The 68,396-nt window shown below is 37.6% G+C and overlaps 6 protein-coding genes across 6 annotated transcripts; 2 read left to right on the top strand and 4 right to left on the bottom strand.

Annotated features, from left to right (window-relative positions):
- Positions 1-7,876: 7,876 nt before the first annotated feature.
- LOC145002136 (RNA-binding (RRM/RBD/RNP motifs) family protein) lies at positions 7,877-9,388 on the top strand. The gene is made up of 4 exons (XM_078961431.1): positions 7,877-8,389; positions 8,561-8,662; positions 8,743-9,048; positions 9,140-9,388. Exons 1-4 carry the CDS (start codon positions 7,964-7,966, stop codon positions 9,200-9,202), a joined length of 897 nt encoding a protein of 298 aa, XP_078817557.1. The 5' UTR covers positions 7,877-7,963; the 3' UTR covers positions 9,203-9,388.
- A 3,186-nt stretch (positions 9,389-12,574) lies between these two features.
- On the bottom strand, positions 12,575-14,555 carry LOC145003009 (oligomeric golgi complex subunit-like protein). The gene has a single exon (XM_078962176.1). It carries the CDS (start codon positions 14,243-14,245, stop codon positions 12,875-12,877), a length of 1,371 nt encoding a protein of 456 aa, XP_078818302.1. The 5' UTR covers positions 14,246-14,555; the 3' UTR covers positions 12,575-12,874.
- Positions 14,556-19,374: 4,819 nt separating this feature from the next.
- Positions 19,375-20,844, bottom strand: LOC145003182 (ATP synthase subunit d, mitochondrial). The gene is made up of 5 exons (XM_078962313.1): positions 20,601-20,844; positions 20,123-20,204; positions 19,955-20,019; positions 19,762-19,848; positions 19,375-19,688 (listed from the first exon to the last, which is right to left on the bottom strand). Exons 1-5 carry the CDS (start codon positions 20,769-20,771, stop codon positions 19,587-19,589), a joined length of 507 nt encoding a protein of 168 aa, XP_078818439.1. The 5' UTR covers positions 20,772-20,844; the 3' UTR covers positions 19,375-19,586.
- Positions 20,845-55,430: 34,586 nt separating this feature from the next.
- Positions 55,431-57,397, top strand: LOC144999703 (E3 ubiquitin-protein ligase RSL1-like). The gene is made up of 3 exons (XM_078958832.1): positions 55,431-56,133; positions 56,239-57,020; positions 57,104-57,397. The coding sequence occupies exons 1-3, from the start codon at positions 55,471-55,473 to the stop codon at positions 57,207-57,209; spliced, it is 1,551 nt and encodes a 516-aa protein (XP_078814958.1). The 5' UTR covers positions 55,431-55,470; the 3' UTR covers positions 57,210-57,397.
- A 2,792-nt stretch (positions 57,398-60,189) lies between these two features.
- Positions 60,190-62,219, bottom strand: LOC145001339 (E3 ubiquitin-protein ligase RSL1-like). The gene is made up of 3 exons (XM_078960713.1): positions 61,447-62,219; positions 60,589-61,346; positions 60,190-60,501 (listed from the first exon to the last, which is right to left on the bottom strand). Exons 1-3 carry the CDS (start codon positions 62,158-62,160, stop codon positions 60,399-60,401), a joined length of 1,575 nt encoding a protein of 524 aa, XP_078816839.1. The 5' UTR covers positions 62,161-62,219; the 3' UTR covers positions 60,190-60,398.
- Positions 62,220-64,454: 2,235 nt separating this feature from the next.
- On the bottom strand, positions 64,455-66,451 carry LOC145001854 (E3 ubiquitin-protein ligase RSL1-like). Its single transcript, XM_078961193.1, has 3 exons — positions 65,671-66,451; positions 64,828-65,567; positions 64,455-64,732 (listed from the first exon to the last, which is right to left on the bottom strand). The coding sequence occupies exons 1-3, from the start codon at positions 66,400-66,402 to the stop codon at positions 64,609-64,611; spliced, it is 1,596 nt and encodes a 531-aa protein (XP_078817319.1). The 5' UTR covers positions 66,403-66,451; the 3' UTR covers positions 64,455-64,608.
- Positions 66,452-68,396: the final 1,945 nt, after the last annotated feature.

Here is a 68,396-nt window from a genome sequence, read left to right as displayed (position 1 = left end):
TAGAATCTCCATTAAACCGTTCATTGGGGATTTAACTCAACACTCTATCTCCTATGTTATATTCAAATTTATTCTATTAAGCTCTCATTCTTGTGGATGCCCTTTATAGTGTAAGGATGAAGGAATATTCGAGAAGAAAATGATGACAATGTCAGATATGAAAGAGTAGTTGTTTTTTGGGATTTTTTTTGAACGAAGCTTACACACCCTATAAATCCACATAGTCATCTAAAACATGACTTAAACCTTCAATATGTTATTGTTGATTGAGAGACATATTTCTAACAATTCATGATATTGTGAGCCCATAAATGTTTGATTGTTTTTAAGGGGACATTATCTCAAATAAAAAGTTGAATACTTAACATCATGATAGTCGAGTAATACATGTTATTGTTTTATTTCATATGTTTGTGTTTTCTCTAAAATGTACACATTTTTATTCTTAACCCACTTTTGCTTTCGGTTTGTATTTTGTATCTACTTTTTTCTTTACCCAATATTCTTAGGGGACGACCCTAAGGCTAGAGAGAGTGGTGTCGTGTTCCCTTATGATACTGCAGTGACATGTAGACGTCACCTCACCCGTTACCACAAAAATATGGTCTCATACCACACCCAAGGAGTGGTGTCACACTCCTTTAAATTATTTTTATTTTTTAAATAGATAAAATTTTTAGTTTTAAATAAAAACAAAATATTTCATTAATTAAAATTAAAAACCATTACATTATTTAAAAAAAAACTAGGAAATTAGAAATTAAAAAACTAGATAGTTTAAACGTACAACTTAAAACACACACACACACATCAAATAATTAAAACTAGGAAAACAACTAAAAATTAACCACGATTAGCGTAATGTTTTTTCACGTTTTCCTTCATTTGCAAAATGACTTGAAGCGCATCCCCGGTCAAATTCGACGTGTCCATCGATAGCACTTTCAGGTCACTGCCCCTTTGTTTCCGACTCTCCCTATTCGAAGCAAGTTGCAAAAATTTATCCATTCTATCTTTTATGCCTTGCACATTATCGCCCATTTCTTTCAAGTCATCCGATTCCGACGCCTTGCCCTTGTCTTTGTTTTTTGTTTTGTCTCTTCCCATTGGTCGGGGGGTGGGGGTGGGGGTGGTGAAACTTGAATGAGCTCATATTCGTTGAGGTCGTAACCAACACGAGCATCCGATGAAGTGTGTTTCGAGTCGGAAGTTCTTGACCATTTTGATCCACTATCGATGTGCTCGTCGCTTGTTTTCAGGTTTTTCCCCTTTTTTGTTGCTTTTTAGTAGATTCAAAACTTCAAAAAACTTAAAAGTCTTCTTTTGCTCTTTTTGATAAATGTTAAAAGCTTTCTCTAAAATCACTTCGTCACTTTCGCCGTTTTTCCATTGCCGTTTCATGTTGTTATATAAATTGTTAAACAACATCACATTTCTATTCATCTTTCCCCATTTTGAGTACACATAATGTTTAGTACGATATGGTCCAAGTCCATTCCTTTATGGAACCGAGCTCTAACGCACATCCAAAAACGATCATGTTTTTGGTTCCCTCCCGTCTTCGTGTCATCTGAAACGTTAATCCATGATTGTGCTAATACTAACTCTTCTTGAGGTGACCACGGTTTAGCTTCCGCCTTCTCTTTTCTTTAATTTCATGGCTGAGAGGGTTGAGTTTGTGGAACAAATTCTGGTTCAGATTCAAAAATGGGTGTTGTGGTTATGATTGTGTTTCTGGAATAAACTCTGATTGGGAACCAAAATCAAAAGGATCAAAATCTTGGTCAAATTGTAGTTGTGTTTGTGGAAATGGTTGCATAGGACGTGGTTGTTGGATATGTTGTGGAAAATAGGGAACCATGCCCCCGTAGTGATAGAAAGGAGGCGAATAAATCGGTTGATCGAGTGAAGGTGTTGAAGTTGTGGGTTTTCTGGCGGGTGTTTTTTCGTTGGTTGGATTTCTGGAAGATGACATTTTTTGTGGGTTTGAAAAGATAGAAAATGTGTTTTTTTATTAGTTTATAAGGTATATATAGTAGTGGTTAAAAAAATAATAAATAATAAATATTTGAAATTTGACCGTTTACAAACGGTAAAGAATGGCAACCAATCAAAATTGAGCATGGATCGCACCTTTGGTGGGCCGCAGTGCGGCCGAGACCGCACCCAAGGGGCGGTGTGCGAGATGAGGTGGCAGAGGGTGCGTGGCCTAGACCGCACCACTCCCTCCGGTCTAAAAGGATGCAAGAGGTGCAACCACACATGCCCCAATTTTAAACTACTTTAACTAGTTAATATAACATGTATAGTTTATGCAAATAAAAAACAAAAACAACTTCCATTTAAGATGACTAGAAATCCTATCCTAAATCCAGTTTCTCTACTGATCCATATATAACTTCGAATTATTATAGTTAAGATGACTAGAAAATGTGTCCTGAATCCAGTTTCTACTGATCCGTGTATAACTTCCAATTATTATATTTTTTAACTACTCCCACTTTTTAGAAGGTTTCATACCTCATTTTCTTCTCAATTTGAAGATTCATTAATGGTCCCATAAATATTGATTTTTCATTTGTAATTGCCTGAATGTACAAATCACCTCCCTCAAGTATCCAAATACACATTTAGATCATTGTAATTAGCTTTATTCACATTTTAGTTTTTCTTTATGAAACTTAACACCCATCTATTTAATTTAAATATAAAACATTTTTTTCTAAATATTAATTAAAGCTTTATACTTAATTCAAATATAAACAAGTCTCGTAGCATGTTCAAAGTTCAAAATGAATAACCCATCATCGTTCTTATGTTTCGATTGTTTTTATACCATTTATAGATTTACTGTGGTATTTATAGATTTTCTGTGTTATTAGCAAATCTTATTTGTAAGAAATTATTAGCAGATCTTATCTACCCTAATAAATGAAAATGACTTTGCCACATGTCATTCTGTCATAAAATTAATCACATGTAATTTTGTCATAATTTTGAGATATATATTTATTTTCCACTTGTCATTCCTTCAATTTTCATTTTCAATGTATCATTAATTTAGTTCCCATAAATTAAACCTATCATAATTACTATTAATTTTAAATTTTAAATTTTAAATTCAATTTCAAATAAATTCACAGTTTAAACCTTTATGTTTAACATTTTGTTATAATTAACTCGGTTACTACACTAAACACATAATTTTAATTAATTTATTTTTTGCATATTTTTTTCACATCATTTTCACTTATTTCAATTTCAAAATCAAATAAAATTTATATTTAATCGTTCGTACTTAACATTTTGTTTTAATTAATCCGTATAATGTACGGATCTTACAACTAGTTTGTAAGAAAAGATTATACTTAGTGGCCCATATTTATTTGTCATATAAGGCTTTCAGAATTCACGAAACGCCCTTACATATTCATGGTTGTGGGCTCATATTTCATACATCTCACAAATGACATACATCTTATCTCCCCACTACAACATCATTGTGAGACTTGGCTTTTGTTGTTGTGTCTCTTCTTTAATGTGTTTTCTTTGGCGATAATTTTGTTAAGCTATAATCAAACATAGTAATATGTAATGTGGTGAAACCCCAATTTAATCATTTGGTTAATTCGATTCCATATGAATTGGACTTCCGCCAAAAGTGAAACATCCCAAAAATATGATCCAAAATTTTCATTTTTAATTTAAATAAAACAATATTCCAAAACATTATCCATAAAACTCAAATGAAAATAAGTGTCTCAATATCATAACAATCAGAGTGAAATCTCTAAAGCGAAATCCATATAGTGTGTACAATACAGTCAACATGAGCTCTTCCCATTGAATGAGTGAAAATAAGTATCTGATGTCTTTTTTTTTTTTTTTAAATGATTTATTGTTAACTGATTGGTTAACATATGAGTGAAAATATATTTTTTATGAATTAAAATGTATTTAATAGGATCTTACGATTTGATTTGGTCTTATAATCACAATGTTGCAAAACAAAAAGTGATTATATGAAAGATCTCGATCTTGATAACCTTTTATCGACCCAATCAATTGGTTTGATTTTTGAAAAAAACATTAGACATTTTTTTTATATAATAAATATATGCATTATAGTAGGGATGTTGAAAACTATCATCTTAAATTTGGATAGATTGGAATAGTGATTTTTCAATTGTGGATGTTGAATGAAAACATATTTTTAATAATTGATTTTTATTTTTGAGTATGAAAATGGATTAGTTGGTTCCCTTGAAAAAAAAGATAAGATATGTTTTTATAAAGAATAAATACCTCCTAGCAATGTCCTTCATTTCATTTATCTTAAGGTAAAAAAGTCACAAACTTTACCTAAAATAGAAGAGTGTTTTTTTAGAATCAACGTCTCGAAAAGCAATGTCTTTTTCTTTTGGGAAGAATATCACATTTCCCAAAAACTTTTATTAAGGAAACTTTATATTTCTAGGAATTTTTGTTTCTATAAATTTTTATTAAACAATAAATATATTTTAGCGTAAAAATGAAGCATCTCAATGAATCATCTAATCAGTTGTTCTTTAAGATTGCGGATCAACCACTCGGTATGCTTCTTAGACCATTGACATGATGTTGAGGTGGAAACTCTTCTCAGATATGGACATCAACCCCACATGTAAGGTGCCCCTGTGGTGTGGTGACCCGTGAACCCACTCACACTAGACTATTTTTTTTCTCTAAAATCAATTATATATATAATTAACCAATTTAATTTACAATTCATCAAGCTTCTATATTTTTCTCTCTTAAACTTAGGTGTTGTTTGTTTTTTCGAAGCGAAAATCCATGAAGTCTGCAGACCACCTCTGCAACCCTCTATAGCAGAAGAGGTGGACCGAACGGCTGCAATCTGTAATAAGAAGTTTGTTTGTTTTTTTAACATCTGCAAGCTGCTATAATAAACTAAAATTTAAATAAACTTATTTTACAAATTTAAAATAATTATCAACATAATTTTACTAATTATAGTATTAAAACATTGAAAGAATATTAAAAACACATGTAAAAAACAAAAGTATAAAACTTCTAAAAACAAATCTAAAATGTATATAAGAAAAAGCTAATCAGATATTTACTAGAATAAACTAATTCTAAAGAACATAAAAAAAATTATAAAAAATTAAGAAAATATTACAAACATTGTCTAGAACATATGTAAAAAGAATTCATCCGAAACTGAAAATATTATTATAAGGAAGTGTAAAAAAATTCAAAAGTTTTTTTTAATCAAAATATAAAAAATTATGGAAACTATAAAAAGAAATTGTATCAAATCCGCAAATCAAAATTAAAAAAAAATCAAGTTATACTAAATTTCTAAAAAAAATCATTTGGAAAAAATGAATGTTGAAGAGGTTTGAATAAGCAAATCAAATGTTACGTCACGCAAAACACGCGCATATATTTTATAGTCTGAAGACTTCCAAAAATCAAACTGTTGCGAGAGAATAAATGTTGTACATGTGCTGCGTAACACAGAAAAAATGGTTTGAACTGTTATTTTTAAAACACCAAACAACCTCTTGCTTCCAATTTTCTACGATATATATCCAAACTTCATTAGTTCAACAACCTAACACCAAACGAAATTCATTCCACAAAATTCAACCACGACAATATATGATAACCTTTTTGCGCTAAACAACTCATCACCACTCTTTTATTAGTATGATTCTATTGTATTCTTTTCACCATAACTTACTTTACCAACTTACTTAATTCACACCTTTAATCGATAGTGGCTATAAAAAAAGTAGTTAGGTTAATATTTATAATTTTTTATGAATAAATAAAACATCTTTAATTTTAATTAGCGTATTTAAATTTGTTTTATATATTATATGTATTAAAACTTAACAATTTTAAAAGCGATAGAAAATGGTGATAAGGCTGGTAGATGTGATGTCACATTTACCATGATCCATATCAACGGGAAATATAGTTAACATGAAAAACTAATCCCCTCTTCCTATCTATTTTCCCCAAACCATACACTATCTCTCATCGACACATTTCCACCAAGTTGTCGAGTCGAGCTCAGGATGCCGAGGCCTCGACCAAGTGTTCGCCAAGGTATCCGAATGGCTTGCTGAGACCATTCTGAGCAGCCTAAGTGAATATAAAGTAATAGAAAGGGAAAATTGATGCACCTTTAAAGTGACACACTAATGTGGAGTGATGGGTATGATAGTCTTATTGGTGACTTCTTGTTATGCTGACATTTTAATTTAAAATATACCATGTCTTTTTATTGTTTCTTAGGTCGTTTTTTTTTTTTTTTTTTTTAATAATAATTTGCAAAATTACATAGGTGGTCATAGGTAATAGTAAAATTACATAAAAATGACATTATGTAATAGTAGGAAACAAAAATTATAATAACAAAATTATAGAAATGGTCTTATATGCAATAACATGGAATATGGAATGGCCTATATATTCGTAAAAAATTAAATATTACAAAAATAGTTCCATGTGTTTATAAATTGGTGTTTGTTGTGTTGACTTCATTACACCATTCAAAATAGTCCTAATTTCATAAAATCGATTATTGTTGCAATAACACTATCTTGTTTTGTTTACCTCTATATTCATGCTTTTAACTCCAATTTTGAGGTATTCTCATTATGTTTTATATTGAAAATCTAGATTTTTTTACAATAAAAAAATGGCATATGATATTGGCCATTCGCAATACTTTTCATCAAGGGAGCTTTAACAACCATCATTTCAATTGTCAAAGTAGTATAAGGAATGTTGTTGAAATGTATGAAAGAACATGTTCTTAAAATAAATTCTATTGTTGTTGTAAGTTTATTTTCTTGGATATAATAGCTACATTGTTTTTCAAGACCATTGAATCTAACTAATTCTAAATTTTACCTTCACAATAACAGAAAAGACACAACAACAAAGGAGGGGAGGAGAGTGTTTAATTGTCAATCCAATGTTTACAAATTCTTGTACATCAAAATCTATAACTGTTTATTAAATAACTCAAACATAACCGAAAAACTAACAAAAAAATATTGAAATTAAATTTCATGTTTAGTTCTATGTTCATTGTCATTTAGAAATTTTATATTAATTTTCCAGTTGTGAGAAAAAGATTTCAATGATTTTTTGGTCTACAGATACATATTTGCATCCTTCATGCACACACAAAAAAGAGCCTTGGTGTAATAAGTCTTACATACCTTAGAAATATTTATACATATAAACTCATTACTTTTTCACTCTCCAACCTTTATGGGATGCCTTAAAACTAAAAGTCCCTTTTTAAACATTTAATATACCGAAATGAAGGTATCATGAAGAATAACACAAACGATAACTATTTGCTATTTTTTGAAAACATACAGCGTTCGGAATTATGGTAAAACAAAGTTGGAAAAGACCATTTTTGAAACACTTGGTGACTTCAAAAATGAAACACGCAAATATGACAATATTTGGACTTGTGTGAAATTTCTCACAAGAAATTGTCAGTGCAAGAAATATGATAAATTCTTTAAGTAATTGTGAAATTTCATATTGAAAACACACACAAATATATTATGCAAAGACTAAAATTTAGTCCCAAACACCACTTGAAATTTAGTCACAAAGTTCCAAATACTACCTATTAAATTCCATTTGGATCTATGAGACAAAATTATAAAAGAAAATGATGATGAATTAATTCAATAAAGTCGTTGACATGGAGATGGAGTCTTGGACGACCCATGGGCCACGGCCCACTAAACCGACCATTAAAACCCAATGGAAAAATGTTGGGCTTAAAATTGGGCCTTAGTCTTTAAAATTAAAACAAAAAACGTATCATCTTTGATCTTTCTGCTTTCTAGAACTTTTATCAAAATCTCAAACGCATGGTTGGCTGGGTGAAGGCTTGAAGCTCTTCCAGTTTCCATCCATGGCCACTTATTGCTTGACCTCAACCTCCTTACATTCGCATCCGTCTTCTTCCTCTCAATCCTTCTGTAAATCCAAATCCAATCCCACAGATTCTTTCATTTCTTCAAATCGCTGCACTTACAGGAAAGATACATCTTTTCTGAACTCCCAATTGTCTTCTTCGTCTTCCTCTTTTACCCTCTGCCCCAAAAATCCGGTTACCAGTAGGGAGGTTTTCACTGTTTCAGCAGTTGTTGAAGGTGAACAACAACAGTTTTCTTCCGAACCCGCCATTACTGGAAATGGGTACAGCTTACAAGAGGATTCCAACTTCAGAAACTCTTTTAAACCATATGAATTATACGTCTGTAATCTACCAAGAAGCTGTGACATCCCTGAGCTGCTTAATCAGTTCAAAACCTTCGGTACAGTTCAGTCCGTTGAGGTACTTTTTTCTTCCTTCTTCAATCTCTTTAACATAGTCCTCTACCTGTTCGACGAAATTCCCCAACCAGACATGATATCAATTCCTTACAAAAAAAATATAATTCAAACACTACTCTTCAATCTTCTAACTACATTTAAGTGATCCAATTCTTTTTATGGGTTCATTAAGGTTTCAAAAAACGCCGAGACTGGGGTAAGCAAGGGATGTGGGTATGTGACCATGAGTTCACTCCAAGAAGCCAAAGCTGCCATTGCTGCACTAGATGGATCTGTGAGTTTTCTTTTTCAAAAAATCTTTACTTATTACATGATAATTCTGTCGATTTTGAAGTGAATAAGTTACATCATTAGGATGTGGATGGACGTGAAATGCGAGTGAGGTTTTCGTCAGACATGAATAGTAGATATGGAAGCAACGAGTCACTGAGTTCACGACCTCAAAAGAACTTAGTATTCGAGTCGCCTTACAAGGTGTATGCTGGGAATCTTTCATGGAGTGTGAAACCTGAGGATTTGAGAAATCATTTCAGTCGATTTGGGAATGTGATTAGTACAACAGTGTTGCATGATCGGAAAGGTGGACAGAATCGTGTTTATGGGTTTCTTTCATTCTCAACACCTCAAGAACTTGAAGCTGCAATGTCTTTGAATGGCACAGTTTAGTCTAATTCCCCTTTGGTTATTTATTTATTTATATCCAGTTTTATTGATTATAATTAATTGCTAGTATTCTCTTTGTTTATTGTAGGAATTTAGTGGTAGAATATTGAAACTTCGGGAAGTTATAAAGTGGCCTGAGCAAGAGCCTTGATTTGAGTTTGATGCATGATGATGATGATGATGATGGTGAGTTATTTTTACATGAATTGAACTTATTTTTGACACAAAATGTTTACATATATGTATGTATTTTTCATATTATTTGATAAGTTTCTATCAGTTTTGTAAATCACTTAATTGATTTTTGTTTCTATAAAGCATGTCTAGTTTTATTGAATTTTATTTTGGATATTTGACAAATAGTAAATAATCTCAAAAGTGCTTATGCTAGGCTATGAATGGATTATATCTTATTAGAAAAGTTTTGATGATGATATTAGATGAGGTGTTAGTTGTTATTTAGTGAATTTGTTTCAAATATCATGTATAAATAGGTATTGGATGTGATAGTTTCATCACATCACTCAAAAACATCTCTCAAAACATAATCTCGCATACTACACACTAAGAAAGCTTGATGCAAGAAATGCGATAACTTCTTTAAGATGGAAATATCACATTGAGAAACTACTTAAATTTATATTGCAATGTGGTGAAATTTGGTTCGAATCAAGGTTAAGAAACTATGGCGAATCAATAACCCATATGGGTATAAAATCAAAGTTTAATACCAAAAAAGATGGTAAAGTTCGTGATTCAAAATAGTTTTTCTTTCGGCCACTTTGACAATCCACGGTCGATAGATCTCATCCAAAAACTCTTCAACCGGGTTATTGTGAGGTAAGTCGTTCATGATGCGCAAAACAAAAGCAAGAGCAAATAAATATTGAAATGTGGTTATGTTATTGAATTCAAGATGTCTACAAAAGCTTACAAATGCATTTCTATATGGAACAAAATGTAGCACACATTGCCAAACTTATGAAAATTAAAACTAACATAATATTCTATTTTTGAAATAAAATAAAATAAATGAAATTAGTTGACATTGATGGAAACTTAAAATTGAAGGCCTAAACGGATGTTTTTCATGACGAAGGGTGGGCAAACGCCTTCGACTATTTTGTGGTGTTTGTGTTTTTTAAGCCAAAATGTCTGCAGTCTGCGGATTACATCTGCAAGCCTTTGTGGCAGAAAAGGTTGACCCTGTAGTAAGAAGACAGTCTGTATTTAACGTATGCAGTTGTTGAAAGAAACTGATTTTTCAAACTTAATTTAATATCATAAACATTAAAAATGCATTTTTTGATCTGCGCACTTCCAAAAAACAAACACTTTGCGATGACATATGTCTGTCTGTTGTCTGCGCGACGCAGACAAAAGTAGTTGCACAGATCTTTACAAAAAAAAAAAAAAAAAAAACAAACAAACAAACAAACCCCTTTGTTGGGAGCTTTGGACCGAAGAGCTTTCCAACGAAATAAAGTGGACATCTAAACTATCTAAACTCCCAACAGATCAAAAGTTACATCCATTTTATGTTGGACATTTTTTGGCCCCATTTTTCATATTCTCATTTCTCCATAGGGGCTTTCTACTATTCTATGCGTTTTGCATCAACTCAACCCTTAGATGTGATGCAATTAAAATGTGGAATATAGTAAAAATGCAATTAAAAAGTGGGATATAGTAAAAATGAAATGATCATAAGGTTTCGAAAAATTAGAATAGATAATATATTTAACTTGCAATGTTGTGGACGATTCTACATGGTTAGTCAAATTTGTATTTTTGTGTTACCGGTCATTGGCTAAATTACCTTTGGCAAATGATGATTACTTAATAAACATTTATAAATATAAAGCTAATGCTTTTTCTATATCTTTTGGTGATTCATCGAATATTACCGTTGTGATTTGACACTTAAAATTGATGCATGTACTGTTTTGTGATGACGTTTTTTTTTCTTCTTTTGTACTTGATGTGTTGTACACATTATTAATTTGGTTGCATAAGACAAGCTTCTATATATTAATAAATGTTGTTGGAGCCAAGGTTTTACTTGAAAATATATCATATGATTTGGGTTTATTAGAAGAATACATTAAACACAACCTAAATTTAATTATTATTAATTTATTTGAAGTTTATCTAACAAAATATTATTCAACCAATTTACATGAAATGATGAGAAATGTGAGTGCATCACCTAGCTCACGTAATAATTGGTAAAAACACGCTATTTGAGCGGTTTACGTAAATTTATCCCAAAACCAAGTGGAAGGTCAATTATGAAACAATAGTAATATTTTGGGCATTCTAAGATTTGAACCATGAGTCTCATATATGAAATTTTACACCTAAGCTTTCATCTTAAGAGCAACAATTAATCATATGCTACTTTAAGAAATGAAGCTACTAACTTAGTACGGAGTAGCATCCCCGGTACAAGCTTGAAAGGTATACGGAAGCAATTTTTTAGCACATAAAAGTTTACAGGCATTTAAAATTTTAGACATGTTGGCTTGATGGAAAGAGAATGAATCTCAATTTCCGATTCTAGCCGTTATGGCATGTGATCTAATAATCGTCAAGGCTTCTACATTAGCTTTGGAATCCATTATTTAGTTAGTACTAGGGCAATTCCTCAACAACAAAGCTCATCCCAATATGAGTGTGAATATGTCTTTGCTTAAAATACTACTTAGATGACAGATACAAAATATTTCACATCGTGAAGGTAAAATTACAAAAGGTTGATCAACAAGCACACAAGGAAGAAATAACTATAGGATTGTGGGTCCCACTTACAATGTAATAACTTCATTCAAAGAAGAGCATTTTCACGACTAAACTCTAAAACACCTACAACCACTATTACTACTAACAAAAGCAAGTGATTTCCAGCCTAGCTGGGTTGATGCACCAGATTTTATATCCAGGGTCGATGCACCAGATTTTATATCCATGTAGACCGTAAGATTGGTAGTGATTTCCAGCCTAGCTGGGTTGATGCACCAGATTTTATATCCAGGGTTGATGCACCAGATTTTATATCCATGTAGACCGTAAGATTGGTAGTTCGATTCCCTTAAACTACCTCTTGTGATGTCACATGTGAGAAATTTTTCCCTAGAAATCCTTATTATGTTTGCCTTGTAAATGAGCTTGAACACAGGGTGCTCGTTGAAATATTACGAGTAAGCTTCCACTTAATTTGTCGTTTCAAAAAAAAAAAAAAAAACAAAACAATAAAGACGATGACTATATCCATTAGATATGCTATATTTTATGTTTTTCGAGTTAAAAGATATATTACAATCCTTTTTTTGGAACTTACAAAATAAAAAAATAAATAAATAAAAATGTCGATTTTTTTTTCAAACTGGTTTTTATTCAGGTTTCTATATTTTTGTATCGTATCCGAATCTAAGAGGCTTTCGTGGTTTTGCCCCCATAGAATCTAATTTCAAACCGTTCTAGATCGAGAGGAAAAAAAATCCGATGGGCCCCACACAAATAGTTTGCTTTACCAACACTTTGGCCCCACCTATTTGGATGGACCAAAAACTTGCAATTTTTGTCCAATTAGCAACCGTATCAATCCAATACAAGTCAATCACAGTACAAATACAATAAACTGGCTCATGTTTGTCCCATTAGCAACCATATGAATCCAATCAATCCAATGCATGTCAATGACATTACAAACACAATAAACTAGCTCATGTGCTATTGTGTCTTGTCATGTCCTTTCTAACAGATTGAACAAATTCGGCTTGTGTGAGACATCTCACAAGCGATTCTTTAAATTGAATACCACTCAAACCTTTCCCCTTCCTAATTTAAAATTTTCATTTACCCGAGCCTTCCTAATTAAGTATTCTTGTAAATCAACACCCGCATTCACTATTCTTGTATTTGGCTCTATTTCAACCTTCAATACTTTGTCTAATCTTTCACTCTCCACTTCACAAACCCTATTAACAACATCCATCCATGTTTCAAAATGTGGAGCTTCACCACTCTTCAACATCCCCTCCAAAACACAACACGCATCCTCAATCTTCCCAACATTACATAGCCCATTAATCAAAACATGCAAAACCGATACATGAGGAGAAAACCCCTTTGAAGTCATCAAATCCAAATAGCTTTTAGCTTCATTATACAAACCTTGATTACATAAACCACCAACTAAAGTCCTATAAGACACCAAATTCGGCAAGCAACCATTTGCAGGCATATCCTCGAGCACCTTACATGCATCATGTGCACGGTTTTCCCTACAGAATCCTAAAATAACAGTATTGTAATGGACGATATCAGGGTTGCATCCTTTCACTTTCATCCTACATAGAAGCTTATATGCCTCCCTAAGCTTCTTCTTTCTACACAAACTGTTTAACACAGTGGTGTAAGTTAGAGAATCGGGTACAAACCCTTTGTTCCACATGTCATCTAATAACTCCACAGCTCTATTCACTTGACTCTTTCTACACAAACCCTGCATTAGAATCCTGTAAGACTCAACATTTGGAACAATATCTCTCTTTGGCATTTGATTGAACAGGTTGTAGGCAATGCTAAGATCGTTGTTAGAACAAAAGGCACGCATCAAGATGTTATAGGATTCGACATTGGGAGAAACATCATACCGATGAGCAGACTTGAATAGATCAAACGCAGGGCGGAGATGGGTCCTCTGTGAGACCAAAATTTCGAGGATTACATTCAGTTGCTTTGTGTGTGGCTTAATGTTGAACTCGAGGATTGTGTGGAACGTTTTGAGGGCTTTATCTGGTAAATTTGCGTCACCGTATATGCGAATGATATGCGTGAAAAGAGAAGGCGTAATCGTGTAGCCACGATCAGATTTAAGGCGGGATAGAATGGAATTCATGAGGGTGAAGTGGCGACAACGACCGAGTTTAAGGATGAGGGTCTGGTAAGTTGCGTAGGAATGGCGGAAACCTGGATGTGCATTTGAAGCTAAATCGAAAATCTCTTTAGCTACAAGGGGGTCTGATTGGGAAGCTATAAGTTTCTGGATTCGAGATGGAGATGGAACCCCAGTTGCTTGTTGATTATGATTCAAGAGAAGGGTTGAAGAGGAGTGGAAGGATTCCACAGATTTTAGGGTTCTAACAGAACAGTTGATGATCTTGTTGAAATGAGAGAGAAAAGACGGCATCACTAGGTAAAATTTGCTCTCGATTATTCAGAAATTTGATTGTTAGATGCTAGAAAAGTAAAGATTTCAACAGCTGTGATTCTGCCTTAGAACCCTAGAATTGAATTTAAGACAAGTTTTGGGGTTCATCACTCACTTCCACTCAACAATTTTCGCTCACAAAATCATCAGGCCGATGTTTTCAAAATTGAGATGCTATTTGTATCGTTTTAGGTTTGTAAAATCGGGGTTGTAAGATCGAATCGTAATCGTACGATTTTATAAAACGATATAATTATAAGTTCTAACACGTGAAAAACATACCTTCATCCATCCTTTGATTGTCCACAAGTTCTAAAAGAGTCAAAACATTTGTGATAACAAATAGAGTAAATTACATGAATGGTCCCTATGGTTTGAGATAATTTGTATGTTTGGTCCCTAACTTATTTTTTTAATTTGGAAGGTCCCTACTGATTGTTTTTATTACATGTTTGGTTCTTATTGTTTGTTTTTGTTACACGCTTGGTCCCTGTCATACCTAAAAAGACTATTATTTAAAGAAGAAAAAATGATGGGTACGTAAGATAAGGTGAGAAGGGTGAGATTATGAGTGTATTTATTTAAATAAATTAAAAAATAAAGAGAAAAATAGACCTTTTATGTAAGACAGGGACCAAGCGTGTAACAAAAACAAACAGTAGAGACCTTCCGAGTTAAAAAAATAAGTTAGGGACCAAACGCGTAAATTACCCTAAACCATAGGGACCATTTGTGTAATTTACTCTAACAAATACATATCATTTCCAATCTAATCTAACGTAACAAAGGATGCATCCACATGTTCTAAAACATTTAAAACTTTGTTTATGACATTAAAAGTTAAAATTTAATAGTTTTCGGCCAAATTAATTTAAAAGAAAGTTGTAGTTGACTCGAATACGAATTCATAGATTTAAATTATAAAGATCATCAAAATCTAATTACATTTGTAGAATTTATGGTTATTTATATGAAGTTTGGAAGGTAAAGTATTTTTTTGAAAAGAAAGTTGGAAGGTAAAGTACATTGTTCGAATGGAAGAAAAAAAAAAGAGGCACGTGGGAATTAAAAAAAAAAGAGTAAATTACACAAATGGTCCCTATGGTTTAGGTAATTTGCGCGTTTGGTCCCTAACTTATATTTTTAACTCGGAAGGTCCCTACTGTTTGTTTTTGTTACGCATTTAGTCCCTGTCTTAGTTAAAATGACTATTTTTCCCTTGGTTTTTAATTTATTTAGATAAACACACCCACAATCCCACCGCCCTCACCTTACCTTACCTACCCCACTATTTTTTCATATTTAAATAATAGTATTTTTAGGTAAGACAGGGACCAAGCATGTAACAAAAACACAAAGTAGGGACCAAACATGTAATAAAAGCAAACAGCAGGGATCTTCCGAGTTAAAAAAATAAGTTAGGGACCAAACGTGTAAATTATCCCAAATCATAGGGACCGTTCGTGTAATTTACTCAAAAAAAAATGGTTTGCTTCTTTTTTGTCGTAATATTTCGACGCCGACTTTCCATTTTTCTTTTTCTACTTCACACGACACCCCCTAGCTCCCTCCCACTGCCTCTTCGATTTGCAATCCTTCGCCATCAGTCGACCACCGCCTCTCCTAGCGAAGCCACTACACCCATTGCAGCCCTCTAACATCCTCAAAGTTGTCGACAACGACAACCTCTTGGTAAGGTTTTTTTATTGCCTTAAAACTCGATTATTTTCACTGGAATGGTTATATAGTTTTTTATTTGTCTCTCGCTTTGGACAATATCTTTTTTGCTTTACAATTCTTGATCTAAATTTATGATGTTGTTGGGATGATTTTTTTAGATAATGTTGGTGTAATGGTTTTTTGAGATTAGTTGGAATGTTTGGTATTATTGAAATGTTTAGCATGTTCTCGTGTATTTGAAAATATTTATGTTTGATTTGGATTTAAGTTTAATTTGGATTTATATTTAGTTTATATTTTGTATGATGTTTTATTTTTATTTTTTTATAATTATTCAAAAAGTTCGTTAAGTTATTTTATAAAACATAAATATTTAATTTAGTAATACAGAAAAGTTAAATGATCATTTTTATCATTAAGCACAACAATTAAAAGGTTCAATCAAATAGTATTTTAAAAATTTTAATATTTAAAAATTCAAAACCTCTAAAAAATTTAGATTTTTAAAAATTTTAGATCTTAAAAACTCATATCATGCAATAATCTAATTCCCTAAATATATCTCGCATTCCAACAAAAGATCTGTAGAAAAGAAATTAAATATTCTTATATTTTTTTTCCTACAAATCTTCATACCAAATTTAATGATGACATGTGTTATATTAATATAATAAAATATCATTAAATGAGCATTAAATATTGCACATGTTACTATTTAATTTGGTAGGACGAGACTTGAACCGTCGACCTCGAAGAAGAATGACACCACCTGATACCGTTGGGCTAGAACCCTTTTGGTAAAGGGCTTATAGCCTAGGGGTATCAGGTGGTGTCCTCCCTCTTCAAGGTTGAGGGTTCAAATATTGTCGTGGACATGAGTGGAATTAGGTATTAGTTTAGGAGTAGATTATATTTGTATTTGTCGGTTCAATTTTTTTTTTTTTTTTTAATTTGATAGGAGGATTTGTCGGAACAAAAAGTAGAAATATATTTAAGATGTCTTTCTAGAATTGGCTAAAATAGGAATGTTTTCTAGTTATATTTAAAAAAAAAAAAAATTACTCATGATAAAGAATTAATCAAAAAATCACAAATAACAAATTTACCTAAGTTTTAATTATGTAAATGATTTTTGAAAAATATTGGAAAATGAACTTATATTAGATATTTGTCAAAAAGTGAAAAATTACTATTTTAGATTTAAGAAGTGTATAATAGGTATTTTCTTTTTATTTGCATTAATATATATATATATATATATATATATATATATATATATATATATATATATATATATATATATATATATATAGATATAAACTCTACATGTTTTCAGAATAATTATTTGGAATTTCTAATATAACCGTACTTTTTCAGTCAAATGTCATATTTTATGTTTTTCTATTGCATCTATTTCTCATATGTTATTTTTCTTTTTGTTTTTTTGTTAGATTTTAGTAGGGATGAGTGTGGGAGAGAACCGGTACCAACTGGTACTGTTCCTGATTTTCTGAAAACCGATTTCGATCGAAATTAATCTTGAATACTAAACCGAATTGGCATTACCTATATCAGTATATCAGTACCGAATACCAACAACGGTACAAGTTTTCAGTACTTTCACCGTACCGATGGTACGAATCTCAAATTTCATGATTTCAAAGTACTGAATATCATCCCTATAATTAAATTCGCTACGGGTCGATATTAGTTCTGGTACGGTATTAATACGAGATCGGGATTTGGTAGTCACTGTTTATCCCTATATTTTAGTAAAAATGATGCATATTTTCGAAATTTTGAATTTGTTTATTGAATTTCTAGGCATATTTTGTGAAGTTCGTAAATATTTATATGTTTTTATCCGGAATGTAGAATATGAATCCAAAATGTAATTTTTTTTTCTTTAGAAAAAATATTTTTAATATGACATCAAACTAGTTTATAATAAATCCGAAATTACTGATGGTCATTTTTCAAGTAGTGAAATAGCTTTGTCATTTTTGGTTATTATTTCATTTCTAATAGTTATATTTGAAAATAGATACTACTCATTTTTTGATTTAAACATAAACATTTTTTCCAATCTAACTAAAAAATGTCTTATCTTTTTGTTTTAGCATTTGGTTGTCATGATATCTATCAATTTAAAAATAAAAAAAAAATAAAAAAAAAAAAAAAAACAAACAAACTTTTTCAAACCAAATTTCACAAAACGTGTCCCATAGCCATAACCAAAACCAAAATCAAAACCGATCACAATGGTTCCTATATGTTCTCTAAAATTTGAACTATTTATAGTTAAACATTTGATAGAAACCCATAAAATTAGTTTTTAGATGCCTAGAGGGTTCGCATGGATTTATAGAGAAGAACTCATGAGTTGGTACGCTTAATGAGGCCATGTGTGATGAATTAATGAGCCGAGCCGAGCTCGAGCTTGACCAGACTCGGGCTCGGCTCGTTTAAATATTTATAGGCTCGAGCTCGAGCTCAGTTCGTCTCGAGCCTTATGGTACAAAGCTTGAGATCAGCTCGTTAAGAATTGTATGAGTTCGGGCTCGGTTTGGATTCGGTTCGTATACAATATACTTTAATTTCTAAAATGGTATTTATTAAATTATTATTTATTTTAATATATAAATATAAAAATAATTTTTTTATTATATATATGTAAGCTCGTTTAGGCTCGCGAGCCTAATCGAACCAAATAACAGTGACTCGAGCTCAAGCTCATTTAATAAACAAACCTAATATTAAGCTCGAGTTCAGTTCGAACTCGTTTAAAATCGATCTCGAGTCGAGCTTTTAACGATTCGGTCTCGAGTAGTTTGGCTCGTTTGCACCCCTTGTTGGGTCAACTAAGAATTTTATTGATTAAACATCATCACCAACTCATAATTAAAACCCTAACTCCTATAAGGACAAATATATTGGGTTGGACATTTTCTTTGTATAGAAGTTGAGGTTGACTTTTTATTATGCATGTTATGTGATGTTAGCGTTATAGCGTCGATACTCAAGAACAACTTCTAAAATTTTGTTTTGTTACAAAATCAAATTTTAAGCAGGTTGTTAGATGGTGGGATATTGACAATCTCATATGTTGTTTGACGATTGATAAACTTATTTGTGTCGAGACATGTGCACTAAATAAAACTCAACTCAGGCATTATGTTTTCATATGGTCGCGTTTGCTACGATTTGAGTGCTTTGGAACTTTTTCATCACATGTTATTTAGAGGCCAGAAGTTGAGTAAAAACTAAGTATTGAAATTTATAATGACTATTTGGTCCAAAACCAAACCAAATGTTCGAGGTTTGAACAAACACCAATCCAATCTATTTCCTTTTTTTTTTTTTTTTTTAGTCAAAAAAAAATTTATATTTCTGTCTTATGATATCGAAAAATAAATGAAGAAAACAAGTTTTGAAATCATGTTGATGCATTTGGTCATTTTATACCTTGCCCTTCATCATATCAAAACAGAAAGTTACATCAACTCTGGAGTGGATAAGATAAATAGACAACATCTTGTTTTTGTTTGTTTGTTTGTTTGTTCATCTTGTTTTTATTTCTACAAATTAAAATCTCAAACAAAAAGGAATAATCAATTCAAATGGCTTTGTCACCAACAAATCAGTATCCCCAATAATCATTTCTGATTTCATCATCAAATTTCTTCTTCAACTCCGGGTGCTTCTCAAAGTATTCATCTGCTGTCATGGTGCTAAGTTTTTTCTGTTACAACACAACAACAAACTCATTTCACAATATAAATTACTTTATTCTTGAAACAATATAAATATATTACCTTCAGATCCTGGACATCTGCAATTTCTTTTTCCAATCTTTCAGATTCCTTGAGGGATTTCTGCTCAGCCTCTTTCAATTCCACCAACTGTAAATGTAATTCAATACTTCATCTTTTCTTCAACCAATTGAACAATAACAGGAATCCTCAAAATCAAAACTTTTATTTTTTTATGTAAAGTAGGAATTCTGACCAGTGCATCAAATTTGGGTTTGTACTCAGGAGTGGTCTTGTCTACAAACTTGGGGATTTCAACACCTGTATGTGTAGAGAGAGAAAGGAACAAAGAATCACATTTCTTACATATGATATGAGTAAACATGATAACAGAACAAAATCTTGGTGAAGGAAGATAACATACTGTCATAATATTCTTTGTAAGAATCAACTATACGAGATCCAAGTCCTTTTCTGTAGTACTCCCAATCAATAGGTTCTGGTTCCTGAAATACCAAATGGGATTGATATCAGATTAGTGGATTAAATTGATAACAATGTTGATCATAAAAGCATACAAATTCAGGCATGGAAGCATTTAATTAAAGTCGTAACAGCTAAAAGAGTTTAGTCCGATGCAATAGAATTACCAATCGGAAAACATTCATCAAATCATCGCCAAAAGTAATTATCTTCTTTGTAATACATACAAATGAATCTGCTGGATTTATAACCGCGAATATGAAGGAATAATAATCATTTCGGCATCAAACCTAGTTCGAATCTTTTAAGTTCTCAGAAACCCTAAGCATCTAATGGAACGTAGATCTATTTCATCGAACACAAAACAATCGATGCGCATACACACAATACACATCGAGATAGAGTAAAGTATTTCACACCTGACTGAATTTGGTCTGAAGAGTGGAATTGACTTCCTCAAAGGCACGGCGTAGGGAGGAGAACTCCTTGCGAGCCTCGTCGGTGACGATCATCTTCGCCATCCCATCCCAATCGATCGTCTTTGATGCCTTGAACGCCACATCGACAACCTTCTTCCCCACACCGCTCATCTTTCAATGGCTTTCTCTCTATAATCCAACCAACAGAGGAACCTGTGCGAGAGAGCTTATACAAAGGCAAACCTTTCCCTTTTATCTCATTTTATACCAGGTAATGGTAAAAGAGAAAAAGAAAACAGAAACCCCATTTGGCCCCCGTATTTCTTAATTTTGACACTTTCTCCATGTTTGTGTCATATCGTTTCAGTTTGCCATACTTGTGTTGTGTTTCTTAAGGAAAACCATTGAAAAGGGTAATATAGTTTTTATTTTGTACATATTTAATCATCATTGTTGTATTTATAAAATAAGACCTTGAACTTGTTGTTTTGTACACATTCAGTCATTAAGCCCAACTACTCTAGGTTAAGTTCTTAGTTTCTACACATTTAGTCCATATTTTTTTTTTTTTGCAAAAGAAGTCTTTGTTGTTTTTGTACATATTCAGTCTTTATGACAGATTTCTGTAGGTTTTTCTCACGTGACATCCTACGTAGGACAGTCATTAATGAGATATTTTCATATGTGGCTCGATCCATGGCTCGCTTAAGTACATTGTGGGTACCTCACGTACGTCCAACGTACGGCTGAAATGTGAGACTTTTGCCACAAAGTGCCTAATATGCAAACTTTAAATAGGCTAAGGACTGAAATGAATATACCTGGAAATCAGATGTTACATTGGGCCAATGTGGTTTTTGTGTTGTTAAATTGATAAGCCAAAATGAACTGATCATAACAACTTGGCAAGGAGTTCAAAACCATGTAATTGGCCAGCTCCTCATCGAAATGCACATTGAGCATAACAAGACGTTCCACGTATCTTTGCATTTTTTGCATGTGGTTGCACACAGACTCTCCCATTTTTATCTTGCAAGCCATGAGAGCTTTGACAACTTCATATTTCTCATGACAAGCTCTCTTGTCGTACGTTTCAACAAGGTTATTGTTCATATCATATGACTAATAATCCTCATAGAGCCTCTGCAATTCGGGGGCCATAGTAACGGCCATGATGCAAACAACTTTTATTGCATCGTTGTAGTGTTTCTTGTAAGAGGCTAGTTGTTCTGGAGTAGTAGTGGATTCATCAATTTCAACAAGTTTTACTTCAAATACATTCTCTTTGCCCTCGAATCAAAGAGCCATCTTGATATTGCACATCCAGTCATTGTAGTTGGTGCTATTAAATGTCACATTGGACATGATCAAGAGCAGGGAGAAACCTGATGTGACATCCCCATTTTCACGGCTAGAAAAGACCAATTTTGTTTATGCTTTATAAAAATCAGAGTACCTCTTTTAATAAAAATGTTGTGGAATTTTTTCCCAGTAAAACATGATAAATACGTTATCGAAACAATTCCGAAGAAAAGTATTTTTATAAATTTTAAAACATGTGGGATGTCATCGTCAATACAGAAACATAAGCATAAACAGAACTTATATTCATTTACACTATTGATCTATATCTCATTAATCTCTCAGTGTAATGTAACTTCACCTCGTTACCTGTGATACAAGTAAACTGGGTGGGTCAGGTTGGGAAATCTGGTGGTACATAGGGTTTTTAACCCACAATAATATAATTATTATTTTTAATCATCAAACAATTAACCCAATTACCCATCCCCATTGTCTTCTTTATTCCTAAGTACCTTCCCTAAGGATTTATCCTAAGGATCATCTCCTACATCATATTTACCTTACATTGCATTTCCTTATATGTTTGTTCCTAAGGACTCACCCTAAGGATCATTGCCAACATCGCATAGATAGTATTGATTCAAGGATTACTCCCTCAATACGTGCCCAACAAGGGTCAGGGCATCATCGCATGAATATGTAGTTACAACATCGTCTGAATTTGTAATTCATAGTAAGGGGTTAGAGTATCATCGCATGAATATGTAGTTACAACATCGCCTGAACTCGTAATTCATCACCTACAGGTTATGTGCCTGTTAGTGTTTCCACGGGGTTGTCTAGAATAATCCGTGGTCGCCATCTATACTCTGGTAGATGACTACATCGCCACATTTCCGGTTAAGGTTATGGTATCTCCTTTCATCCTACATCACCTATTCATCTACCCATGTTTCATCCGCAACATATTTGTAGATATAAAATAAATATACCATTTAAATCTTTTAAAATATGTATAAAATCGTTCATCCAGCATAGACAGCAAGTATTCAAATAATATGCACACATAACACATAATTTATATAAAATACTTCATATCTATGTGTAAGATGAAAGTAACTATGCACTCACTTAAAAAGGTGGTGATTCCGAACTCAGACAGCGCTTCGCTTCTTAAAAATAATCTCCTTCGACGAAACCTAATATTATTACCACTAGAGTTTAGTCTATATTCGCCGAGACTATTTAATTGTCTATCTATTATTACTATTATATAAGTGTTAAACAATAATTATATAACCTATAATAATAGCCCAAATACTTATTATAAGTTCCTAATAACGTTACTATAATTAAATAAAAGCTATATTAAAAATAGCGTAGGCGTAGTTCACTAACAGCGTGTTTTATAGAAAATCGGGCTTTGCTTGGAGCAGCGTTCCCGATCCGAAAATCTCTTCTTCTTGGATCCGTCGAGCACTCCGTGGCTTTCTTCCCGTGCTAGGATGGTTACCTTGGCTTTTCGGGGGGTTTCGAGGCTAGAGAGAGGTTCTAGAGAGAGTAAAGAGAAGAAAGAATGAGAAATGTGTGAAGAAAATGAGGGTGAGACAAGTTCTATTTATAGGGTGAAATATGGCCAAACTTGGTGCTACATGTCACCATCTGCTGCGCAGTAGGGCCAGTTCCAGCACTCTGGGATTATTCAAACCTGATTACATGTGGTGTAACGTGTCCACCTAATGGCTAACTCCCATTACTCGGAACCCCACCAAGCACGAAGTAAACAACATTCGGATAAGGGAAACAGACTCAAGCAAACTATTCTTATAACAAGAAACTGTACTAGCATAGGATGCTAAGCTCATACTATCAGGCATAACCTAACAGGCTATCCTACTGCTGTCTACTCAATTCTAGCATGCAATATTCATAAAGCTGTAACACATAAGCAGGCACATAAGGCATACCCTAGATCCTTAGTCCTACACTAGCATGCTGTTCTACTGAAACTGAAACTGAACAATTAATTTGTATGGGTAATTTGGGAGTACTTACTTGAGCTCGGCTGACCGCATGCACACACCTCTATCTTTGTTAAAACAATTCTTTCTTTCTAAGTGTTTTCAAAATTCTTTTTGTAAAACATTTTTTTTATTCTATTAAAAATCTTTTATTTCCCTTAGTTTGAGTTCAGATACACCCGAAAGTGTATCCGAATCCCTCAAACCAGGGCTCTGATACCAACTTGAAACGACCCAAAAACTCGACCCAAAAATTTTCGTTTTTCCATATAATCAAAACCATAAAATAAGTATCATAACATAAACACATGCGATGTATCCCCAAAACATAATAAAATATTGTGCGGAAAACTATATCATACTACATCAACTCAAAACATCAAGAGACATCCCCAGGATAAAAGTCATGCTGCGGTGTGTGCGATGCTGTCACCCCGAGCTCTTCCCTTTGCTTGCGGAAGTACCTGAAACCAAAACCGAAACTGTAAGCACGAAGCTTAGTGAGCTCCCCCAAACTACCACATACCATACAATAACATATAAACACATATTGGTCCTTGCCCACTGCATCGGGCCGAAGCCCGGAAACTGCATCGGACCGAAGTCCGGAACTGACTGGGACCTTGTCCCCTGCATCGGACCGAAGTCCGGAACTACTGCATCAGACCGAAGTCCGGAACTGACTGCATCGGACCGAAGTCCGGAACTGACTGGGACCTTGTCCCCTGCATCGGACCGAAGTCCGGAACTAACTGCATCGGACCGAAGTCCGGAACTGACTGACTGAACATGGTATGGCATAACACATCAACTAGCATAACACATATACGACATGCTACATCGGGCCGTGGCCCGGAACACATAATACTTAACGCATAAACATATCACACAAATCCTGTTCGAACCACGAAGGCATCGAACATACTAGCTGCTGCATCGGACCTAAATCCGGAAACTACTGCTAACTGAACGGGCCGGCATTGTGGCCTTAGACCCGTTCCTACTGGAAGGAAACTCACCTCGTAAGCTGGCTGCTGAGTGTGTGGCTCGGAAAGCTAACGGCGGCTGCTCCTGAATCTCCTCGGCTACAAGTCCATAAACACACTCAATCAAATACTAAACATTGTGTTTGGGGTAAATTGACTCTTTTACCCTTGGTCAAAGTCAACTCTCCTTTGGGCTGACTCGCCGAGTTGGGCCACCCAACTCGCCGAGTCCTACTCCTATTTTCCCCCTTACCCACTGCTACTCGTCGAGTCCGGCATCGACTCGACGAGTACCCTCTTGATCAAAGAACTCAGACAATCTTCATCCGACTCGTCGAGTCGTATGAACAGACTCGACGAGTTGTTCTTGATTCCCAAGAAGATTGCCTTGGACTCGCCGAGTTGTATGAACAAACTCGTCGAGTCCCTCCATCACTGAGTCCACTCTCAACTCGCTGAGTCCACTTTCTGACTCACCTCGTCCACTCGACACTGATAAAACTGAAGGACTCGGGACTCGCAACCCGACTCGTCGAGTCGTTCTTCCGACTCGCCGAGTCGCCGCCATGCAACTGATTTTTACTTGATTTTGTTTGAATCCAATGCATACAATTGATAGATCTGAGTCCAATAAGCTGTTTTACCACGTAAAGTTTCCAACTTTACGTGCACAACCTCATGAATAAGGGAAATAAGGCTAAAAGATGCATAAAATGGATAGATCTATGGTTATCATGCAATATAACTCCAAAAAGACAGTAGATCTGGGCTCTACAACACCCCAACATTCAGATCCATAGATATATCGACTTAATAAGACGTTCATGCAAGTGCAAGGCTTGAAACAAGCACCAACTAGCTCTTAGGAGAGCCCTAATGGAAGTTTAAAGCATAAAATAAGATGGAACTCCGAAAATACCTCAATAAACTCTGATTTGGCCTTGGATCTTTGCACTCCAACCCTTCTCCTTGCTTCTTCCTTCTTCTCCTTCTTCACACCTTCACAAAGAGGGCACCAAACACAAATAAGCTCTTCAATGGAGGTTTGGGGCTCTAACATTGTGTTCTCAGGGTGAGGGAGGCGAGAATGGGGGCTATAAGGTGGTATAAATAGTGGGGAACCCGGGGATTTTAGGGTTTCACCCAGACAGATGGACTCGCCGAGTCGGGGACATGGAATCGTCGAGTCCCCGGCTCACGCGTGCCCTCAGACGCGACCCGACTCGGCGAGTCAGGCTAGAACTCGTCGAGTCCCTCTAGAAAACTCACTATAATTACCAATAAATCAACATACCGGGAACGGGTCGTTACAATTCTCCCCCACTTGTCTCAGACTTCGTCCTCGAAGTCTGCTACGGCTGGATCTGCAAATAACTCCGGGTAGTGCGCTCTCATCTCCTCCTCGGCCTCCCACGTCCATTCAGACCCCTTCCGGTGCTGCCACTGCACCTTACTAGCTGAATTACCTTGTTCCTCAAGGTCTTGGTCTTCCGTTCCAGAATCGCGACCGGCTTCTCGATATAATTTAGGCCGCTATCAACCTGAATGTCCTCTAAGGGAACGACTGCTGTCTCATCCACTAAACACTTCCTCAACTGCGACACGTGGAAGGTGTTGTGTATCAGACTAAGCTCCTCAGGAAGATCTAACCGATAAGCAACCCGACCCACCCGGGCCAAAACCCTGAAGGGACCAATAAATCTGGGGCCCAATTTGCCCCTCTTCCGGAACCTGATGATACCTTTCCAAGGTGAGACTTTCAGAAGAACCATATCTCCCACCTGGAACTCCAAGTCCGAACGCCTCCTGTCGGCGTAGCTCTTCTGCCGACTCTGCGCAGTCTGCAGCCTACTACGGACCTGCTGGATCAACTCAGTCGTCTTGAGTACCACTTCGGTGCTCCCGATGACTCGCTGACCGACCTCGCCCCAACAAATCGGGGTTCTGCACTTCCTGCCATATAACATCTCAAAAGGAGGTCGATCAATGCTCGCATGATAACTGTTGTTATACGAGAATTCCGCTAACGGAAGATACGTATCCCAACTGCCCCCAAAGTCTAGAACACATGCCCTAAGCATGTCCTCGAGAGTCTGAATCGTCCTCTCACTCTGCCCGTCAGTCTGAGGATGGAAAGCGGTGCTGAAATGGAGACGAGTACCCATCTCGTCGTGGAATCGCTTCCAGAATCTGGACGTGAAGCGAACATCTCGGTCCGACACCACCGATACCGGCACTCCATGACGTGCCACAATCTCTCGCACATAGATATCGGCTAACTTTTCCGCCGATATACTCTCCTGAATCGGAATAAAATGGGCACTCTTCGTCAACCGATCCACTACTACCCATATCGAGTCCACCCCGCGTGCGGTCCTAGGGAATTTGGTGACAAAATCCATGGTGATGTCCTCCCATTTCCACACGGGAATGTCTAACGGCTGCATCTTGCCGTGAGGTCTCTGGTGCTCCGCCTTGACCTTCCGGCAGGTCAAACATCTCTCCACATACCAAGCGACATCTCGCTTCATGCAGGGCCACCAATAATCAGGTCGAAGATCTCGATACATCTTCGTCGCTCCTGGGTGGATAGAAAATCAAGACTTATGAGCCTCGTCCATCAATACTTGCCGTACCCCACCCCAGTACGGTACCCATATCCTACCATGAAGCGTCAACAAACCACGACTGTCGTAATCAAATGAAGCTACTCGGCCCACTATCCTCTCAGACTTCTGCCTCTCCTCCTTGAGACCCTCCATCTGAGCCTCCTTGATCCGCTCCAACAAGGGAGTGATCACTGTCATCCTTATGCACAGATCTCTGATATGGGCCGTCGACACCTTGCGGCTCAGGGCGTCGGCCACCACATTGGCCTTCCCTGGATGATAAAGGATCTCACAGTCATAGTCCTTCAGCACGTCTAACCATCTCCTCTGTCTCATGTTCAAACTCGGCTGATCCATAAGATATCGCAAACTCTTGTGATCCGTGTAAATAGTACAGCGGACCCCATAAAGGTAATGTCTCCAAATCTTGAGGGCAAACACAACCGCCCCCAGCTCCAAATCGTGGGTAGGATAATTAACCTCGTGAGGCTTCAACTGTCTCGAGGCATAAGCTACCACATGGCCTCGCTGCATCAATACTGCTCCCATACCTGTGATCGAAGCATCACAATAGACTACGAAATCCTCTACTCCCTCTGGCAAGGTAAGGATCGGAGCCTCGCACAATCTCTGCCTGAGAGTCTCGAACGCCGCCTGCTGCTCAGGCCCCCAACAAAAAACCACCGACTTCTTGGTTAGTCGGGTGAGCGACACTGCTATCTTGGAGAAGTCCTGAATAAATCTTCGATAATACCCTGCCAACCCCAGGAAGCTCCGAATCTCAGATGGAGACCTCGGGACCTCCCACTGCATCACGGCCTCAATCTTGGCCGGATCTACCAAAATACCCTTCTGGCTGACGAGATGACCAAGAAACTGCACCTCGCGCAACCAGAACTCACACTTGGAGAACTTTGTGAAAAGTCTCTCCCTCCTCAAAGTCTCCAACACCTCCCGCAGGTGCTCCTCATGCTGCCCCTGGGTCTTGGAATACACCAAGATGTCATCTATAAACACTATCACTGACCGATCCAGCATCGGTCTGCACACGCGGTTCATGAGATCCATGAACGCGGCTGGGGCATTGGTGAGCCCAAATGGCATCACCACGAACTCATAATGACCATACCGGGTCCTGAAAGCAGTCTTCTGTACATCCTCATCTCTAACCCTCATCTGATGATAACCGGAGCGTAGATCGATCTTGGAGAACCAAGACGCTCCCTGAAGCTGATCAAACAAGTCATCTATCCTCGGAAGTGGGTAACGGTTCTTCACCGTTACTTTGTTCAATTCTCGATAATCAATGCACATACGATGCGACCCATCCTTCTTCCTCACAAATAAGATCGGCGCTCCCCAAGGTGAACTGCTCGGCCGAATGAAACCCTTGTCTAACAGCTCCTGAAGCTGTGTAGACAACTCCTGCATCTCGGGGGGAGCAAGTCGATATGGTGCTTTGGCTATCGGAGCCGCACCAGGAACTAGGTCGATCCTGAACTCAACCTGCCTCTCAGGAGGTATCCCCGGCAAATCCTTGGGAAACACATCCGGGTAATCTCGAACAATAGGGACATCGTCAATCGTCGTCTTGCCTTTCCCCCGGGAATCCAAGACGTAAGCTGCAAAACCGGCGCAACCCTACTGAACATAGCGCCTCGCCCTCGCGGCGGAACAAAAGATCGGCCCTCGCTGGGGCCTCTCGACCTGAATCACTATCTCTCCCCCACTGGGGGTGCGAACCCTCACTAGCTGTAGCTCACAATCAATCACCGCCCCATTGGGGCTCAGCCAATCCATGCCCACAATAACTTTATTCCCACGCAGGGGAATAGGAACCAGGTCCACTGAAAACTGCTCATCAAATATCCGAAGGGAACACCCTCTATGTACTCTGCCGACCCTCACGGTCCTATCATCTGCTATCTCAACCTTTAGTGGGCAATCCAGCTCCTCGGGAGCTCTGCTAAGTCTCTTGCTAAGCGCAAGCGATACAAATGATCGGGTAGCCCCCGAATCGAACAATACCAAAGCAGGGATGCCGTTCACCGAGAACGACCCTAAATAAAACATATCATCAAGTAATATACAAACGATATAATAACAATTAAAGATGAAGGAAAGATTCATACCCGTCACCACATCAGGAGTCGCTCGCGCCTCCTCTGCTGTCATCTGAAATGCCCTGCTCTTCGCCACCGGCGCATCAGCTCGGCCCTGCCGGCCATCCGTAATCCTCAGGGTGGCAGGGGCAGGTGCAACCACCTTCCCTGCTACAGCTAAACTGGGACACTGGGACCTTTTGTGTCCCCTCTGATTGCACTGAAAGCAAATCAGATCCGATGTTGTAACCGTAGTAGCAGGGGCCGTACAATCCCTACTCATATGCCCAGTCCGACCGCACTTGTAGCAGCCGGAACTCCCTGCCTTGCACGCCCCCTCGTGCAATCTCCCACACTTGCCACACCGACCGTGGCTCTGCTGACCCCTGGACCTGTGATCTGAAACCTTGGGCTTTTTGCCCACACTGCCTAAACCCGAAACCGCCTCCGGTTTCCTCTTCTTCTCCATCTCGAGATCAATCTCCCTCTCTCTGGCTCTAGCAATCATGTCGTCCAGCGTTTTGCAACTGGACCGGCTCACAAACATGCGAATGTCACTCCGCAACATCTCGTGATAACGGGCCTTCTTCATCTCCTCATCGGCTGCATACTGAGGAACAAGAAGGGCCCTCTCCCTGAACTTGGCGGTGATCTCCGCCACTGTCTCGGTAGTCTGGGTAAGATCCTGGAACTCCCTAGCTAACTGTTGCACCTCGATGACCGGTGCAAACTCCGCTCTGAACCTGGTAGAGAAATCAGCCCAGGTCATGGCATCCAGTGCCGCATCATCCCCGATGGCATGTCCGACCTCCTCCCACCAGTCTCGTGCCCTGTCCTTCAGAAGACAGGACGCCAATCTGACCTTGTCCCCCTCGGGACATCTGCTAGTGCGGAATGCGTTGGCCACATCCGCCAACCACCTGGTACTCGCTATGGGGTCCCGCGCCCCATGATAGTCTGGAGCCCCGCATGCCCTGAACTCTCTGAACGTAAGTGTGCGCGACCCCATCACTGCCGCCATCTCAGCATGGAAAGTACTCAATCGCTCATCCATCAGCTCTAAAATACCCTCCTTGATCGAACCGAAGATCACAGGAGTCTGCTCTAGTATGATGCGGGTAACCTCAGAAGAAAGGAACTCTCTAGTCTGCTCATCCATCTGTCCGACCTCCGGGTCTGATCCCGATCCTGATCCCCCTCCGGCATCTGAACTGCCGGCTGCTGGCCTCGGACGCAAAACTACCATTCTGAAACATATCATAACAACATCAGAACACTGAAATATCTCAAGGGATCATGATACTACCACTAGCTTCCTGGTCTTGTCTTGGCCTTCCTTGATTCGAGTACGGATCCTCTGCTTTCAGTAGTATGGGCCCCTACTACCTTCCACATCTATCCGTACTTTCCTCAAGAACTGCCTTGACTTCCCCAAGTCACTTCTACCGTTGCTATTCTCTGCTACTCTCATCCTAGGCTTGCCCTAGAGAAAACTCAAGCTCAATACGACTGGTCCTCAGCTGCTGTAGGTCTCCTCGTACTGCCAGTTAGCCACCACCTGAACACCATCACATGTGATGAGGATCGGATAATCCTTCAAGTAAAAGATCCGTCCCTACAACGGTTGGACTCAAACAAGAGCTGCGCAGTAGGGCCAGTTCCAGCACTCTGGGATTATTCAAACCTGATTACATGTGGTGTAACGTGTCCACCTAATGGCTAACTCCCATTACTCGGAACCCCACCAAGCACGAAGCAAACAACATTCGAATAAGGGAAACAGACTCAAGCAAACTATTCTTATAACAAGAAACTGTACTAGCATAGGATGCTAAGCTCATACTATCAGGCATAACCTAACAGGCTATCCTACTGCTGTCTACTCAATTCTAGCATGCAATATTCATAAAGCTGTAACACATAAGCAGGCACATAAGGCATACCCTAGATCCTTAGTCCTACACTAGCATGCTGTTCTACTGAAACTGAAACTGAACAATTAATTTGTATGGGTAATTTGGGAGTACTTACTTGAGCTCGGCTGACCGCATGCACACACCTCTATCTTTGTTAAAACAATTCTTTCTTTCTAAGTGTTTTCAAAATTCTTTTTGTAAAACATTTTTTTTTATTCTATTAAAAATCTTTTATTTCCCTTAGTTTGAGTTCAGTACACCCGAAAGTGTATCCGAATCCCTCAAAACAGGGCTCTGATACCAACTTGAAACGACCCAAAAACTCGACCCAAAAATTTTCGTTTTTCCATATAATCAAAACCATAAAATAAGTATCATAACATAAACACATGCGATGTATCCCCAAAACATAATAAAATATTGTGCGGAAAACTATATCATACTACATCAACTCAAAACATCAAGAGACATCCCCAGGATAAAAGTCATGCTGCGGTGTGTGCGATGCTGTCACCCCGAGCTCTTCCCTTTGCTTGCGGAAGTACCTGAAACCAAAACTGAAACTGTAAGCACGAAGCTTAGTGAGCTCCCCCAAACTACCACATACCATACAATAACATATAAACACATATTGGGCCTTGCCCACTGCATCGGGCCGAAACCCGAAAACTGCATCGGACCGAAGTCCGGAACTGACTGGGACCTTGTCCCCTGCATCGGACCGAAGTTCGGAACTACTGCATCGGACCGAAGTCCGAAACTGACTGCATCGGACCGAAGTCCGGAACTGACTGGAACCTTGTCCCCTGCATCGGACCGAAGTCCGGAACTAACTGCATCGGACCGAAGTCCGGAACTAACTGACTGAACATGGTATGGCATAACACATCAACTAGCATAACACATATACGACATGCTACATCGGGTCGTGGCCCGGATCACATAATACTTAACGCATAAACATATCACACAAATCCTGTTCGAACCACGAAGGCATCGAACATACTAGCTGCTGCATCGGACCTAAATCCGGAAACTACTGCTAACTGAACGGGCCGGCATTGTGGCCTTAGACCCGTTCCTACTGGAAGGAAACTCACCTCGTAAGCTGGCTGCTGAGTGTGTGGCTCGGAAAGCTAACGGCGGCTGCTCCTGAATCTCCTCGGCTACAAGTCCATAAACACACTCAATCAAATACTAAACACTGCGTTTGGGGTAAAATGACTCTTTTACCCTTGGTCAAAGTCAACTCTCCTTTGGGCTGACTCGCCGAGTTGGGCCACCCAACTCGCCGAGTCCTACTCCCATTTTCCCCCTTACCCACTGCTACTCGTCGAGTCCGGCATCGACTCGACGAGTACCCTCTTGATCAAAGAACTCAGACAATCTTCATCCGACTCGTCGAGTCGTATGAACAGACTCGACGAGTTGTTCTTGATTCCCAAGAAGATTGCCTTGGACTCGCCGAGTTGTATGAACAAACTCGTCGAGTCCCTCCATCACTGAGTCCACTCTCAACTCGCTGAGTCCACTTTCTGACTCACCTCGTCCACTCGACACTGATAAAACTGAAGGACTCGGGACTCGCAACCCGACTCGTCGAGTCGTTCTTCCGACTCGCCGAGTCGCCGCCATGCAATTGATTTTTACTTGATTTTGTTTGAATCCAATGCATACAATTGATAGATCTGAGTCCAATAAGTTGTTTTACCACGTAAAGTTTCCAACTTTACGTGCACAACCTCATGAATAAGGGAAATAAGGCTAAAAGATGCATAAAATGGATAGATCTATGGTTATCATGCAATATAACTCCAAAAAGACAGTAGATCTGGGCTCTACAACACCCCAACATTCAGATCCATAGATATATCGACTTAATAAGACGTTCATGCAAGTGCAAGGCTTGAAACAAGCACCAACTAGCTCTTAGGAGAGACCTAATGGAAGTTTAAAGCATAAAATAAGATGGAACTCCGAAAATACCTCAATAAACTCTGATTTGGCCTTGGATCTTTTCACTCCAACCCTTCTCCTTGCTTCTTCCTTCTTCTCCTTCTTCACACCTTCACAAAGAGGGCACCAAACACAAATAAGCTCTTCAATGGAGGTTTGGGGCTCTAACATTGTGTTCTCAGGGTGAGGGAGGCGAGAATGGGGGCTATAAGGTGGTATAAATAGTGGGAAACCCGGGGATTTTAGGGTTTCACCCAGACAGATGGACTCGCCGAGTCGGGGACATGGACTCTTCGAGTCCCCGGCTCACGCGTGCCCTCAGACGCGACCCGACTCGGCGAGTCAGGCTAGAACTCGCCGAGTCCCTCTAGAAAACTCACTATAATTACCAATAAATCAACATACCGGGAACGGGTCGTTACACGCATGTTAGATTTTTAATCATAATCTTTATGTCGCAATCTCGATCTTTATTGGAGACTCTTTCTTTAACAAACTTGAGATAAGTTTCTTCTTTCGATTATCATAATAAACCGATGGGTCATGTTCTAATGACCTCTCATCGTATGATGTATCGCTTGGACTCAGGTCTTTTAGAGTTAAATCCTGAACAGACTATACTGTTCTTCATGTTCTAATCACATCTTAAAAGATAGTGTTTCTAGCTACAAGCAACTATCGCAATACCTCTACCGATCGCTTTGATTATCTTTTATTTCAATCTTCTGGCTTAAGTCAGATGCTACATCAAACTTGTTTCTCTGAACCACGTAACACACTCATCGTAGTCGGACTCAATTCGATATGACCACTAGGGTCGGAATAATAATCATATTCTTATTCATTACCGAAACGATGGTAACGACATATTTGAATAAAACGAAATCAATTGCTAGCTTCTTGGTAACTTTGTGACTTTCCCTGATCCAAGCGTGAGTCCTTTGCTTCCGGTAGTATATGCATCTACTACCTTTCACACCTACTTATACTCATCCCAAGTATTGTCTCGCAGTTTTCCAATTAACCATAAAAAAATCACATAACAATTTTACACAGCAAATAATAAAACGAAGGTTTTATATTATTCCTTGAAACGGTTACATAGGTGTTCAAGTTCAACCTATATTATGCCTCTAATAGGCTACACCTCCTGATATTATCCGCATGGCTTCTTCATAACTTGATCCTCGGATATCCATCCTCACTCCTGATTCCTTGCATTGTCATCTACTTCGTCAAGGATCATTTGGAATGCTCTTGCTTTTGGCTTTAGCGACACATTTTGCCTTGCAACTTCATTCTTCTTTGGACAGTTCTTCGAAATATGCCCATCATTTACACATCCGTAGCACTTCTTGTTGTCGAATGTACAATCTCTAGAATAGTGACCGGTCCTACCACACTTATAGCACGTCACTTCTCCATCGCATCTTTCGAAGTGCTTCTTCTTGCACTTCTCACGCCATCTTGCTTCACATCCTCCTCCTCCAGACTTCGGGAAATTTCTCTCCTTGTTGGACCTTGAAGATCCTTCATGCTTCCTTTTCTCACCAACTTCAGCTCTCTCTAGACCCTTCTCTCTTATCTAGGTCTCCACATTCTTAGCAACCCAAATGGCGGCTTTCATAGTGGTTGCTTGCTTGACCATTGGAGTAAAGTCTGTTGGTAATCCGTGGGCAAACTTGTTGACCTTGTAGAGCTCAGTTGGAACTAGATAAGGAACGAGCTTCATCTTCTCCGTAAAACTTACAGCATACTCAGTGACACTCATCCTCCCCTTCTTCAGATTCATGAATTCATTGTTGATCTCCAGAAGATCCTGTCAGAGCATCGTTAATTGCACTAGGAAATATTCCCAAGACATCTTGCTTGCTTTTCCTTTGGGCATCGTGTTAGCGGGTAGCCTCCACCAGCTCAGTACTCCTGACTTTAACAGAGGGGTCGTAAGGGCGGTCTTTTGTTTGTTGCTATACTTGTAACTCTCAAACATTGTCTCCATCTCGGAGATCCAATCCATAACTGCCACCGGTGATGAGCTTCCAGAAAGACTCGGGGGTTTGGATGCGATGAAATCCTTGTACTAGCTTCCACGTTCGTCATTTCCTCAATCCTGATTTTTTCGTCTAACTATCGGTAGGTTGTCTTGACCAACTATCCCACTGTAGTTCCCTCCTTCTGATTGTGCATCATTCAGCTCGGGCTGTTCAATAGGCATCGTAAGTTCCTCTCAATTTTGTCGAAGTAAACGCCTTGTTTCCTCCATTTAACGATCCAACATCATTTGGATCATCGCTTGTACCCCGACCATGGTGATTGGATCGGGTGCGGTTACAACAACAAGTATTTGTTCAATCATTGGGGGTTGATGATGATGGGTTTTAGCCATAAGAACTTTCCTATGTGCACATGCAAAACCCTAATGCTTGGATCTAGGCTTTCTAATTAAACATGCTTTGAATCCAAGACTTCAAATAACTAATTAGGTTAAATAACAACATTGAAATAGATCTAGAATCATACCTTTGGATTCCTTGTTGATCTTGTTGTCTTGGAGCTTCTAGAGTCACAAATGTCACTCCTCTAATGGCTTACAAACACCAATAGCAAGCAAGATGATTTAGGAGAGAGGAAAGGGGAGGAATTCGGCCAGAGTGTATCTACTTTAGATGGTGTGTCGAATTCCCTCACCCCTAGGGTCTATTTATACTTGTAGACTCCTTAAGGATTACAACTTTAACCCTAATTGGATAACTTAGACTTTAAGTTGATCCATATCCTTTCCTTGATAACCCTATGGACGATTTTGGCTTATCCAAGCCCTAGAAATCGTCCATCCTATCTAGGATAAGGATCTATAGTCTAAAGTGTAACTATCAAACAATTGACAGTTTATACTCTCTTATTTAATTAATCTCTTTAAGTCAAATTAATTCCATTTAATCTATGACTTATATCAAATAACCATATATTATTCCTTATAATATTTACTCTCTTTTAACAAATCATCCATCAAGTTGCTATGGTGAAGGCAACCCAAAAGGACCATGCACAACTGGATCAAATACTTGCCTAATATAGTTGCAGCCTTAGACACTATTCCAACAGTCTCCCACTTGGATAAGTCTAGTAACTATACAAGTACAATTCGGTTTGCAATTGTAGCTCTCAAAGACGCTGTCAACTCTGATCTAATCAATCTTGTCATTTAGATAAGGGATCGTACAGTCCTCTGTTAGATATCATGTTGACAATCCTATGGAATGGTTAGTCAAGCATTTAGATTTCTCGATGTCTGATTTATTCGACATAGAACTTAATCAAACACATCAATTCAGTTCTGACCGGGCCCGGCACATAAGTCAAATCAAATCATCGAGTGGCCAAGATATCTCTTCTACCCTCTTAGGATAAAATTTACAGATAAACTTCGACTTATATGCATTTACTTATTCATTAACCAACTATACACAACAATGCGTTTTATAACACCAAGTTACTGATGCGTTTTCGCATTATCAATGCACAATCAATTAACAAATAATAAATCATATATCTAGGTTATAAGACTATATGATATTATCGTCTTGCGATCACCTTTTATATCGTATTCCATAAAGTGATTCCAGCAAGCGCGGGTTTATTCCAATGCTCAAAACCAGTTCATAAGCACTCATGAACGTTGCAACAACCCTTGCTATGTCTAACACCATTTAGACATTCTACACACCAATTCATGACAATCTTCATTCATATCTACTCCCAACATATAAACGATTGTGGACCGTTTGAATAATTCGATTATTCCTAATAAACTCGATTATTCTGGAAGTCAAAACATGCAAAGTGAAACAATAGTTAAACAATTAACATGTGATAGTAACTTTACTCATAAATAAAACTCCTTTATTTAATCATCAAATGTTAATTACATTTATCTATTATATGTTTCTAACACTATCTAATCTATACTAATATCATCCTTCAGCCCAATACTCCTAGCATGCTGCAAGTGCTTAACCCTACTCAGTCCCTTCGTAAGCGGATCTGCTGGGTTATCTTCTGATGATATCCTCTTCACTACGAGTTGTCCTTCTTCTACACGATGTCTAATGAAGTGATATTTTCTGTCGATATGTCGAGATCTACCATGATCCCTCGGTTCCTTGGTCAAGGCAACCGCACCTTCGTTATCACAGAAAATCTCCATGGGCTCCTTTATGGCCGGCACAACTCCAAGATCACCAATGAAGTTCTTTAGCCATATTGCCTCCTTCGACGCTTCGCTCGCTGCGATGTACTTTGATTCGCACGTTGAATCAGCTACGGTTTCCTGCTTGGAACTTTTCCATGTCACTGCTCCTCCATTTAGAGTAAAGACCCATCCCGACTGCGAACGATAGTTGTCCCTGTCGGTCTGAAAACTGGCGTCACTATACCCTTGCACCTTCAAGTCATCACTCCCTCCGAGGACTAAGAACCATTCCTTCGTCCTCCGAAGGTACTTAAGGATGTTTTTCACCGCAATCCAATGTGCTTTGCCAGGGTTCCCTTGATATCTGCTAACCATGCTCAAAGCGAAGGCTACATCAGGGCGAGTACAAGTCATAGCGTACATGATTGAGCCAACTGCGGAAGCGTATGGTACTCGGCTCATTTCTGCTATCTCAGCTTCGGTACTCGGACTTTGAGTCTTACTCAACTTGGCATTTCCTTGTATCGGTAATTCTCCCTTCTTTGAGTTTTCCATACTAAAACGTTTTAGTACCTTCTCTAAGTAAGTATTCTGACTAAGTCCAATTAGTCTCTTACTTCTTTCTCTTACTATCCTTATTCCCAAAATGTAAGAAGCCTCTCCGAGGTCCTTCATAGCGAAACACTTCCCGAGCCAGGACTTGACTTCCTGCAAAGTCGGGATGTTGTTTCCTATGAGTAATATGTCATCGACATATAGAACGAGAAAGCTTACTATACTCCCACTGGCTTTGACATATACACAAGATTCGTCTTCGCTTCGTACAAATCCAAACTCTTTGACTTTCTCATCGAAGCAATGATTCCATCTGCGAGACGCTTGCTTAAGTCCATAAATGGACTTCTCAAGCTTACACACTCTATTCGGATGCTTCGGATCCACAAACCCCTCTGGCTGAGCCATGTAAACATCCTCAGCCAACTTTCCGTTAAGGAAAGCGGTCTTGACATCCATTTGCCAAATCTCATAATCATGAAATGCGGCAATTGCTAGCATCACTCTAATAGATTTAATCTTCGCAACTGGTGAGAAGGTCTCATCATAGTCAACTCCGGGAGTTTGAGTAAAGCCCTTCGCGACCAATCGCGCCTTATATGTGTGTACGTTCCCATCCACGTCGGTCTTCTTTTTGAAGATCCATTTGCACCCAACGGTCTTACGTTCGGGCACATAATCAACCAAATTCCAAACTTGGTTATCGTACATGGATTGGATCTCGCTATCCATTGTCTCTTTCCATTTCGCAGACTCCGGGCCTGCCATGGCTTCCTTATAGCTGTTAGGTTCATCAAGATTTACTAGTGTACCATCACTAATATACGTGTCCCCTTCGGTAGTAATATGAAAACCATAAAACTGGGGATGAACTCTAACTCTATCGGAACGTCTGAGAGGTAAGGATTCGTCAATCGGTTCAACCGGAGTTTCCTCCTCGGGTTGAATGCCAGCGGTAGAGGTTCCTTCATCTATCGACTCTTGAATCTCTTCAAGTTCGATTTGCCTCCCACTGTCTCCTTGGCTTATGAGTTCTCGCTCTCGGAAAACTCCTCTCCTCGCAACAAAGACAACATTGTCTTTCGGTCTATAGAAGAGATATCCAAAGGATGTTTGCGGGTAGCCGATGAAAATACATCGCTCACTTCGAGGTTCAAGCTTGTCGTGAGTATCTCGTCTTACGAAAGCCTCGCAACCCCAAACCTTGATATGTGCCAACGAGGGAGCTTTCCCTGTCCACATCTCGTGAGGTGTTTTGGCAACCTTCTTAGTAGGGACTCGGTTAAGTATATGGGCGGCAGTCTCTAAGGCATACCCCCAAAAGAAGATAGGTAGTGAAGCACGACTCATCATAGAGCGAACCATATCCAATAAGGTTCGATTACGCCTTTCTGCCACACCATTCAATTGCGGTGTCCTAGGAGGCGTCAATTGCGAAACTATTCCACACTCCTTGAGATAATCGTGGAATTCAAGACTTAGGTACTCTCCTCCTCGATCGGATCGAAGCATCTTGATTTTCCTGCCCAATTGATTCTCCACTTCATTCTTGAACTCTTTGGACTTTTCAAAGGTGTCTGACTTTTGCTTGATTAAGTAGATATACCCATATCTACTATAGTCATCGGTAAAAGTCACATAGAAGCGGTTCCCATCCTTTGTGGTTGATCTAAAGGGTCCACATACATCGGTATGTATTAGGTCCAATAGCCCCTCACCCCTTTCACAAGTACTCGTGAAGGGTGACTTAGTCATCTTTCCAAGTAAACAAGACTCCCATGTGTCATCTTCCCTAAGGTCAAATGACTCCAACACTCCATCCTTTTGGAGTTGTCCTATGCGTTTCTTGTTGACATGTGTGACATCCCCATTTTTACGGCCAGAAAAGACCGATTTTGTTTATGCTTTATAAAAATCAGAGTACTTCATTTTATAAAAAGGTTGCGGAATTTGTTCCCAGAAATACATGATAAATACGTTATTAAAACATTTTCGAAGGAACGTATTTTATTCATTTCAAAATGTTTGGGATGTCATAGTTAATACAGAAACATAAGCATAAACAGAACTTACATTTATTTACACTAGTGATCTACATCTCTTTAAATCTCTCAGTGTAAAGTGACTTCGTATCAACACCTGTGATATTAATAAACTGAGTGGGTCAGGTTGGGAAACCTGGTGAGTACATAGGGTTTTCAACCCACAATAATATAATTATTATGTTTAATCAAACAATCAACCCAATTACCCATCCCCATTATCTTCTTTACTCTTTGAGGATTTAACCTAAGAGTCATCTATCCTTCATTCGTTTATTCCGAAGTCCCTTACTTCCAGGGTTATACGACTGGCACTAAATCCATAGCTGCCAATGTTCGTTCATAAAGCACTAATTCCATAGCTGCTATAGTCTATTCATCGGGTACTAAATCCATAGCTACCAGTCTTTGTCTAATAGGTACTAAGTCCATAGCTACCAATGTTCAACAGGTACTAAGTCCATAGCTACCAATTCCTACAGGTACTAAATCCTTAGCTACCAGCATCTAACTAATAGGTACTAAGTCCATAGCTACCAATTCCCAATAGGTACTAAATCCATAGCTACCAACGTCTAACAAGTACTAAGTCCATAGCTACCGGTGTTTGTCCCATAGGCACTAAGTCTATAGCTGCCAATGTATACTCACGTCATCTTCTATCTCTCATCATTTATCTACCCATCATCATACCCAACATATTCGTATATATAAAATACGTATACAATTTAAATCCTTTAAAACATGTATAAAACGTTCATCCAACATAGACAGCAAGTATTCAGATAATATGCACACATAGCACGTAGTTTATATAAAATACTTCATATCTATGTGTAAGATGAAAGGGACTATGCACTCACCTGAGTAGGTGATGACTCAGCACTCGGACAGCGCTTCGATACTCTCAAGACGATATTCCTTCGATAAAACCTAGTACCAATACCACTAGGGTTTAGTCTAACGATAACCGTGACAAATTAATAGTCTGACTATTATTACTATTATATAAGCGTTAAATAACACTCAATATAACTCATAATAATAGCCCAACTAATTATTTTAAGGTCCTAATAATGTTACTATAATTAATTTGAAGCTATATTAAAACTAGCGTAGGCGTAGCTCACTTACAGCGAGTTTTTCGCAAAACCGGGCTTCGTTGGAGCAGCGTTTCCCGAGCCGAAAGGATCTTTTCTCGGAGCCGTCGGGTGCTCCGGGGCTTCCGCCTCGTGCTAGGGAGTTACCCTAGGCTTTAGGGGGGTTAGGGAGGCTTAGAGAGAGAGTTTAGAGAGAGAAAGAAGGGTTTGAAGGTGTGAGAATGAATGGAACCCGACACCTTTATTTATAGGGGTGCTGACTGGTCTACTCGCTGAGTAGGGGGGACCTACTCGCCGAGTTGGTCCATGTGGTGGCCTTCTGGTGGTGCCACGTCACCCCCTATCGCGTATCAGCCTTCAAACTTAGAAAAATCATAACTTTTGCATACGAGCTCCGTTTTTGACGTTCTTTATATCCACGCGTAGGTAAAATCAAGATCTACAACTTTCGTTTAGACTCCGTCGGCTAATTATCGACCGATCTCAAATTTAACACTAGGAGGCGTTTAGACTGTTAAATGACCGCGAAGAATTCATAACTCCTTCATACGGACTCCGTTTTCGTCTGTCTTTTTACCGTTGAGTTCCTATTAATGAGATCTTCAACTCTCATTTAGGTCACATAAGCCAAAAACCGCTCGAACTAAAATTCGAGTTTCGGGCCGTGCACTGCTAAGCCGAATTTTAGAAAAATCATAACTTCTTCATACGAAGTCAGATTTGGGCGTTCTTTTTATCGACGCTCTTAGTTAAACATATTCTACGACTTTCGTTTAGATTGCTAAGGATAAATCTTGCTCTATCATAAATTCACTATTTACGCTTCCCGGTGCCGTGCCGGTTCCGTCGCGAAACTTCGGCGGGCCATAACTTCTTCGTTATAACTCGGATTTCGGCGTTCTTTATATGTATGGAAACCTTGTGACATATTTTAAAACTTGGTTAAGATTATTTATTCTAAATAATCTTTTGTCGAAAAGTAATTTTCGACCCCTATTGCCTCTAAATTGACTAGCCCGGATTTGCTAGCGTTACAACATGTCCAAGACGACAATGCCACAAGGATGCTTTATCCATATTAGTGGAAGAATCAATATTCAAAACATCATTTCCTAAGTTATCAACAATCATAACAGTTTCATATATTCCATTACATGGTATAGCTTCAAAGTAAAAGACACCATTTAGATAAGCCAAAATAGAACCATTCTCATTATTAAAAGAAAATCTAAATCCTTGTCTGTATAAACCATGAAATGAAATGATGTTTCTAGCCATTTCTGGCGAATAGCAACAATTGTTCAAATCTAAAACCAAACTATTCCTAAGCACTAAAGAATACACTCCAATCTTGGTCACAGGCGACGATCTTCTGTTCCCCATGATTAGATTGATCCTTCCTTGCTCTACATCCCTACTTCTTCTTAGTCCCTGCACATTAGAACAAATGTGATAACCACAACCGGTATCAAGAACCCAAGAAATAGCATGATTAGAATCGTTAGATTTGATTGTGTATATACCTGCGAAAGATGGCTTGATCTTTCCTTCTTTGATCGCTTGCAGGTAATCTGGGCAGCTTCTCTTCCAATGTCCTATCTTGTGGCAGTGGTGGCACTCTGCCTCCTTTGGGTTGGAGCAGGGCTTAGCGGGATCAACTTTGGTCCCACTTGAAGAGGCACCATCTCGGGCTTTCACCTTGCGATAGTTATTCGATGAAGCTTTCCTCTTCTTTCCCTTCCCTTGACCAATAGCCAAGACAGGAGCAGCGGACGGATTGGGAGTAGGTGCAACAGACTTGTCCTTGAATTTGCTCTCAGCGACCCTCAAGAGACCTTGGAGTTTGCTTAGGGTGACCTCTTCTTTGTTCATGTGGTAGGTCATCCTAAATTGGTTGTACATCGGAGGCAAAGAGTGAAGCACCATATCGATCGCCAAGTCTTCACCGAAGTCAACATTTAACTTGCGAAGGCGGTCGACATACCTTTGCATCTTTTACAGGTGCACGGTAAGAGATTCTCCATGACCCATCTTAGCGGAGATCATGTTAGTGAAAATCTCATAACGCTCTTGTCTCGCGTTTTGGTGGTATCTCTCCAACAAGTCTTGATGCATCTCGTATGGATACATGTCCTCGTAGGACTTTTGGAATTCGGAGTTCATGGTTGCGATCATGATGCAGTGTACCTTCGTTGCATCCCGCTCATGAGTTTCAAAGGCGGTGATTTCTTCGGGAGTAGCAACTTCGGGGTTGATTTTCTCGAGCTTCTCATCGAGGACATACTCTTTATCCTCATAGCGAGCAATGGTGCGAATGTATCTTATCCATTCACTAAAGTTCGTTCCATCGAAGGTGACCTTTTGGCAAAGGCTCATCAACGTGAAAGAACTAGCAGCAGCGTTGTTTGCATTCGACATCTTCAATTAGAAAAAGGACAAAGATAGATTAGAATAATAATCCCTAATTATCACCCAATAAGAAAATTAGGGCTAGGATCCAACAATAACATTTACATACTAGAAAAGGGATGCCGTAATCTAACATGCAAATAAATTGAAGGTAAGTGAATGACGATTCACTAATTCTCCATTACAAAACTTAAACTATTAGTCCTAAGTGTTTTTGAAAATTCCTAGGTTCGGATGAGATTCATTGAAACTATTCAATGGCATGTTTAAATCTCGATACGCCCCTCTCGTTTGTGACTGGGATGCCGAGGATCACAAAGCGGGTGTGAATTACCATGCAAATTCACATGGTGCCTTCATTGTAATGATCACCTATTCGATGTGCCGGTAAACCACACACGCTCCATCGAACTATGATAAACAATGAATCACCCTTTGCCACCTTCGCTTAGAACCAATTAGTGTGCCGGTAAACCACACACGCTCCACTAACTTCTTAGCAAGGTGCAAAGTGTAATTTCATGGGATTGCATCAATTCACTTTTCCTAAAGTAACTAAGATTGGGAAATTTTTAAAACGTGTAGTTACTTTGTATTTCTTATTATACTTTTAATGAGAATATGAGGTTGCCCTATCCTACCCGTTCGGCTAACGACCCTCCACCAATCAAGCAAGCGGTGGGTGTGAGTGTACACCCATTAAGTGCCATTTTATAGGCCGCAACCTTATACCCACCTTATAGATCGGCTTCGTGAATGAGGCCTACTAACGGTAAGACTAGCATTTAGTTATACATATATATATTATTCTAGTAATATCATATTAGTGTAGGGTTGTATTTTAAAACTTTTTTAAAATCTAGGGTTTGAAATTTAAGTTGTCTAAATTAAAACTTTTAATTACAAATATAAATTTCAAAACTTTAGGGTAGGTTTTAAACATTTAAAACATGAAGGATCAAATAACAAATAATTCCAATTAACAATTAATATCCTAATTATCTTTGTTTGATTTATCCAAGATTTCTTTTAAGATAATTATCAAAATAATTAATCATTTATCACATAAGGAAATTAAATATTTTATTAGATGATAAATATCTTTAATTAGATCAAGATAATAGTCATATATATCAAAAATTCGGATTAGGGTTGATCTAATATGATTAAGGTAAGTTTCCATAAGATAAACATGAAAAAATCCCGGTTTTGTCTAATCCTGACGCCCGGACTCGCCGAGTACACAAAAGGACTCGCCGAGTCAGGCCTACTCGCCGAGTCCATTTTGGAACTCGCTGAGTCCATGACTCATAAACCCAAAATCGAATTTTGCAGGTTTGTTTCAGTTAATCAAGCAACAATTTAAAGAAAACCAAGCTAGGCTCTGATACCACTAATGGGTTTTAGCTATAAGAACTTTCCTATGTGCGCATGCAAAACCCTAATGCTTGGATCTAGGCTTTCTAATTAAACATGCTTTGAATCCAAGACTTCAAATAACTAATTAGGTTAAATAACAACATTGAAATAGATCTAGAATCATACCTTTGGATTCCTTGTTGATCTTGTTGTCTTGGAGCTTCTAGAGTCACAAATGTCACTCCTCTAATGGCTTACAAACACCAATAGCAAGCAATATGATTTAGGAGAGAGGAAAGGGGAGGAATTCGGCCAGAGTGTATCTACTTTAGATGGTGTGTCGAATTCCCTCACCCCTAGGGTCTATTTATACTTGTAGACTCCTTAAGGATTACAACTTTAACCCTAATTGGATAACTTAGACTTTAAGTTGATCCATATCCTTTCCTTGATAACCCTATGGACGATTTTGGCTTATCCAAGCCCTAGAAATCGTCCATCCTATCTAGGATAAGGATCCATAGTCTAAAGTGTAACTATCAAACAATTGACAGTTTATACTCTCTTATTTAATTAATCTCTTTAAGTCACCAAATTAATTCCATTTAATCTATGACTTATATCAAATAACCATATATTATTCCTTATAATATTTACTCTCTTTTAACAAATCATCCATCAAGTTGCTATGGTGAAGGCAACCCAAAAGGACCATGCACAACCGGATCAAATACTTGCCTAATATAGTTGCAGCCTTAGACACTATTCCAATAGTTGATTCCTATTTCCATTTGCGTTACCGACTCCACTTCGGGTTCTTGTCATTTCGATCTATACACCAAATCATACGGTCGGTGTGTAATGACAAGAATTAAGATAGGAAAGATTTTATCTATGATTGACATATAATCTCGTTATCTCTTCGAAAAGTTATATGCCAGTTCTAATATCGTAATTAAACGTTTAGAAACCTGAACACATAAAGTTTCCAGATCCGGTCGGCAATAAACCATAGATCCGAACAAACAACAACATATCAGGCACAAAGCATTTCGCACATAAAAGCATTTTTAGGCACAATTTCTAAAATAAGCTAGTGCTCACATCTCACAGTCATTGCTTAGCATTCTAAGTTTAAGTATTGAAATCCTACAAATTCCCTTATTTGAATGCTAGTGTAGTTTCTTGATTATAGGAATAGTTTGCATGAGTATGTTTCCCTTATTTGAATGTTGCTTGATCTGTGCTTAGTGGGACTCTGAGTGATGGGAGTTATCCATTAGGTGAATACGTCACATTACATGTGATCAGGGCTGAATAATCTCAGAGTGCTGGATTTGGCGCTATTACGCAGATCTTGTCTGAGTCTAACTGTTGTGGGGACGAGTCTTCACTCAAAGGATTATCTGAGCCTCGTCACATGTGATGGTATTCAGGTGGTGGCTAATTGGCATTACGAGGAGGCCTTCAGTAGCTGAGGACTGTTTGGGTGGATTCAAAGGTTCCCTAGGGCTAGCCTAGGATGAGAGTAGCAAAGATTAGCAGTAGAGAAAAGGGACTTGGTGGAGTTGAGGTAACTATTGAGGAAAGTACGGATAGATGTGGAATGTAGTATGGGCCCGTACTACTGAAAGCACAGGATCCATACTCAATTCAAGAGGGGGTGAGGCAAAACCAGGGAACTAGTAGAGGGTGTGAGAGGTCCCTCAGCAGCGGTGTATTGATCAGTAATGTGTTATGTTTTCAGCATTGTGACATTACGCGAGATATCAGTTGGCAGTTCAGACGCCGGGGAGGGATCCGACTCAGGTTCTAGAGCCGAGCAGCTTGACGATCAGATGAGGGATTTCATTTCCGCAGAGATTATGCGCAACATCATTGATCAGACTCCCATGATATTTGGTTCAGTTAGGGAGGCCATTATGGAGCTTTTGGACAGTCGTCTTGAGGCCTTTATGACCGGGATAGTTTCAGGACAGCTTGGGGCGCGTCTAGAGCACGATTCTTATGGAGTTCAGGGATCCATTAAGGAGGGAGATCCCATTTTTAGCTCCTGCCATCAGGAAACGGGAGTGAGCGGGGCACCCTGTCTCCAGGATAGACTTCTGCATGATTGGATAGTCAAGGAGGTTGCGCGATCCATTCGTGAGGAGTTGTCCAATATCGTTCGATGGGTCACTGGTAGGTTGACCGTGAAGTTCCAGGATCAGACAGCAATTGTTCAGACGATGGATGGGGTTGATGAGGTAACGCATGAGCGTGAGTCGGAAAGGAAGAGGAAAACAGATGAAACTCAGGTAGCCACAAGTTTGGGTAAGAGGCCTAAGGGGTCGAATTCGAGATGGAGGGACTATCAGATCCGCAGTCGATGCGGGAAGTGTGGTAGGACGCACGAGGGTGTGTGCAGACGTAGAAGTGGTGGTGATGTTGGATGTTTCAAGTGCGGCCGGAGGGGCCATTTTAGCAGAGATTGTATTGTTACCATCTCTCAGGGGTTTGATCCGATATGTTTCCGTTGTAGTCAGAGGGCCACAAGAAGGCCCACTGTCTGAGTTTGTATACAGCAGGGCAGGTGCCAACTCTTGCCCCTGGGACTTCGCGAACCACCAACAGACATCAGGGTCGGGCAAGGGCGCCCACGGCTCGGAGCCGAGTATTCCGGTTGATTTCAACAAGGATTTGAGCAGCACTGAATGATGGGGGTACGTATCTTTTATCTTCCTGTCAATTATTATTCAAGATATTATTGTTATGTTGCTGCATTGATATCAATAAGCATATGTGTTGGGGTATTATATTACATGTTTGTGACTGAGTTTTATGCCATCTACATACCTTGGAATTAGAATGGTAAATTGGAGGTCGTTCCCTCTATATCAGGTTACTTCAGATGCGGTGACTGTAGCATGTATTTGTAAGATTCAGTAGTGCCTCATTTCTTTCGGAAGATGTCATTCGGGTATTGATCAGTTATATCCTTAATAGTGACAATTTAAAGCTTCTAGTGAAGTAGCTAGCAGATAATAGGGAAGCAAGTTGGAGATGTTTACCCTGAATGCAAGTTCTCAGGATGCAGTCACCAAAGCAAATACAGTGAAGGATTGAAGAGTGCTCGGTTAGTTAAGCAAGAATGGTTCGGATCTGGTAAGGGTTAATTGGAGCACCAACAAAGGTAAACGTGGGTGGGCAGCGGATTGCTCCTTTTCATGGAAGGAAGGTTGGGGAATCCTTTCGACCAATGAACAGTAAGGAGTTAGCCGGATCCAAGTGGGAGAGAACCCTCCGAGTATACAAGGGTAAGAGTACACAGATCCAGAATGAGTATGCAGCCTCTGAGAAGAAAAGATAGTAGCAACGATTGATGGATTGAGGAGTTCAGGATTGGGAGTTTGAGGAACTTCCCAATAGTTAGTTCATGTATTCGAGATGGTTAGTAGCTGGTTGGGAATCTAGGTTGGAGGACCGCCTGTAGGGCTCTAGTGAGTCGGAATGAGGATCTTGAGAACAGTTAGCAAGAGATGCTTCCGTGTTAGTAGTCAGTAGCAGAGGCAGCATGCAGAGCATGGTAGAGCAGCAGGAAAGTCACAACATTTCTCCAGCAACAGCCAGTTTGTAGTGGAGTGTTGTAAGTCTACGGGGGTAACGGTAGCGTTCACTAGCAGTCAGATATTAGTAGAGTGTTGTAAGTCTACGGGGGTAGCCGTAGCATTCACTAACAGTTAGATAGTAGTAGAGTGTTGTAAGTCTACGGGGGTAGCCGTAGCGTTCACTAGCAGCCAGATAGTATTAGAAAGTTGTAAGTCCGCGAGTGTAGCTGTAGCATTTATCAGTCTAGTAGGTAGCATGAGCGCGTAGTTTGGACGCGGGGGGGAAGCAGTAGTACCCACCAGTTCGGGTGCAGCAGTGAGGATATGGGAATCCACGGGTTGGATTTCGGATTTTCCAAATGGTTCAGCTATGGTTAAGTCGGAGATTTGTTAGTGGATCGTCACCATAGTTATGAGATCAGGGAAGCAGTGTACCGCTTGGGTTCGTGTATGTTAAGGGCTACCGTTAGTCTGGGAGCCATCATTTTTTTAGTCTTAGATTCGATGATGTCAGGATTCGATGTATAGACCCGATCGGTTGGACCGGGAGGTTGTTAGAGCTACAATAACAGGATGACTAGTGGAAACTAGTTCTAGAGAAAGATTTTGTTTAGAAGTCGTGGGAGCGACTAAGTAAGGAGTCCTTGGACTCCACAGTTGAGTTGGAACTCGGTGTTGCAGATAACCGACGAGTGATTGGAGACCAGGAAGGTCTTTAGATATTTTGGGAAGCAACCATATAGTAGTTCAGTGTTTTGTGCAGTTCAGTGTTTCACGTTGTTCAGTGTTTCAGGCAGTTCAGTGTTTCGTGCAGTTTAATGTTTCAGGAAGTTCAGTGTTTCCTGCAGTTCAGTGTTTCAGGAAGTTCAATATTCCAGGCAGTTCAGTGTTTCAGATAGTTTCAGTGTTATGGACAATGTTAGTATGTGTGTTGGAATGCAAGTGCTAAAGGTATAGTTGGTTGATATGGAAATGGCAAGTCCCTCTCAGCAGGATCAGTTGAGTCTTCTGCCAAGTATAAGTGATCAACAAGGATAATTAGGCAGGTAGTCTTCTTTCAGGATGAGAAGGCTCGAGTTATTGGAAGTTGAGTAGTCAGATGAGAGATAAGCAGGCTAGTTCCAGTAACATAGATTCAGTATGAGTGGTAGAGTGGGTAGAACAGTTATAGATAGTCGAGGTATCTTTAGAAGTCGCTGGAAGCGACTAGGAGATTACGATGGAGTGTAGTAACCAGTAGGAGTCCGGTAACCCAGATATGGAAACATCAGTAGGGACCAGGGTGGTCTCGGTTCATCCGGAAGGCGGGTAAGGGACAACATAGATTTTCAGTCAGTGGTAGTAATGGAAAGCAAGCTATGGTAGAATTAGACTAGTTGATTGATGGGTGCTCAATACTAAGTTATAGTAGCGAGAAGTGTCTAGTGGATACTAGCGGTAATGACCCGTACTGGGAGAAGCGGGAGTAGTGGATTCGGTGAAGGATGAGTCCTTCACAGTGACAGAGAAGTAGTGGTTATGGAGCGTTGCCTTGGAAAGGCCGGGAATCGTGCTAGGAAAGAAAGGGGTGAACCCCTAGGGTATTTAGCATAAGTACTCGAGAAGTATCAGGAGGTTGGTCAGTCGAGTAAGTTGTGTTCCTAGAATGTTCAGGGCCAGGTTTGACCCGATAGTATTATCCACTAGGATTAATGTTAGTCAGAATGGCCAGGCGAAATGCCAACAAAGGTGTTCAGCGGATGATAGGTTAACCAAGCAGGGTGTTGGCAGCAGTTTGCAGGGCGATTGGCCGTAGAGAAACTTCGAGGATGAAGTTTAGTTTAAGTGGGGGAGAGTTGTAACACCCCAAAATCAGAAAGTCCAAGAAAGGAAAGAAAACCCTAAGTCAAAGGGTCAACTCGTCGAGTCCAGGGAGGAACTCGACGAGTCCGAGCGGGATCCGGATCGAGGAATAAGTGACCGACTCGGCGAGTCGGAGAATGGACTCGTCGAGTCCGGTCTGAAGAGAGAAACCCTAATTCCGGGGGTTGTACCCTATATAAGGGATGTTATGTCCATTCTTCAGCCTCTATATCATCCTTGAGAACCTGTAAATCTGATAAATTCGTGTGAGCTTCCATCATTTGAGAGAAAATAGCTTTGGAGGAGGGAATCTTTGGAAAGGAACTTGAAGATCAAGAGGGTTGTTTCAAAGGAGAGGTGTAGATCCGAGAACTATTTCAGTTTGTGCTCATCTTGGAAGTAAAAAGTTGTTATCTTTCCTCCTTTGCATCTAGATCTATCTTGGTTATGAGTTTTGGGGCTTTTATGCCATCTCCTTGAATCATTTCGAGTTGGAGCCCAAATATGAAGTTGCTACTTCAGATCTAAGTGTATTCTGTCCTAGAAAGTATTAAATCATCAGTCTTTGGGTTGGTTGTTAAGCCTCTTTGTCTTAAACCCTAGTTTGTAGTGTTTTGAGCCTTGATCTCCTTAGTTATACGTAAAGTTTTCAACTTTACATGGGGAATGGACTTTGGAAGTATGGACCTATGATTTGGAGCCTCTACATGGCTCAAAAAGCCACTGAATGGATTAAGAACTGAAGCGACTCGGCGAGTCACATGGGTGGACTCGGCGAGTTGGATGAAGTTGGGCAGGAACTCGGCGAGTTGGAAGAACAACTCGGCGAGTCTGTTGAAGATTGCCTTGGAATCGGCGAGTATGTTCTTGGACTTGTCGAGTCAGGTCACGAAACCCCAAACCCTTCGAGTTAAGACTCAGATCAGTGAGTTGAGTGGGGACCCAGTAAGTTGGACAGGTCAGGACTCGGAAATCAGTAGACTCGGCGAGTCGAGTCGCGAATGAAAGGGGTTTCTGAGCTTATGAACTCGATGAGTCAGTAGGTTGACTCGACGAGTAGGGTCAACCTGGAAGGATGGCTTTGACCAGGACTTTGACTTTGACCAGAGTTGACTTAGTTGACTATTGGAGGACTGTCAGACTAAGTATCATTTTGATATTGGTAGCTCAGTGAGCTAGAGGAGCAGCGGCTCAGAAGGTTGTCGGTTAGCAGCCAGAGGGTTATCAGCAGAGCTCAGCAGTTCAGGTGAGTTTCCTTCCAGTAGGAACGAGTCTAAGGCCATAATGCCGACCCGTTTAGCTAACAATAGTTTCCGGACTTTGGTCTGATGCAATAGTTAGTATGTTTGATGCATTTGTGGCTCAGACAGGATTTATGTGTTATGTGTTCCGGGCTACGGCTCGATGCAATATGCAGTATATGTGTGTTCATGTTAGTTGATATGTTTATGTTATGCTATGTTCAGTTAGTTCTAGACTTCGGTCCGATGCAGTTAGTCCGGACTTCGGTCCGATGCAGGGGACAAGGTCCCAGTCAGTTTCCGGACTTCGGTCCGATGTAAGGTGCAAGGCCCCAGGTAGTCCGTACTTTGGTCCAATGCAGGGGACAAGGTCCCAGTCAGTTTCCAGACCTCGGTCCGATGCAGTGGGCAAGGCCCAATATGTGCTTTATATGTTATTGTATGGTATGTGGTAGTTTGGGGGAGCTCACTAAGCTTCGTGCTTACGGTTTCAGTTTTTGGTTTCAGGTACTTAGTTTTCAAAAGAGGAGCTCAGTGCACACACCATAGTCAGTTAGCCTGAGAATGTTTTACTCTGATAAAGAGATTATGTTTTGAATTAATACTCATAAATTTTATTATGACTTACGATACGGTTTTTATAAATATGTTTTTAGTAATGTTTTAAACGAAATTTTTAGTCGTGATTTTTGGGTCGTTACATTTCGGGTGTTTACAGGATGATTCCTACTGTTTAATTTTGTTACGAGCTTGGTCTCTGTTTTACCTAAAAAGACTATTGTGCCCTTATTAATTTATTTTTTAATTAATTTTCTTATTTATGTATTTATTCTTTATATATTTAAGAAAAAATAGTAAATCCCATATATATGTATCTCCTCACCATCTCATCTTTAATCCTCACCAGCTTCTATTTATTTTCCATCTTTAGTGATATCGACGTCTTCATTATCCATTCTTTTTTCGGTCCTTCAACTTCGTCGAATCAACACCACAACCCACTAAAGATGAAGAGACGGTAGATTATGGTGTTAGTTCGCCAGAGTTGAAGTACCAAAAAAAGAAGGATGATGAAGACGTCGATGTTACTAAAGATGGAAAACAAATAGAAGTTGGGGATAATGAGAGATGAGATGGTGACCGGTAAGACCCAAATTAAATTTCTCAAATGTGGTTTCAGGTTTACGGTGAAGAGATATAGATATATGGGGTTTATTAATTTATTTAAATATATAAAAAATAAATAAATAAATAATAAAATTAATTAACAAATAAATTAATAAGGGCACAATAGTCTTTTTAGGTAAGACAAAGACCAAACGCACAACAAAAATAAACAGTAGGGACCATCCGAATTAACTTTCTCAAATGTGGTTTGAGGTTTATGGTGAGGAAATACAGATATGTGGGGTCTGTTAATTTTTTTTTAATATATATAAAACAAATTCATCAATAAGAATATTAATTAAAAAAAATAAATTAATAAGGACACAATAGTTTTTTTTTTTTTTTTTTTTTTTTTGTAAGATAAGGACCAAACGGGTAACAAAAATAAACAGGAGGACCATCCGAGTTAAAAAAAATAAGTTAGGGACCAATAATACAAATTCTCCCAAACCATAAGGACCATTTGTACAACTTATTTTTACTTTTCGTTTTGTTCATATTTAAGTAACAATTTTTTTGTACATATCTAGGTAACGAATATCTTGAAAATGTTCACATCTAGGATTTAACCTGCTATAGCAAGTCATATTGGTCATATGTGAAAACTTCCAACAAATTTGTTACGTAAATATGTACAAAAAAATAGTTCCCTAAATGTCAACATACCAAAAAGTTAATTACTTTAATAATTTATTTTCCCAAAAATAAAAAGGGGTAGGACTATTTATGAATTTTTTCAAAACATAATAACCATACGAACAAATTACACGAATGATCCTTAAGGTTTTGTTTTTTTTTTCTCTAAAGTAGCCCTTACAAAACTTTTTTCTCTCAGATGGTATCTCCGGAGCAAACCTTGCACACAAAAAGGTCCCTGTGACTAATTTTGATAACAGATTCTGTTAAGTTTTGTTAAATGACAAAAATACCATTTGTTTTATGCACACAAATGGTCCTCTCTCTCTCTCTCTCTCTCTCTCTCTCTCTCTCTCTCCCCCCCCCCTTGTATAGATCCAGGTAATGGGCGAACAAGATCACCACCAAATTGTTGATCATAAATTGCCCTTCTGTAAGACATAACAATGGCCTTGTACTTTATAAAATCAATGTCATCATGTTCATATGTAGGTTCTAAAATCAATTCCCTTACAAAATCAAGAGGCAATCTTGGCTGGAAACTTTCCCTGGCTTTCCCGATTGTGTTAATTAAATATACAGCTCCAGGCTCATAATCCACCTCATCAACATAAAAAATAACCTGTGCATCGGTTTTCCTGAAATTCTGCTTATTCCGACACATATAAAACAATCCAAGAGCACTCCGCTTCCTTACTTCATCTATTGCCTCCTCCAAAGCCTTAACAAATGTTCTTGAATTAGTCTGTAGAGACTTCTCGGCAAAATTGGAATCAAATGGTATAAGTTCTGAAGAATCAAACCACCCATAACTACTGTCATTGATCGAGTCCGCCCCTTTCCTATTGTCAACAGATTTACTCTGTGGTGGTGATGCATGCTCAATTGAACCCCCTGTTGGGTTTCGATTTGGCGTGTCCGGTATCAGCAACACCAAAACGGTCGAACCCCTCTTCCGATTCCAATATATTTAAAGAGTTTGATTGGTTAATAAGCCTAAATCCACCATTTTATTGGCTCACCACTACATATCCAATCCTGTTGGAGCTAGAAGCTAGTAACAACAATGCACCATAGAAAAAGAAATCGGAAACAGTTAATACGAAGAATCAGAAGCATGTGTGTGTTTGGAGTATGTCAGTGATATTTATGTCTCCGACGAGATCTGGAAGAAGGGCTAGGTGGGACATTGTCGTTAGATGTAGCTTCGACATTATCACTCCCGTAGGACATGCTTTCAGATCGATCTTCTCTAACCCTTCCTTGGTTTCCTTTAAAGTTTTCACTGTCAAACTGCTTTCTCAAAGTCCTTCCATCTTCGACTTTTGTATGTTCATAATCTAGGTGAAACCCATGAAATCGAACCTCAAAACCCCTGCAATCGGACCCACCTGATTTCAGTCGAAACTAGATCTTCACCAACATGCTGATTTTGATGGAATGATATCAATTTCAATTGGACCCTCTGTGTATGTATGTGTTTATGTCAATATTCGTGTGTATGTGTATGTGTGTGAGAGAGAGGACCCCACCTTTTTTATTAGAAATTAACAAAATATTAAAATAAATATAAAAAATAAAAACAAAGGGCATTTTTGTCTTTTTACACACACTTAACAGAATCTGTTAGCAAAGTTACTCACAAGGATCTTTTGTGTGCAAGGTTTGCTCCGTAGGTACCGTCGAAGTGAATTTTTTTTTGTAGGGACTACTTTAGGGAAAAAACAATACACAAAGACCATTAGTGTAATTTGTTCTAACCATACGGTGATATTTAGGCTGTTATTTCGGTATATCATCTTTTTGAAACTCTATATTTGCAGCCAAAAGCCCATACGCCAGACCATGGATGTCGACGACGACAATGAACTTCTGATCCTCCTCTCCGACTCCGACGAACGCGGTTCCGACCTTGATTTGGCCTTCCAACTGCAAATGCAAGAGGCGATCAAAGTCTCTTCATCCTCTAAACCTTCTTCATCGTCGTCTTCCTACTTCCCCTTAAACGAAACTCAAGAGTCCCCTTCCGGCACTGCTCGAAATTCTGTCAAGCGTGAGCGCGAACGTTACTATCGGGAGTTGGTCGGCGCGGAATTGAAGAACATGAATGAGAATCTCAACCGACTGATACACGATCAGCCCTTCGCTCGCCAGATTCTTGACGTTCCGGATGTTGACTTGACGATGACCGGGGATTTCTTTGAGAAGCCGTACGCGTTGTTGCCGTCGTCGAACGAGGAGGTTTTTACGGTTTATTTCAGGGGTTTAGTGATCGATGAGTCGGTTATGAATGTTAAAATGTCGTTCGCTGGGATTGGGGTTGCGATTTATGATGAGTCCGATTGTTGTTTATTTGAATCGAGGAAATCCTTTTTGGTTGGTGGAACCGAAGGTGAAGATGATGATGTTTTAGAGCTTACAGCTTTGATTGAAGCGCTGAATTCTGCTGTTACTCTTGGGTTAAAACGAGTTGAAATTTCCTGCAACTGCCTTTCGATTTATCATTATGTAAGTCTCCACATTCATGAAACCTGAATCGCTTTTCTCATGTAAGCTTCTATACATCCAATTTTAGGGTTTTTCTTTTTCCATCTTATGTTCGAAAATCTGCAGCTCATTGGTGAACGGAGACCAACAGACAACAAGGTTATGACATTGATCAATCATCTGAACCATATGGAGACAAAATTTGCTTATTGCTGCCCTATTCTCGTGAAGCAAAACAATCTAGCGTTTGCTTATCAACTTGCAAAACATGCAATTCTTTCTCACGCCACCAAATTAGCAGAAAACGAATCTAGGAAAACATTACTTGAACAATGCACAATCTGTTTTGAATCCACCTACATTGGCCAAATGTTTTCTGTCAACAAATGTCTACACAGATACTGTTTTTCCTGTATGAGAAAGCATGTAGAAGCAAAGTTGCATCAAGGGAAGCTACCCGAATGTCCACATGAAGAATGCAAATCTGAGCTTGAGATTGAAACCTGCAAAAGTTTCTTGAATCCAAAACTATATGATATGATGAGCTCCATGATAAAAGAAGCTTCCATTCCTCCATCAGAGAAAGTTTATTGCCCAGTTTCTAGTTGCTCTGCTTTGATGTCAAAAACTGAGCTCCAACAACAAGCTCCCCCCTCATCTTCTTCTTCTTCTTCTTCTCAAGAATCTGGAAAGAGAAAATGTGTGAAATGTCATCAACTTTTCTGCATGAATTGCAATGTAGGTTGGCATGATAATATGAGTTGCTGTGATTACATCGAGTCTTTTGAGTATAAATCTGCTAATGAGGCAAAACTGAAGTCGCTTGCATCAAGTAAAAACTGGCGTCAGTGTGTCAAGTGCAAGAATCTGGTTGAATTAGCAGCAGGGTGCTTCCATATTTGTTGCAGGTATATATTATAACCATTTTATTAAATATAATTATTATATTTTCTTTTATATTCATGAAATTAAAATTAATTAACTCTTGCAGATGTGGATATGAGTTTTGCTATACGTGTGGAGCTGAATGGATTGAGAAGAAACCCACATGTACATGTCCAATTTGGGATGAACGCTATATTATATATCTGGAGTAAATAGGTCACAAAATTGAGTTAATTTGACTCAAATTTTTCTTTTTATGTTCTTTTGGTGTTTTGAAAGCTTGATAATATTGGTGGTATTTTTGTATGGTTATTACAAAAGAGATTTCACCATTTTTAGGGGAAAAGATTTTGCTATTTGTTTCTGGTTTTGGAAAATTTGGAGTTGATAATTATTAATTAACCATGGTTAAATGAAATATGAATGAACATGGTTATAGCTATTGAAGAGAAAGAATCATTACGTGGGGTATAAAAGTCAAATCACTACTATTCAATTTCAATCTAACAAACTTATAATTTTTTGTTATTTTATGTGAATAGTGTGCATGAAATGATAAAAGATAGTAAGTTCATTACGTTTAAATTTTACGTAAAATTAATGATAGTTTGTTTCATTGAATGGTTAAAAAACATCGTGTATGGATTTTAAATGCTTATTTGTATATTTATTTTTTGCGTGGTAGATGTTTGTCGTTTTGTGATGACTATGAAGTGAATGAAACCACACTACCTAGTACAAAAAGTGCATGCAGTTAACAAAATATTATAACATGTAAATTAAAGTAGCATTGTTCATAGTCCAATCCATATTAAAAACATTTAAATGCAACAAAGAACATGACTTGAAAACACTTTTCAATCATTTCACCCTTGAGGAAGAAGCTTTCATGTTTATCTTCCCAATTGCTTTTGAACCAACTTTTTTCTTCCCAACTTTATTAGAATTTGTCAATTTATTAACAACTCCCTTTTTCAATTTTTGGTTTCTATTTTCAATTTATTATTATTTGTGGTAAAGTTCATCGAAGAAATTGTAACACGACAACAGAGATGTCATAGCATTGTCTTCCGAAATGTTATAGAAATTAAAAAAGAACTTTAAAGTATTGTCCTTTCCAATATTCATTTGGATCCAATGAAATGTAATTCGTCATCCTCTAGCTTTAGGCAATCTTCAACCTCAAAGATGTATGAATAACATATATCCCCGAGGCTCTAAAATTTTCCATATCCCAACTAAATAATGTCACCCCTAAAGTTAACATAAAAAACTAATTAATTGTGTTATCAATCTTCTATGATATATGAATATCAACTAAGCAATGTCGTATAGGTTTATAGTTGTAGGAGTACGTGAGACTAACCAGTGTCGCTATTAGAATTAACATCCTATTTTGATGAACCAATTAAGTACCCATTAGTTAGATAACATTTTGAGTAGTCAATTTTCAAATGATAAATTGAAAAATATGAAAGTTTCTAGTAAATATAATTTCAGATGAAAATATAAATGTTGAACAAAAAAACGACTCTATTATAATAGATATGAGGTGTGTTTGGCAAAACTAATAAGTAGATGGTAGCTGATAGCGTTTTGTTAAACGCCACGTGATATAACTTTTAGATTTGAAAAGTTTTGTTTAAACTAAACTCTAAAAGTTTATGGTGCTAAACAGGGTTTTTGTTCAAAACAACATTTTGTCAAACGATAGAACATAAAATTCTCAAACGTTTTATGCCAGTCACATATAGAAACATACATGAAACATTTAAATATAACAAACTTATTGGTTCTTTACCATTCTCATGACATTATATCAATTAGTTAATAAATATATATTATATGGATTGCGAAATTGTATTAACACGTTTTTTTTTTTTTTTCATAGGTATCTCCAATTAAAGGTGGTGTGGTGTGGTTGTTGACTAACATCCCACCGGTTATAAACTACTTCCATTAATCAAGTTGTTCCTCTTAAAACTAGAGCAAATGGCAATGCCATAGAAGGTTTTCTTTTTAAAGATTTATTGCCATTTATAAACCTTTGCTTATGTTGCGGACTTAAAGCTGAAAATGAAATATTGCTTTTTAGCTTCATTTTAGTTAAAAATAATTAACAAAGCACAAAAAGCAATATTTTTTTATAGATATTAAATAGGTAATATAGATTGTTTATATATTTAAAAAAATTATACAGTGCCGTTTTTGGTATGTGGTATTTACGAATGGTGTGGTGCGATATATAATACAAAATCAAATTGTAAAATAAAAAGTCACATCTTTTATTTGTTCGGTTTTGTTTTTTTCTCGATTTTTACAGTTTGCAGTTAATTTTTGCTTGCTTTATCTTCAACCCAACTACATTTTTGGTGTTAATACTATATTTTCATATAAAAATAATGTAAACATCTCCAAAACTATTTTATTTTTATTCGAAAATAGTGTTATAATAGTTGTAATATTATATTAATAGTAATCTAATAATTAGGTAAACTAGATCCAAATCCTCCAAAATAATTAAATATTGTCCAAACAATGATGAATGGATTTCATCAATTTCCAATAAGTACTTCAAATAAACAATCTCAAACATCCATTGAGTATAGAAATTCACTTTATAGATTAGACTTTAGAATGAAAAAATGACGATTACAAACAAAAAATATAAGATTAGACTTTTGAATATGTATATGCATATGCAAATTGAGCTACGCATATACAAAAAAGTATGTTTTTTTTGTATTTCTTTAAGCAAATCATCTAAATGGTCTTTGAGGTGTTTTTTTTTTAATAATATCGTAAAAATTCTACATTTTTGTCTTTTTCAGTTTTAAAAAACAAAGTAAAGAAGGCCAAAGTTTATGGAATTTTATGAAGAATTCCATATTTCCTAACATGTATGTGTGATGTTTTCTTCAAAAATATGTATAAATTTCTATAAATGAATGGGTAACATTTATTTTTAATGTGTTATGCATTAAATTCTATTATTTAATAAAATGTTTGTTTTAAGAACGTCACAAGTAACTCAAATTATTAATATAGTATGATTTACTTGTTTGGACATATTCATTTAATAATATAATTTCCAAAGTAATTACAACAAAAAGATTTAACACAAATTGTAAAAAGACAATAGAACATACTTGGAATATATTCTTTTTAGTATAAAAACATATTAAATACGTAGACAAATAGCCTTTTGCACCATTTTTTGTTCAAAACATTGGTGATATTGTTGGACATGGTCGTAAAATAACCAATATGTCCAAACCCAAAAAAAAAAAAAAAAAAAGCAAAACATTTTTCCATAAAAGTTGATCGACACATCTGCAACAGTTAAATCCTTTCAGAAGCACCAAAAAGATGATGAAGAAGAAAAAACCTGATTCATCACATCATCGATATATGATGTTCCTCTCATCCCAGATTGGACATCTACACGTTGCTTTCTTCTGAATCCATTCAGCTCCACACGTATAGCAAAACTCATATCCACATCTGCAATTCCATTATTCCAACTTAATAATTATGATAATTTAAAGTAGGGAAGGTAATTCCACTTATGTAGAGATCAGAAAATGATACCTGCAATAAATGTGATAGCAACCTTCTGCCAATTCAACCAAATTCCTGCACTTGATACACTGACGCCAAAGTTTCCTTGTAGCAAGTGACTTGAGTTTTGCCTCATTTTCAGGTTGCTTGTAGTTAGAGCAATTAATGTTATAATGCCAAGGTGCATTGCAATTGATACAAAAGAGGCGAAGACATTTCCCACAACTTCTCATTCCAGCTTCTAGGGCAACACGTGAGAAATTAGCAGCAAGTTCTTGGACCTCTGTTTTAGACATTAAAGCAGAGCAACTAGAAATTGGGCAATACACTTTCTCTGATGGAGGAATAGAAGCTTCTTTTATCACTGAGCTCATTATATCATATAGTTTCGGTTCCAAGAACTTCTTGCAACTCTCGATTTCAAGCTCAGATTTGCAGCCTTCATGTGGACATTCGGGTAGCTTCCCTTGATGCAACTTTGCTTCTACATGCTTTCTCATACAGGAAAAACAGTATCTGTGCTCACACTTGTTGATAGAAAATATCTGAGCGATGTAGGTGGATTCGAAACAGATTGTACATTCTTCCAGTAATGTCTTCCCAGAATTGTTTTCTACAAATTTGTTGGCCTGAGAAACTATTGCATCTCTTGCAAGTTGACAAGCGAACTTTACATTGTTTTGAGCCACAAGGAATGGGCTGCAGTGAGCAAATTTTCTCTGAATAAGGTTCAGCTCATCTATCAATGTCACAATCTTGTTGTTTGTTGCGTGCCCTTTACCAGTGAGCTGCATTGCCAAACATAACATCAATTCCATTCATGGAAAGATGATAAACAGTTCAATAATTTACACAAGCAGTGTTATTGTGGAAAACATAGAGACTTACATGTTGATAAACAGAATTGCTATCGCAGAAGATATGAACTCGTTTTATCCCAAGTGTAACAGCAGCATTCAGCGCTTCAGTCAAAGCTTTAAGTTCTACCAGATCACCTTCACCTTCGTTTCCACCAAGCAAATAGGGTTTCCGCAGCTCAAATACACAACAATCGCTTGTATCACAAATCGCGACTCCAATCCCAGCAAACGGCATTTTCACATTCATAACCGTCTCATCACTCACCAAACCCTTGACATATACCCTAAAAACCTCCTCATTCGATGACGGCAGCAATCCGTAGGGTTTCTCAATGTAATCTCCAGTTCTTATCCACTCAGCCTCAGGAACGTCAAGTATCTGGCGAGCGAAGACCTGATCGTGTATCAGACGGTTGAGATTCTCCTTCATGTTTCTCGTTTCCGCTTCGACTAACTCCCGGTCGTTGCGTTCGAGCTCAAACTTATCGATTTCTTCCGCGATGAGATGAGCGATGCCGGAAGGGGAGTCTGTGACTTCGCTTAGGAAGAGGAAAGGTTGGTGAGAGGAAGACGAGGAGGAGGAGGAAGAAGGTTGAGAGGTCGAAGAGAGTTTGATCGCCTCTTGCATTTGCAGCTGGAAGGCGAAATCAAGGTCGAAATCAGCGGCAATAGCTGCCGTGAGTTCACGGCGTTGCTCGGAGAGGAGGATCAGAAGTTCAGTGTCGTCGTCGACGTCCTCCATGCTGTGGTGTGGGTAATCGTATTGGCTCCAAAACGAGAGTTTCAAAGAGAAGATAATGAAATATCTCTGCTTCTAAAAAATCACCGCCGCCAATTTACGGTTGCATTTCCCTTGTTCTATACATTTTTTTTTACCGTGGATTTCCAGCCCAATGCAAACGGACCGGTCGGCCGACTGTATTTGTATTTTATAAACAATATTAATTGAAAATGATTTTATTATTTAGAAACTGATTCATATATATAAAATATAATACACAAATATATATATATATATATATATATATATATATATATATATATATTCGTACAAATGAATGAATGAAGCATATATTTTATTGTATACTTTTTTATATAGCATCAATTATGTATCGAAAAAAACTATGTTATGCACAAATAAGTTTCTCATCTAAATAAAACTACTAAAAATCTACTTGACTTGTTTACATGTTTATGCACTTACCATTTGAATGTAAATTAACTGGATATTGATTAGAGGTAGACCTAGCAAAATATGAGACGACACGAGAAATTGATACGAACTCGACACGAAATTAGCGGGTTAGGGTCAGAGATTTCAACACCTTTATGTAAACGGGTTGACACAGCACTACACGGTAATTAAATAGGTAGAGTTAGTGTCAAGATTTTCAACTCGAATATGATCCGTTTAATTATGTATTATTTATTATAAATTTCATATTTTTATAAATATATTATAGTTATAGACTTATAGTAGGTTTAACTCAAGAATTAGAAGTAATATTCAAAATTTCAAAGTTACTTAATTTTAGTCATCCTCGTCGCCTATCCGTTTTCTCCCCAACTTCAACTCTTTTCATTTTCCTTTTGAACTTACTATAAATTTTGTCATTCCATCTCATAAATCTAGTGTTTTACTTTTTCTTTTTTGCCTCCATAACTCCTACTTTCCAACATTTAAAATATTTCAACTCGACATGACATAACATATTTGCAAGATCTAAACCTTAACCTGAAACCCGACACAAAAATAAACGGGTTGACACGGCAAAATGAGTCGGGTTAGGGTCAAGCCCTTTCAACCCATTTAATGTCTTGACACGCAATGACACGAACCCGACACGACACGACTCGTTTTCCAGGTCTAATTAGTGGTGGCAATGGGTCGACCTGGATTGGATTCGGATTCAACCCATTTAATAATTGGGTTGAAATTTTAACTCAACCCAACCCGTTTATTTAAATGAGTTGATATTTCCAATCCAATCCAACTTTTTAGATAAATGAGTTATCACCGGGTCGACCTCTTTACGTAGTTCCCGACACAAACTATTAAATAAATTGGTTAAACTTGGGTTAACCCATTTACCATCAATTAAATAAATTATATAATTAAATATTATACCACTTAAACTATAAAACATAAATAAAACTTCATAATTATGACAAAAGCACAATCCAAATTCATAAATACAAATAATAATAACGCAACAGTATTATCGACGCTAAGAAAAAGATAGAAATTAGGATTGAATTTTATTAAACATAAATAATAATAACGCAACATTATAATTTACAAATTAATACTTTAATTAATACATGATAATATTCAAATAATATATATATATATATATATATATATATATATATATATATATATATATATATATATATATATATATATATATATATATATGTTATGGTTTTTTCTAAAAAACATCTCCAAAAAAAAAAGATATATCATACTTTATTTTATAAGATTGAAAGTTTTTAAATAAATAATGTTAAAAATGATATAATATAAATAAGATGATTTGACCTATTACTATATAAATATATTACCACTCAACATATTTATATTTATGATCTTTAATTTATTATGATTTATAAATGTTATTATGATTTAAAAATTTTATGATATTTTTTCGTATTGAGTCAAAATTTCATGATTTAAAGAATGTTATGATCTAAATTATGTTATGAGAAATTATAGGGTTAATGTCAATTTTTTCTCAAAAAGTGTATGTTTTGTAGTATAGGTTCTTAAATTTGGCATTTACGTTTTAAAAAAACACCGGTATGAGGAAAATAAAGGGGTGAATCGGTCACCCTTCATACATTGTCTCCTAGTTGGCTTTTTTTTTTTTTTTTTGCCATGTTTGTAAGTCCAAACCTTATTAATTAATTAAAATCACAATTGAACTGCTCAATAAAATTGTTTAAAAAAATAATTTCCTCTCAAACCGTTGAGTACGTGCTTGAAACTACGAACGAGAACAACAAATTCTAGGTATAGTTTCGATGCTCTTGTAATTGGGGAAACTATGATTATCAACTAAAATAAAAAAACGTTACTTAAAAACAAACACACAAAAAGGAAACACAATATTAACAGCGACAACCTGTAAATCCTTGTGGAAAAAAAAAAGAGGTGAGTTGGATACTTAGATTAGTGGATCCATTATTATTATCGACGTTGCCTCTGTCTATTGGCATATATAATGTTGCACTCATCCCATAATGGACATTTGCACGTGGGTTTCTTGTTAATCCACTCAGCTCCACACGTGTAGCAAAACTCATGTCCACATCTGCAATAATCACATTTTAATTCAACCACATACAACTAAATATATATATCTTCAATCTTCATATGTTTTGTATAAGAAGAAAGATAATACAATACCTGCAATAGATATGGTAGCACCCTGTTGTGAGTTCAACCATATTCTTGCACTTGATACACTGACGCCAATGCTTCCTTTTTGCAAGCGACTTCAGTTTTGCCTCATTAGAAGGTTGACTGTAGTCAGAGCAGGTGACTTTCTCATGCCAAGGAACATTGCAATTGATACAGAAAAGACGATGACATTTGATGCATTTTCTCATTCCAGTTTCTCTTCCACCATGTTCTTTGATCTCACTTTTTGACATTAAAGCAGAGCAACAAGAAAATGGGCAATAAACTTTCTCTGATGGAGGAATCGAAGCTTCTTTTATCATTGAGCTCATCATATCATATAGTTTTGGATTCAAGAAACTTTTGCAGGTTTCAATTTCAAGCTCAGATTTGCAGCCTTCATGTGGACATTCGGGTAGCTTCCCTTGATGTAACTTTGCTTCTACATGCTTTCTCATACAGGAAAAACAGTATTTGTGTAGGCATTTGTTGATAGGAAACATTTGGGCGATGTAGGTCTGTTCGAAACAGATTGTACATTGTTCCAGTAATGTCTTCCCAGAAGTGTTTTCTGCAGATTTCTTGGCCTGAGAAAGTATTGCATCTTTTGCAAATTGGAAAGCAAACTTTACATTGTTTTGAGTCACAAGGAATGGACTGCAGGAAACAAATTTTCTCTGAATGAGGTTCAGCTGATTAATCAATAGCGTAATCCTGTTGTCTGATGAACGCCCTTTACCAGTGAGCTTCATTGCCAAATAGCAGAAAGCATAAGTAGTGTGATTGAGACAAGACAAGATGATACATGGTTCAACAATTCAGATTATAAGCAGTGAAATTCAGACTTACACATTGATAAACCGAACTGCTGTCGCAGAAAACATTAACTCGTTTTAAACCAAGAGTAACAGCAGTATTCAGCGCTTCAATCAAAGCTTTAAGCTCTATCAGATTATCTTCACCTTCGTTTCCACCGAGCAAATAGGGTTTCCGCAGCTCAAATACACAACAATCGTTTGTATCACAAATTGCGACTCCAATCCCAGCAAACCGCATTTTGAAATTCATAACCGTTTCATCCCTCACCAAACCCTTGAAATAGACCCTAAAAGCCTCCTCATTTGACGACGGCGACAATCCGTACGGTTTCTGAATGTAATCTCCGGTTCTTCTCCACTCATCATCTGGAACTCCTTTAATCTGGCGAGCGAAGATCTGATCGTGTATCAGACGGTTGAGATTCTCCTGCATGTTCCTCTTTTCCGCTTCGACCAACTCCCGATCGCTGCGTTCGCGCTCGAACTTGTCGATTTCTTCAGCGATGAGATGAGCGATGCCGGAAGGGGCTTCTGTGACTTCGTTTAGGAGGAGGAATGGCTGGTGTGAGGAAGACGACGATGAAGAGGGTTGAGAGATTGAAGAGACTTTTATCGCCTCTTCCATTTGTAGTTGGAAGGCAAAATCAAGGTCGGAATCGGCCGCGATGGCGTCCGTGAGCTCGCGGCGTTGCTCGGAGAACAGAATGAGAAGCTCATCGTCTTCGACGTCCAAATTTCTCTTCCGGGAAACGGCTGTCGCCATCAGGAGTCCGGAACTGTTGCAAACGGACCGACAGGTTTGTATTATCTACTTTTGCTTTTTGTACACACTACTACAATATCATATTCTTTAGACAAAATTACATAAATCATCCTTATACTTTTCCGATTATGTATTTTTCTCATATGTTAGACAAGAGTTTGTTATAGGTAATTAAACGCCAATTGGGGTATTTGTTCCAAGTTTTAATTAAGAGAAATGTATTTTTCTCATTTGCTAATTAGCTATGCAAAAAAAAAAAAAAGTTTCTTAAATCCATGCTGTCAAACTATATTGCCATTTTGGCATTTGATCATCATCTTCTCTTTGCGTTGCTCCTTGTTGACATTTTCTTTTGGTTGTGGTTAGATAACTGTCGGATGACTAGTGCTTTTCGCTCACAAATTCGATATTTGATGTCATCAACACATGAACTAAGCAATAAAACACATATTTGGTTCAGATTCAATGAAATATAACCAAAAACATCAAAGTCGACATTCCAAGGTCTTAACTAAAAAAATTAAAAAATGTAATCATTTTAAGCTCAAAAGTGATTTAAAAGTTAATATTAAGGGATAAAAATAAGCATTTTAAAATAATTTCGTGATAAAAAAAATTGAGCATTAAACACTAAGTTTTAAATAGAAGTATTTATTTACTTATTTCACAAATCATTTACTTATTTCTTATTTGTACTTAGCTATATGATGTTATCGGATGATAACTATTATTTGTTTCATTAGGTTTTCCAACATAACACATCATTTTGATGTGTGTCTTAAATAATAAGGATTCTAATTGCTTCCGGTTAGAGACATAGCATAACGAGAAATATATTTCGAGTTTTGTTATTTTACCCTATAAACTTATTATACATTATTATTTTATTATGGTTTGGTTATTAATTGTATATCTCTTGTTATTAATAAACCTTTTTGGAGTTTCAAAAATGTTTAATTTATTTGTAAGTTTTTGGTTCCATTTTAAAGATAACATTTTCTTTTCAAGTAAAATGATATTTTTAAATAGACCCAGGGTGTTAGATGTTATTAGAAAACATAAAGAATGATCCATCATGATGGTCCAATATTTATATTTGTAAAACTAGTTTTTGGTTCAAATTTATTCTAAAATTGCTTCTCGGTTCATTCAAATAGTAACTATGATCTTCCTTAGGGTATCCCAAAACACCAATTTTGATACAAAACTCATTAAATCCAACATCGATTTCCACACCAAATTTGGTGTGACGAGCAATATAACACCAAATTTGGTGTTATACTATTCATTAATAACAAATGATGTTGGAGTTTTATATGTCATTTTCAGCGATTCAAAATTGATGTTTATACATTTATAGTTTATCTGAGTTGTTCCAATTCCAAATTTAAGTGTGTATATATATATATATATATATATATATATATATATATATATATATATATATATATATATATATATATATATATATATATATATATATATATATGATCTAATTTGGATATCAAAAGGGTAAACCGGTTGCCTTTACCGCTACACTTTGTAGGAATGTACTTCTATCCCTCCACAATGATACATACAATACAATGATACACACAATGATTGTGTCGATCAATAAATTCTATATACCTTGATCGTCTTCATTAGAACTGTAACCTTACTTCACCTAATTGCAAATTATTCAACTTGGATCATGTTTTATTTGACATTAGAACGTAACCGTACTTCACCTAATTGCAAATTATTCAATTTGGATCATGTTTTATTTGACAAATCAAATAAAACGAAAAGAACTAAAACATTAATAAAAAATAAAATAAAAAATAAAAAAAAAGTCAAAGAGGTCGGAAGTGTTCAAACTTGAAAGTATATTTGGTAACACTTATAAATATCTAAATTACTTTAAAAAAAGATTAGAAGCTATTATGATAAAGATCATCACGAAAATGACCACCCATTCATGTGCTATAATATATACACAATCATCACGAGAA

The sequence above is a fragment of the Lactuca saligna genome, chromosome 6 (genome assembly GCF_052625555.1).
Source record: "Lactuca saligna cultivar CGN05327 chromosome 6, ASM5262555v1, whole genome shotgun sequence".
Taxonomy (NCBI): Eukaryota; Viridiplantae; Streptophyta; class Magnoliopsida; order Asterales; family Asteraceae; genus Lactuca; species Lactuca saligna.
Note: the sequence above shows the minus strand (reverse complement) of the source record. Positions and strands in the feature narration are given on the sequence as shown.

Excerpts from the sequence above, each read along its gene's own strand:
- LOC145002136 (XM_078961431.1), top strand. The coding sequence starts at position 7,964 with ATGGCCACTTATTGCTTGACCTCAACCTCCTTACATTCGCATCCGTCT. Across the intron at positions 8,390-8,560 it reads GTACAGTTCAGTCCGTTGAG|GTTTCAAAAAACGCCGAGAC; the intron begins GTACTTTTTTCT and ends GGGTTCATTAAG. Across the intron at positions 8,663-8,742 it reads TTGCTGCACTAGATGGATCT|GATGTGGATGGACGTGAAAT; the intron begins GTGAGTTTTCTT and ends TTACATCATTAG.
- LOC145003009 (XM_078962176.1), bottom strand. The coding sequence starts at position 14,245 with ATGCCGTCTTTTCTCTCTCATTTCAACAAGATCATCAACTGTTCTGTT.
- LOC145003182 (XM_078962313.1), bottom strand. The coding sequence starts at position 20,771 with ATGAGCGGTGTGGGGAAGAAGGTTGTCGATGTGGCGTTCAAGGCATCA. Across the intron at positions 20,020-20,122 it reads TTACAAAGAATATTATGACA|GTGTTGAAATCCCCAAGTTT; the intron begins GTATGTTATCTT and ends CTACACATACAG. Across the intron at positions 19,849-19,954 it reads AACCCAAATTTGATGCACTG|TTGGTGGAATTGAAAGAGGC; the intron begins GTCAGAATTCCT and ends TTACATTTACAG.
- LOC144999703 (XM_078958832.1), top strand. The coding sequence starts at position 55,471 with ATGGATGTCGACGACGACAATGAACTTCTGATCCTCCTCTCCGACTCC. Across the intron at positions 56,134-56,238 it reads GCCTTTCGATTTATCATTAT|CTCATTGGTGAACGGAGACC; the intron begins GTAAGTCTCCAC and ends GAAAATCTGCAG. Across the intron at positions 57,021-57,103 it reads TGCTTCCATATTTGTTGCAG|ATGTGGATATGAGTTTTGCT; the intron begins GTATATATTATA and ends TAACTCTTGCAG.
- LOC145001339 (XM_078960713.1), bottom strand. The coding sequence starts at position 62,160 with ATGGAGGACGTCGACGACGACACTGAACTTCTGATCCTCCTCTCCGAG. Across the intron at positions 61,347-61,446 it reads GCAATTCTGTTTATCAACAT|CTCACTGGTAAAGGGCACGC; the intron begins GTAAGTCTCTAT and ends TTGGCAATGCAG. Across the intron at positions 60,502-60,588 it reads TGCTATCACATTTATTGCAG|ATGTGGATATGAGTTTTGCT; the intron begins GTATCATTTTCT and ends ATGGAATTGCAG.
- LOC145001854 (XM_078961193.1), bottom strand. The coding sequence starts at position 66,402 with ATGGCGACAGCCGTTTCCCGGAAGAGAAATTTGGACGTCGAAGACGAT. Across the intron at positions 65,568-65,670 it reads GCAGTTCGGTTTATCAATGT|CTCACTGGTAAAGGGCGTTC; the intron begins GTAAGTCTGAAT and ends TTGGCAATGAAG. Across the intron at positions 64,733-64,827 it reads TGCTACCATATCTATTGCAG|ATGTGGACATGAGTTTTGCT; the intron begins GTATTGTATTAT and ends TGATTATTGCAG.